Source organism: Marmota flaviventris, chromosome 14, assembly GCF_047511675.1.
Source record: "Marmota flaviventris isolate mMarFla1 chromosome 14, mMarFla1.hap1, whole genome shotgun sequence".
Taxonomy (NCBI): domain Eukaryota; kingdom Metazoa; phylum Chordata; class Mammalia; order Rodentia; family Sciuridae; genus Marmota; species Marmota flaviventris.
The window spans coordinates 29,739,158-29,811,246 of NC_092511.1; the positions used below are offsets into that span (position 1 = coordinate 29,739,158).

At 41.1% G+C, this 72,089-nt stretch overlaps 1 protein-coding gene and 1 non-coding gene across 2 annotated transcripts; both read right to left on the reverse strand.

Annotated features, from left to right (window-relative positions):
• Positions 1–16,415: 16,415 nt before the first annotated feature.
• LOC114091163 (small nucleolar RNA U13) lies at positions 16,416–16,516 on the reverse strand. Its single transcript, XR_003582466.1, has one exon. It is a non-coding gene; the product is annotated as a small nucleolar RNA U13 (small nucleolar RNA).
• A 3,353-nt stretch (positions 16,517–19,869) lies between these two features.
• Cyp1b1 (cytochrome P450 family 1 subfamily B member 1) lies at positions 19,870–23,815 on the reverse strand. The gene is made up of 3 exons (XM_027933534.2): positions 23,758–23,815; positions 22,322–23,365; positions 19,870–20,458 (listed from the first exon to the last, which is right to left on the reverse strand). The coding sequence occupies exons 2-3, from the start codon at positions 23,362–23,364 to the stop codon at positions 19,870–19,872; spliced, it is 1,632 nt and encodes a 543-aa protein (XP_027789335.1). The 5' UTR covers position 23,365; positions 23,758–23,815.
• Between the last annotated feature and the right edge of the window lie 48,274 nt (positions 23,816–72,089).

Sequence of the window (72,089 nt, forward strand, 5' to 3'; positions counted from 1 at the left end):
ATTCCTAAATATTTCATTTTTCTTTATTTTTCCCCTTGCCCCTATTGTACTGGGGACTGAGCCCAGAGGCGCCCACTCACTGAGCTACATCCTCAGCCCTTTTTACTTTTTATTTTGAGACAGGGTCTCACTGAGTTGTTTAGGCTCTCAAAGTTTCAATCCTCCTGGGATTACAGGCATGGAGCACCCTGCCCAATTTAAATATTTCATTCTTTTTGATGCTATTGTAAATCAAAATAAAAGTTGACTTTCCTTGCTCTAAACTTTGTTCAAGAAACTTTCCTGTGACTATTGGCTACTACTTGTGAATCCTTGAGCTACTGATGCTAAGTCTTTATAGCAGATACATATGGCTCTTCTTTCTCTTTTCGCTTCCTACTCTCATTTCTTCCATTTTCCCTATGTCTCCACTTCACTCCTTCCTTATATGTTCCTTGTTCTTGTTTGGGACAGGAATTATGTTTACTATTTCTTATAAAAAACATACTTTGCTCACTCTGAGTTTAATCAGAAAATTCATGGAGATGGAGGACTGTGCTAACCAAACTGTGATAGTTGACTGACTACAACACAACCCCCTTTTGCTGGAAGAAAAGATTCAAATGGATCATCCTGAACTATAGCTTGTCTTCATTTGGCAGCTCTCTCTGTGTGTATAATCCATTTCTAGGACATATGGTGTGTAGTAAAGGTAGCTTTGCTATAATCCTCCCTGCCTGGGACCCCTGTATGTATTATTTTCCTACCTGTTCCCCATTCTTCCTAAAGTTAGAGTGAAACATTTGGATTCATTATGGTTTTAGTCTATATAGCAGTGGCTAAAACATGAGCCAATGCCAGGCCTGGGATCTGAGGCCCCGTAGAGCACCAAGCTTTGCTAAAGTGGCTACTCTTTGGGCAGGATCTTACAAACTCCACTTAGGTTCTCTCCTGTCTCCTCTATGACTCCCAAAGGAGAAGGGTTAATTAAAGTCAGCATGCAGGGAGTCCAAGAAGCATGCAGACTTACATGTGGCCTCATTTTCCAGAGGGAGGTGTAAGAGGACCAATGTGTCCCAGAAAGTAGGCGGTATGTGACCAGCCCCTGCCTGTGGTACAGAAGGCCAACAGCTGAGCTGTTAAACCTGGAACTTGGCCCCAGTTGAAAACAGAAATCTGAGAATTCAGAATTAGAGTCAACATCTGGAAGAGGGTCTCTAACAATGACAGAATTACCAGATGCCAGAAATCCTGACTGAAAGCTGCTACCTCTGAGGCTAATCTGCAAAGGAAGCAAGCCATAGAAACAACAACAACAACAAAAACATCTGTAGCATGTGCTGGCCACCCACATGGATTTATGGGCTGGGGGGCTTTATTAGTATCATTGCAACTTAAGATACAGGGGAAAGTACAGAGCTATGAGTTTTCAGGCCTGAACTCCATCTGTAGCTCCACAAGAGATTTTATGTATGTCTTTAATAGATTAACTCATTCCCATCATTCAACAAAACGTTATTGAATATCTACTTACTGACAGGCTGTGTTAGGTAATAGTATAAAATGTATAAAATTTAGTCAATGCTTTTGAGGAGCTTGCTTTTGACATAAAATATCTTGTGGTTATATTATCTATTTCTATAAAATATGAGAACATGGTTTTAGCCTATTTCCCAGGAAATTGCTTATCAAAGGGGATGAGTTCCTTCATAGTGGGAAGGATTACTTATAACACTGTCATCAGGGCTGGCCCAAGTTAGGGCTGGAAAGTCTATCTCATTAGCAGGCTTCTCCCTCCATGGGGAAGAAAGAGTGGGAGTAGGGAGGAAGGAAATAGAGATGGAAGGGAAATACAGGGTCATCAATCAGCTAGAGGACCAGCAAGAACCAGAAACGGGGGGCGGGAGGCAGGAAGGCCAAGTTGACACCTGGGAGCCCAGGCCCTTGTCCTAGGCTTCCCACAGGCCTCCAAATCCCTGCCCAGAAATGTGAAATGTGAAGGCTGTGGAAGCAGTGACTTAATTCTGCTTTATACCCTAGCCCACCCGTGTCTCTCACACTGCATTTTCAAATCCTCAAAGGCAGACCATGGTTTATATAGCTCATATAACAGTTATACAATATAATTATTATCATTACAGTTAATCTTTGCTACATGCTTACTTTATTCCAAGTACCATGCTAAGCTCATAGCATGTATTGTTTACTTGAATATGCATAATGGCCAACAAATTTGAGACCTTATTACCTCCATAGAACTCATGAGTGAATGACCACTGACAGGTTAACTTGCACAAAACTACACATTTCTACTAATTGGCAGGGACAAGACTGGAAGACTTGAAGAAAGCCTCTATTGCATCAGCTCCATAAACTTGACACCATGTCTCAATGTGCTGCGCATCCCGTCCCTTCCCTTCTCAGGGACTTCATTCTTACAATCATCTCTTTTCTGTCCTGCCTCATCCTTTTCTCTCTCCCTGTTGGACCGTTCTCACCAGTGTCCACACGTGCCTGAATATCACATATTTTGATACAAATACCTCCTTTGACCATATATCCCCTTCCGTGTATCTCTCCACATGTAACCCCAATGTCTCTGATTTTCCTTTTATGTTCCTGAAAATTAAGTGATATAATTAGCCCATTACATTTATTTCAGTTCTCAATATTTATGAAGAACCTTAAAAAGTCCATAGGGCCTGTGCCCAAGGTTCTGTTAAAAAATTAAGTAGGACAGTGGATTCTGGATAGATAACAACAGTATCTGCCACACTCCCTCACCTTGAAACAGACTTGAACTTGAATCCCTCGACAGCCCCTGAAATTAGGAAATTATAGATGCTCATCCCAGGCAGTCCTTGCTCCTTTTGATGTGATAAGGAGGCTCCAAGGACTCCAAAGGAAGTGAAATTCCTGTTTTATGTTCTAATGCACGCCTTCCCAATTTTATTTTATTTTTATGTATTTATTTTCTTTAGTTGTCACACAACATGGGTCTGGATATTGCCTTCTATCTTATCATTGTGTTCTGTAGTTTAAAATAAAATGCCAACATTTTTGAACAATCTGGAATACTGCTTTTGTGGGGGGAAAAAACAACAACTTTGATCTGGTTTTGTTCTCTTATGTCTCCTTTGTGGGTCCTGTCTCTCTGTGAAGCCTCATCAGCCTGCCAGGGCTCTAGAATAGTCCACAGCCCTTCCAGTCAGGAATGAAGCATGTAGAAGTGCTCTGTCAGCCTCAAAGGGCTATAGAGGCAAGAGGAGGTTGCTATTCTCATTAGCAGGAGCCTTGGGTAGTTGATGGTAAAGACCAGAGTTGACTAACTTTTTCTATAAAAGGCTAGATTATAAACATTTCAGGCATTGCAGGCCACGTGGTCTCTGTCATAACTATTCAACTCTGCCACTGTGGCATGAAAACAGCCATAAGCAATAAGTGAGCAAGTGAATGTGTCTGTGTTCCAACATAATTTTATTTATGGGTATCAAAATTTGAACTCCTTAAAATATTCGTGTGTCATGAACTATTATTCTTTTAAAGTGTTTTCAACCATTTAAAAATGTAGAAGCATTCATAGCTCCCAAGCTATGGAAACACAGATAGTGGACTGGATTTGGCCCATTGGCCATGGTTTGTGGACCTCTGGTGTAAACTATAGAAGATCCACCTACCAAGATGTCTGGTGGCCATGGAGCCCACTGAGGCTATCTGAACAATATCAGAAAAGTGTTCAGTTTACACTGGCCACATTAGAGAGCCAATCTCAGTCTAGGAAATTAAGTTTTCTTTCTTTGGTAAAAGTGTTCCTCATATGCCTTGTTACTTTGACTTGAGTTTATTTTCCACTGGGGATGTTGGCTCTTGCTCTTCTGCCTGTGGATGAAGGCCAGGTCAATATGGGTCATTTCTAAGGGCTAGGAGAAGGGATGAAGGAGCCCAGGGTGGAGAGTCTCAAGAAAAAAATCACTTTCAACCATTCATCATCCCTCAATCTAGCTCTTTAGGTCAAGGCCTCATACTTTGCCCTGTAAGAAGCTATGTTAGGAGAAGCCCCTCTTTGGACTGCAATTCCCAGCCCTCGTGGGGAAGGACTGGAAAAGCAATTATCCAAATTCTGTTAGTCCCATCTGTTTTCCAAAGTTCTGTTCCTGCAGGGTCATCAGGAAAAGAAGTCTTCATTGCTGCAGATGTGGGGGCTGCTTCTCCCAAGGAAAAGGTGAGGGAGAAGCAAGAACAGAACCCCAGACACACAGAAACCCTAACTTTCAGTCTCCTCTTTGGGAGTTATCTTTTTCACCAGAATATTACTTTTTACAGGTTCTCATTGTTATTATTTCTAGGCATTGAGTGTTCAGTGCTTCAAAACTGGGGTAACGGGCAGTTTTCTGTTTCAGATTCAATTCCTCCAGGAAGTTTTCCTTGATTGCCTCCCCTAAAGTGGAAAACACAAATCTCCCCTTCCATGATTTCCTGGAGAGCTTTATCTGTACCTACTTAAGGCTCCTGAATATGTATTTTTCTATTATATTGATCCTCAGACCCATATGCTCAAAAAGGCTGCCAAGTCTCCGAATACTTCTTGAGAAGCTTGTATTTCTTATCATGGTGTCTTATGCAAAATTGATTCTAAATAAGTAGCTACCGATCAAATAAAAGTTAAATACCCAATAAATTGATAAACTGATCCTTTTGTAGCAGAGCTGACCAATAGAACATTCACTATAATGGAAGCATCTGTGTAGTCCACAATGGTAGACTGCTAGCTACTGAGTACCCGAAATATGGCTGGTATAACTTAGGAAATGAATTTTAGATTTTCTTTAATTTTAATTCATTTAAACTTAAAGAGTCACATGTGACTAGTGGCTACCATATTTGACAGCACATGTCTGTAGGACAATAAACAGCTAATTCAACAACTCGTTTTCTAAGAGTGGATTGTTCATTTGGGCAGTGATCAGATTCTTGTGGAATTCACATTCTGGGGAGCAGGCTAAGAGTGGAGACAGATAATAAACAAACCTATAAGGTTAATGTTATATTGTATTAACAGGAGATAAATGCTGGGAGGATGGGGCAGAAAGAAAAATTCAAGCAAGGTTGGGGTGTCAAGGTTGGGAGACTGGAAGAGCAAGCTAAATATTAAGCAGGATGGTCAGGGTAAGCTTGTTAAAAAAAGACGGGATCTGGGCTCAAGCCAGACAGTGGTGAGTGTTGGGCAAAGAACATGAGAATTATTCTGAGCTGTGCAGAGGCATAGGCAGGTCTCTATGATGACCTGACCTCTCTGACACACTGTCACAAAGAAAATGAGCCCTGGTGGGGCACTGAGGAAGGAGGACCATTTCTGTTAACAAAGCCTTGGTGGATGTTTCCAGAGCCATATCTTGAAGTTAGAAATTAAGACAAGGGGGCAGATGGGCTCGCCCTGTTTTTACAGCAATAGGTCCCTGGAAAACACACAGTGAAAAATCAGCCTTATTCTTCCAACTGCTTCGTCCACTTTTCCTCAGTGTCAATGCCAAGCTCTTGCATAGCTGCATGCCAGCTGGATTTGCTTGGGGCCGTGGCAGTTGCAGAAAGGGAGTCATAAAATGTCCATGGCTGGGAAGGGCAGCTAGAGAACAGAGGTGGCCCTTTGTCCTGACTGGACAGGAGCAGCAGTGAAATGTGAGCCTAGAGGGAAACAGTGGGGCTTAGGAAAGGGCGAGCTCAGAACAGCTTGCATTTCCTGAGCACCCACCAGGTTCAGCAGAACCGCTCTCACCACGTGGGCTGGGGAGCCGGCTAACCACGTGACTCCTCAAAGCTGGGTAACCTGACTCCAAGGCCCAGACAAAGCCAGGACCTGCAGGGTCCCAGAAACAGTAACTCCAGCTGCCCCTATTTCCCAGCAGCCCTAGTGAGGAAATCCGTTTCAGCTGGATATAATGAAAGCTTTATTCAGGTGCTGGAGGTACAGTCTTGGAGATATTTCAGAAGCTCCACTAGGCGCTTCAAAGGAATCAACTTGGAGCCCCTTGGTACATGTAAAATAAAGAATCAGCAGGACACTGTAACGCATTTTAAAAGACACTTTTGAAAAGTAAGTTAGCTCCAAGAGCCTGCTCTCTGGTTCTTCCTCGGGAACAGTTTCTGTGCTCCAAGAGGACACCATCGGGAATGAGGTCAGGAAGCAATGTCAGGGAGTGGGCTGGACCATCTGAATGCCATTTAGCAAAACCAGAAGCCAAGGCAGATGGAGGATGTGCCCGCAACATCTGCCATGGGGTATGCTGAGATTGTTTTACTTGAAACTACCCAGACTTTAAGTGATCATGAAATCAATTTAATGGATTGCAACCAAACCAGATGTTTTTTGCTAATTGTTCTTGATGATTTATTTATGGTCTGATAACTCAGTGACTGTTCTTCCTTCACATAGGATGTAAGAGGATGCCTATTCTTAATATCTAGTCCTTGGTGTTGCTTCCTTCAGAAAGGCTTCCCTGACTACTCATTCTAATCATTCCCCCAAAACACACACACACACACACACACACACACACACACACACCCCTACATCTGTTTTATTGTTTTTACAGCACTTAAAATTAACTGAAATCTTGTATATTTTCTTTCTTCTTACCCATCCTCTAGAATATCAGTTCCATGAGCTTAGGGCCTGAACATTCATTGTTATCCCCTGCCCAGTACCCAGAATAATGCCTGTACCTAGTAGGTGTTCAATTAAAATTGCTCTGCATGGGAGGTTCCAGCCCATGGCTTTAGCTATTATTGCTCATCCCATAAGCTGATGGTCTGTTTCCTGTTGTGCCCTGAGAATCTGGCACCACCTTTTCCTCCCCAGCCTACAATGATATCAACACAGGCCATGACCTTTGTTCACACATCTAGGCTGAACTTTCAGTGTTTCTGTCTTGTTTCCTTGTTGGCCAATAGCCACCATGCTACCTGCTAACCTCAGATAAACCTCATTGAAGCTTAATTGCACCAATTTCCTTTAAATGCATTTTCAAGTTTTAATCACATCTTGGTGTAGGTTTATGAAAATGTCACACAAGTGTACATTCATGTAAACACGACCACAATCTGGAACACCCCTCCCCCCAAAAAATTCATTGATCCATTCTCTCTCTGCTCTAATCCTTGGCAACCACTAGTCTGTTCTCCACCACCAAAATTTTTGTCTCTTTGAGACTGGTATATAAATGAAATCAAACAGCACATAACCCATTGAGGCTGACTTCTTGTATCAATTGTCCATTCCTTTCTACCACTAAGTAGTATTCCATTGTGTGGAACTACCACATTCTTTTTAGCCAATAACCCTTAAAATTTAGATTGTTTGCTCTTTTTGATTCTGAATAGAGTAGCTATAAACATTCCTGAATAACTTTTATGTGATGGTGTTTTAATTTCTTTAGAATAAATATCTAGGGCTTGATGATATGGTACTATTTTGCACTCTCCTTAGCAACGTAAGAAAGTTCCAGTAGTTTCACATCCTCCCCAAAACTTGTTATCATCAGTTTGTTTGCTTTTTAAAAAATATATTTCACTATAGTAGTTTGCAGAGGTATCTCACTGCAGTGAAAATAAAATAAATATAGAGCACAATTTTTAATATCTTTGGTTGTATATATAGTATATTCACATCCATTTGTGTCTTCATACCTGTACTTTGGATAGTAATGATCATCACATTTCACCATCATTAATTACCCCATGCCCCCTCCCTTCCCCTCCAACCCCTCTGCTTTATCTAAAATTATAATATATTCTACTGTCATATATAAATTTAAAAAAATTTACATAAAAAATAAAATAACAAAAAAATTAAGTGAATAATAACAAAATGAAAAAAAAACAACAAAACTTATTTTAAAATAAATTGCATCCTAAAAATACAATGACAAATACCATTGCCATATATGTATGGCATACATGTATGCTATGTGCATGTAATTTTACACAATCACATACATAGATAGGGATTAATTCATAAAGTCAAATACATTTTATTTTATGGGTTGTGGCAAAAAGGAAAAAAATTAAGCCATTGTTCAAGGGATGGAAATCCAAGGATTGGTATTTCTCCTTGCTTCATAGTGAGTTAGCAGAAATCCACCTTGAATACACTCAATACTATGGCAGGGAGAAGAAACTGAGACTAGACCTAAAGGCACTACTATAGTTTAGGTCTATAGTGTCCTCTAAAGGCCCATGTGTTAAAGTCTTGGTGCCCAATCTGAGGTGCTCTGGAGGGGGTGGAAGTTTTGGGGGTCATAATGGATGAAAGTTAAGTCACTGGGCATGTGCCCTTGAAGGGGATATTGAGACCCCAGTCCGTCATCTCTTTTTCTTTGTTTCTCTGTCACTGTTACTGGAGTCCTTGAATAGAGGCCCTGGTTCTCAGGGTCCCAACAGACCAGCCTCTGTTGCGCATCCCAGTGTGCCCATCAAAGAGATGAGCTGTGGTGAAGGGCAGGAGAGGAACTTCATTCAGTGTGGCTGCTGAAACGAGGATTTAGGCATCAAGGATCTGCCTTCAAGGGGTTGAAAGAAACTTTGAAGTTTTATAGAAAAGGGGCACCAAGTTAAGGGTTTATGGGGGTTTTCATGGTTGGGGAGTTGTGTGGCTGGAAGGGTAAGAGATCTTGGTCAGGCTATGGTCTGACTGATCTTTATCTCAGGAGTGTTTCTGCAGAGTTCTGGGAAGTTTACCATCACTTGAAAGTGTGATTTGGTTCCCACTGTGAGATGATTGTTCCTGCTTAAGGGGCAGCCTCAGTTCTATCATGGAGTAATTGCTCACACTTAGGAGGGACACTCTCATCATGGAGTGATCTATGAGACTTGCTATTGCTTCTTGTTTTGATCCCATGTCATAAAGATGCCTATCAATCAGATCTGTTTTCCTGGAATCCAAGGTAACTGTAGAAGAAAGTGGTTTCAAAAAAATAATTAAAGAGGTAAATAGAATCAGAGAGGGATTAAATGGGCTAGGTCAAAATCAATAAATGGGCCAGGAACTAAACAGACACTTCACAGAAGATACTATACAATCAACAAATATATGAAAAAATATTCAAATCAAAACTAAGATTTCATCTCACTCCTGTCAGAATGGCAATCATCAAGAATACAGGCAACAATAAATGTTGGAGAGGATGTGGAGAAAAAGGTACACTCATACACTGCTGGTAAGACTGCAAATTGGTGCAACCACTATGGAAAGCAGTATGGAGATTCCTCAGAAAACTGGGAATGAAACCACCATTTGACCCAGCTATCCCACTCCTTGGTTTATACCCAAAAGACTTAAAATCAGCATAGTATAGTGACACAGCCACATCAATGTTTATAGCAGCTCAATTGAGAATAACTAGACTATGGAACCAACCTAGATGTCCCTCAATAGATGAATGAATAAAGAAAATGTGGTATATATTACTCAACTTTAAAGAAGAGTGAAATTATGACATTTGCTAGTAAATGGATGGAGTTGGAGAATATCATGCTAAGCGAAATAAGTCAATCCCCAAAACCAAAGGCCAAATGTTTTCTCTAATATGCAAATGCTAATTCACAATAAGGTGGAGGCACTGGGGAAGAAGAACGTTACCTAAGATTAGGTAGAGGGAAGTGATGAGAGGGGAGGGAAACAGATATTATTACTGTATGTATATATGACTACGTGACCAATATGATTCTGCAACATGTACACTCAGAAAAATGAGAAATTATATCCCATGTATATATGATATATCAAACTGCATAAATGCATTCTACTGTCATGTATAACTAATTAAAACAAATAAAAAAATTTAAAAAGAAAAATAAATAAATTGGCTAGGTCAGTGACTGGACTTCCTTTACCACCATGAGGCAGGTGAGCAGCTTCCCCCACTGTGCACTCCCACCATGATGTACTGCCTCACCACAGGCCCAAAAGCAATAGGCCAACCAACCATGGACTGAATGTGCAAAATTGTGAGCCAAAACAAATATTTTCTTCGTTAAGTTGATTTTCTCATGTATTTTGTCACAATGATGGAAAGATGACTAACACAGGTACCAATTTAAAACCGAGTCGGGATAAAGGTGAAGATATTGTCCCATGCCACAAAGCATATTCAAGGAAACTCCTCTTTCTTTACTCGTTTCTATACATACAGTATCATTCAGTAACAAAATGTTTTTCAATGAATGCAACATGTAACAGAGGAGATATATTGTAAACATGAACTAACTACAGGAAGTATTGAAAATTGGGCAATGATGTCTTTTTTCCTTGTTAAAAAGATTTTTAACTGAATGTATTATCTCTCCCAAGAGAATGTATTTCATATAAGTTCATGTTGTGTGTTGGTGGAGAGGTACGGGCAGAGGAACGCTCGTGCACAGCTGAAGGGAGCATGGACCACTTTGCCATTCTGGAGACAATGTGAGCCTGGCTTGTGCTGTGGTTTTGCTCTCTCCCTCTAGCCAGTGCTCAAGGGCACCAAGAGAAGAAAAGAAGGGTTCTGATTGGTCACATAAGTGCACTCTTATCAGATAGATAGAGTTCTCACATCAGTCCTCATCTCGAGAAAATGGACCAGCCTGTTGATATCTTTTGGCTCGGGCATGGTCCAGGCAGGCTCTAGGATAAAGGTTTGGGGATCTTAAAACAAAGCCTATTTTTTTTTTAAATAAAAAAAAAAAGCTTGAGGAGGCTTTCCTCAGAAAAGTGCACAGTTGGGGGCCTTCCTGTCATCAACTCTCAGACTTCAGTATGGAACGTGCTCTATGCTACTGAATGAACAATGGGTTGCAAAAGACATCAAAGAGGAGATTTAAAAATTCTTAGAGGTAAATGAGAACATTGATACAACATATCAAAATCTCTGGGACACTATGAAGGCAGTACAAAGAGGAAAGTTCATTGCATGGAGAAGAAAAAGTCAACAAATAAATGACCTAACATTACATCTCAAAGCCCTCCAAAAGGAAGAACAAATAACACCGAAAGCAACAGAAGACAGGAAATACTTAAAATCAGAGCTGAAATCAAATAAATTGAAAAAAAGGACAAAACAAAAAGTTCGTTCTTTGAAAAAATAAATAAAATTGATAAACCTTCAGCCATGCTAATGAGAGAAGGAGAGAGAAAACTCAAATTACAGACATCTGTGATAAAAAAGGAAATATCATGACAGACACTACAGAAATACACAAGATAATTAGAGATTATTTTGAAAACTTGTACTCCAATAAAATAGAAAATTCCGAAGGCATTGACAAATTTCTAGAGTCACACAATTTGCCCAAACTGAACCTGGATGATATTCACAATTTAAACAGATCAATTTCAAGCAATGAAGTAGAAGACACAATCAGAAACCTACCAACCAAAAAAAGCCCAGGACAGGATGGATACACAGCTGAGTTCTATAAGAATTTTAAAGAAGAACTAATACCAGTATTCCTCAAATGATTTCATGAAATAGAAAAAAAGGGAACCCTTCCAAACTCATTCTATGAGGCCAATATCATAGACAGGCAAAGACACATGAAAGAAAGAAAACTTCAGACCAATATCTCTAATAAACATAGATGCAAAAATGCTCAATAAAATTCTGGCAAAGTGAACACAAAAACATATCAAAAAGATAGTGCTCCATAATCAAGTGGGGTTCGTCCCAGGGATGCAAGTTTGTTTCAACATACAGAAATCAATAAATGTAATTTATCACATCAATAGACTTAAATATAAGAATCATATGATCCTCTCAATAGATGCAGAAAAAGAATTTGACAAAATATATCACCCCTTCATGTTCAAAACACTAGAAAAACTAGGGATAACAGGTACTTACCTCAATATTGTAAAAGTTATCTATGCTAAGCGCCAGGCCAACATCATTCTAAATGGAGAAAAATTGAAGGCATTCCCTCTAAAAACTGGAACAAGACAGAGATGCCCTCTTTTACCACTTCTCTTTAAAATAGTTCTTGAAATACTGTTCAGAGCAATTAGACAGATGAAAGAAATTAAAGGGATACAGATAGGAAAAGAAGAACTCAAATTAGCACTATTTGCCAACGATGATTCTATATATAGAAGACCCAAAAAATTCCACCAGAAAACTTCTAGAACTTGTGAATGAATTTGGCAAGGTAGCAGGATATAAAATCAACACCCATAAATAAAATGCATTTCTGTATATCAGTGATAAAACCTCTGAAAGAGAAATGAGGAAAACTATCCAATTTACAATAGCCTCAAAAACAAACAAACGCCTGGGAATCAATTTAACCAAAGAAGTGAAAGACCTGTACAGTGAAAACTACAGAACACTAAAGAAAGAAATTAAAGAAGACCTTAGAAGATGGAAAGATCTACCTTGTTCTTGGATAGGCAGAATTAATATTGTCAAAATGACCATATTACCAAAAGCACTATACAGATTTAATGCAATTCCAATCAGTCATAAAAAGCAGTTATGAAATTCATCTGGAAAAATAAGAGACCCAGAATAGCTAAAGCAGTCTTTAGCAAGAAGAGTGAAGCAGGTGACATCACTATACCAGACCTTAAACTATACTACAGAGCTATAGTAACAAAAATGGCACGGTATTGGCACCAAAATAGACTTGCAGACCAATGGTACACAATAGAGGACACAGAGACAAACCCACAAAAATACTTATCTCATATAGACAAAGGTGCCAAAAACATATATTGTAGAAAAGATAGCCTCTTCAACAAATGGTGCTGGGAAAACTGGAAATCCATATGCAACAAAGTGATATTAAACCCGTATCCCTCCCCATTTACAACTCAACTCAAAGTGGATCAAGCACCTAGGAATTAAACCAGAGACCCTGCACCTAGTAGAATAAAAAGTAGGCCCAAATCTTCATCATGTTGGATTAGGCCCCAAATTCCTTAAAGAGACTCCTAAAGCAAAAGAATTTTAAAATCAAGAATCAATAAATGGGATGGATTCAAACTCAAAAGCTTATTCTCAGCAAAAGAAATAATCAATAAAGTAAATAAAAAGCCTACAGTGAATAGAGAGCAAATTTTTACCACATGTACATCAGATAGAGCACTAATCTCTAGGATATATAAGTCAAAAATCTTAACACCAAAAAAAAATCAAATCACCCAGTCAATAAATGGGCCAAGGAACTGAACAGACACTTCTCAGAAGATGACACACAATCAATCAACAAATATATGAAAAAATGTTTAATATCTCTAGCAATTTGAGAAATGCAAATCAAAACTACTCTAAGATTTCATCTCACTCCAGTCAGAATGGCAGCTATTAAGAAAACAAACAATAATAAGTGTTGGCGAGGATGTGGGGAAAAGGGCACACTCTTACATTGCTGTTGGGAATGCAAATTGGTGCAACCAATCTGGAAAGCAGTATGGAAATTCCTTGGAAAAGTGGGAATGGAACCACCATTTGACCCCAGTGTCCCACTCCTCAGTTTATACCCAAAGGACTTAAAAACAGTATACTATAGTAATGCAGCCACATCAATGTTTATAGCAGCAGAATTCACAATAGCTAAATTGTGGAACCAACCTAGATGCCCTTCAGTAGATGAATGGATAAAGAAAATGTGGTATATATACAGAATGGAACTCAGCAATAAAAGAGAGTAAAATCATGGCATTTGCAGGTAAATAGATGGAGCTGGAGAATATAATGCTAAGTGAAGTTAGCCAATCCTAAAAAACCAAATGCCAAATGTCTTCTCTGATATAAGGATGCAGATTCATAATGGGGATGGGGGGAGCATGGGTGGAATAGAGAAACTTTGGGTAGGACAAAGAGAGGGAGGGGAAGCAGGGGCGTGGGGGTAGGAAAGAGGGCAGAATGAGACAGTCATCATCATCCTAAGTACATGTATGAAACAGGAATGGTGTGATGCTACTTTGTGTTCAACCAGAGACATGAAAATTTGTGCTCTATTTGTGTAATATGAATTGAATTGCATTCTGCTGTCATATGTAACTAATTAGAATAATTAAAATTTTTAAATTACAAAAAAAAAAAAACTACAGACAAACTGTATAACCAAACACAGGCAGGTTGAGAAGTGACCTCTGGTACAAAGACGAGGGGCTTTGAAGTCAATGCATCTTTAGGGAAAATCTAAACGCTTCTGAAGGCATAATTTTGGCATATCATCACCTCCCTCATAAGACCATTGTATAATAATTTGTTAAAGAGTTTATTATAGCTGGGTACAGTGACCCATGCCTGAGGGTAAGGCAGGAGGATCACAAGTTCAAGGCCAACCTCAGCAACTTATAAAGGCCCTAAGCAACTTATTGAGACCCTGTCTCAAAATAAAAAATAAAAATGGGAATGTGGCCCAGTGGTTAAGTACCCCTGGGTTCAATTCCCAGTACCAAAATAATAATAGTAATTAAATTAAAAAAGAGTTTAGCACAGTGAGTGATCCAAAAATCATAAGTGTTTAACATTTTTTAATGCCTCTCATACGTGACACATATTGGGAAGTATTAAAGAAGATCTGTGCAGTCTTCCTCAAAGCATATAACTAACATAGCAAATAAAGGAACTGCAAGCATTTTAGCTATGGTTTGCCCATATCTAGTTAAACTAGATTCTTTTTCTTTTTTTCCCCGTCTTTTCTTTTTTGGGGGGAGAGTTATTAATTTTTTTCTCTTTCCACATAAACACAGATTATTTTCCTCCAGAATTTCGTCCTTAAAAACAAATAGCTCTCCAATGTGTTTGAATATTTATTTTCCTTCCTTCCCAAAGGGAAGAGCAGGAAGTGAGAGTCACTGAACCAAAGTGAGAGAAATCTGACAGCCGATTAATTTCTGCAGCACTAGTACAGAACACAGGACTGGCTTTGAGGTCATAGAAATGACCTTCGTGAGCTTCTGTGACCACACCTATCTTAGGTGCAAAGTTGCATTCACACTCAGCTGCATCCCGTCGTACACTATATTGGCTTGACAGGGTTGAATGAAACCCTGCCTGATAGTTCTGCAAAAACCTGACCCCATGTAGATTTTTTAAAGGAATTCCCCTCCCCATTAAAATATTGTTTTCACTTGTGTTGAATCCATATGGCCATTTCCAAGATCCTTTTGAAGTACATCTGAAAAACGAGCATTCTCTAAAACCAATTCATAGCCATTCCTCTTGGCTGCTAAAGTGGTGTTCCCAAGCCAAAGTAGCAGTGACGTTGAGTACAATTTTTACTCCACTGCTCCTTTTCCTGTTTTCACAGTAATAGGAGCTATAGTCTGGAAGAAATAAGGGCCTTTGGCTGTACATAGCCTACCACCTGTGAGCATGGGGCAGAAAAGGCCGGAACCCCACTGTGCAGGGCCTGTAACATCAAGTCATTTACCAAGTACAAAAGCCAGCAGAAAAATATTCCATGTAGTATATTACAGAACTCTTTTCCAAAACTATTGTACTGGGCATGAATTGCACTTATTAATTAAGGCACATATACCTTGAAAGTGAATGAATGGAACAACACTCAGAGGAAGGATTAGTATGTTGCTGAGGGGAAGAATGTGTCCTACATTTTTCAGAGGAAGTAGAAATATTAGGTCAGCATCTTAAAGTCTCAATGCATTCAATCTTTCAAAATTGCAAATTAATTCTTATTTTGCTTGGTTGTTTGCTGCTGAGAGCCACGGCTGAGTCTGTATGGCCCCTGGCATTTTGCCAACAGTATTGATTGACAGGCACCTCTGCCTGTCGCCTCTGCCGCAACTTTTGAGTTCTCGCACTATTTTGGAGTTCTCGTGGGGATTTCCGGGGATTCCCCGAGAGTTCCCATTGGTTGGGGAAGTGCAGGAGGAGGGATTTCCGGGAGAGATAGTTCCGGCTGGGGGTTCCTGGACAAGCCTCGTGTCCCGTTGGGGAGGATTCCCCGGGAGCTGTGTGAAGTGTTTTCCTGCAGTTTAAAAATAAAGTTTGTTCCTGCTTCAGTGGCTCGTGATTTGTGCCCAGCCAGACTGCGGCAGTTTGCCATTGAAATTTAACTCCTTATTTGGTTCTTACGAATTAAAAAATAGAGCCAGGTGCAGTGGCGCACACCTGTAATCCCAGCAGTTTGGGAGGCTGAGACAGGAGAATCGCAAGTTCAAAGCCAGCTTCAGCAACTGTGAGGCACTAAGCAAACTCAGTGAGACCCTGTCTCTAAATAAAATACAAAATAGGGCTGGGGATGTGGCTCAGTGGTGAAGTACTCTGAGTTTAATCCCTGGTCACAAAAAAAAAAAAATAGATGATGGGGCGGAGGGAGAGATAGATATCAGGAATTTGGTAGAAACCTTGTTGTTTAAAAACTATTTAAAAGAAGAAGAAAATGTAGAATGACCAAATAAAATGCTTCTAGTGCAATTTTTCTTCTCTCTCTCATCATGTCAATTGATAATGTGCTGATGCCATTACAAGATTTGAGGAAGGCACATCTCACACAATGGCATAAAAACCCAATTCACACTTAGGAACCACAAGAGGATCTTATGATGAAATATTTTATTCAAGGATATATAGTAATAGTAGAAATAAATGGATACATTTAACTATCTTCATTACAACATGAAATGAAATTTCATAAGATTATGAAAGTGATTTTTATTATTTTGGTAATACTGTCCCATTATAGATAATCCCAGATACAGTTTTTTTTTAATTTGGTATATCAAACTGTAAAAGCTATATATTAATGTTGTGCCTCCAGAATCTATTTTGGTTACACCTAGGTTCCATAGCTGCTATATGTATACACTAAAAGCATACATGAAAAAGTATAAAAATATGAAAAGGTTAAATAAGGAGTTATTCTTGAGTTATAATCACATCTACTAAAGTATACTTTTCTATCACACAGTTGTGTCACAGCTAAAAACATACAAATTAATATATATTGCTATGCAACTATTTGATCTAACATAGATCTACTATGAAAATATTAAGGGTGTGGTAACATTTCACAGGTAAAGGCTAAGTTCTGGGACATGAAAGCTTTTAGATAATACACAAAACAAACCTGAGACATCTTTTTATTTTGGAAAAAAACATTTCTTACACAGTCAAAGCTTTAACATATAAGTGAGGCATTTAATAAACAATATACTTTAACTACTATGATAACCTGAAGTAGATGTTCTGACTTTAATGGTGATCAGCAAATAACTAACTCTGGCAGAAATAAAATGAGGTTTTCTGATTAAGCCAGTAATCTGATTACCATAGTCACCAAATTTGGTTATTTTTATTCATTTTTGGTTTTATTTTCCTTCCTTTAACTAGGTTATAAGCATACTAAATAAGACAGGTAACCTCCAAGCACCTAGGTTTTCTCATACAAGCCCAGCTTTCCCTTTGCCTCAAGCATCCAGGGACAACTGAGCTCAATAAAAAAAAAAAAAAAAAAAAAAAACAGGTGATCACACTCTGGACCTGGTTGGTAATGAGGCATCCAGATCAGTGCCTTAATATTTTTGCTATTACACATCTCTCGGAATAAATTGGCTACAGGAGGCCAGAGTTATTGTCTGCTGGGGCATAACTTTTTGAAATAGTGCCTAAAAACTGAAGTGTATTGGGTAAGCCTAATTTGTTTAATTGGCTTTAATGCCTTTAAAAATACTGGCACAACTTTTCATCTTCAAAAGATATGATTATGAAATTTTAAAATAAAAAATTGTATTAATATGATATTCCAAACTACAAAATAGATCTGCTATGTTATAGATTTAAAAAAAAAAATCTAGAGATTTAATGCTGGCACACCAAGCATCTTTTTTTCCTAAATGTTCATGCTTCAAATTTTGTGCTTCAGTTAAATTAATCTGGAATGGTGGGAAGATGCTTAGCCATCTTGCTGTTTCTCTTCCGACCACCCACATATTAAACCATTGTACACTCCTTCCTTTGAATTTTGATTTTAAAATTCAAAAAAAAAAAGCTTAATAAAAGAGAGCAAACAGTAAGCTCTCAGGATTCTGTAGAATTTGTTTTGGAAGTTCCATTGCAATGAAAATAAAAACGTGAAGCCTCCTTTGTATACTTTTGTATTCTTTCCATCTCTTTTTAAAAAATGTTTTCAGGTTATTTCATAATCCGTACATCTTGTTCAAGTTTCATTTTTTTTTCAGCTCCCAAAGCAATTTATCCCAAATAACACAACCGATATGATCAGCTCCTGTGTCTTAGAGTGCCCCTCTCAAAACAGCCTCCAAAGAGGCTGATCCTGATTCTGACATTTAAAAAAACAAACATCAATGCTAAACTGCTTAATCACTTAAAAGAGAAACTAATCAATTATAATGGGAATTCCCCCCTTGTTACCTATGAAAGAGAACATCCAGATAATTTATGGTATTTTCATTCTCCTCCCAGCAAACGTTAGATTGTCTCGCTTTCCAAACGATCAAGATTCCTAATAGTTTCAACTGGAACTCAGTAATCAGAAAGGACTTTAAATTAACTTAAAATTTAACATGCTAAGAGTTTGAAATTTCAACATATTAACTGCATCAATTTCAAAAGGAAAAACTATATTGTGAATACAATTTTAATAAAACATTATAAAATAAGAATACATCTTACTAACCTAATTTTGGGATCTGTTCATTGTCCAAAACTTGGATGAGAAAAAAAATCTTGCTTTGACTTGGTTTTTCATGTAAAAAAAAAAAAAAAAAATAGGTGGTTGATTTAATCAGGCTTATTTAAGGTATTGGAACCATACCTTGTTGAACTGATTGTACTTTTTGATTTTCAATATAATATGAGACATACTATTCCACCTTTTCATGATCAAAATAATTAATATTAACATACTGTTTATGAACGATTATGTAATGTGTATATATCTGTGCATAGATATGTATATATACATATATGTTAAATACTATTCGGTGACATGGGTGTTTTTTTTTTTTTAGCTTATAAGACTTGCTGACATCAGTACATTACAATCATATAACTGAAAGTTTAGCTGAAATGGCAAATATATTTTTTTTCTCAAAATTGAAACACTGTACCTTGGCAACCAAGAGAGAGGTACAAGTTCAGCTTGGAATTTTGTAGTTAAATAATTTACACTTTAAATTTCATGATAAATCTCTGAAATGCACTCCAATCATTAATTCAATTATTAATTTATTTTTAAGCAACTGACTTTATGATTCATCCTGAAGTAGGGAAGCATATCAATAAGCAAAAAGTTAAATCTACCCAGCGGTACTACAGTCTCTCTAAGCCGTTTTGCTAAAAAGGTAAGAAGGGAAATTTCTGGTTTTTACATTTTCCCTTATCACCCTCAATCACATACCTTACACGGAAATCACTTGCCTTTGCATCTTCAATATATCCCGAAATTTTGCTTAGTACAGTTTTCTAAGAAAATGATTTCTGCACATAGAGGCTCAATCTAAAAAGCCATAACTAACATAGGGCAGGCTAGGCTGGTCACCCATACAGGGCAGGTGGTTCCTCCCCACCACGGGATCCACTAAAAAGGCATAATTACTGAAATACTTCATTAGATAATTGTGTGCATATGTATATGTATCTGTTAACTCCAAAGAATACTCCCTTAAGAAATTATTATTACCATGATCCTATATAAATTCCTTGGGCCCTGTGACTCTGTGATTCAAAAACTTTTCCCAGAGCTCCTGCACCTCACAAGGAGCTACTCAGTGGGGAACAAGCCTCTCCTACAGGCTTCTTGATTTACATACATCTTAGAGGCTAATTGAGAAGTGGCATCAAAGAGGAATTAGTGGGGGAAAACAAAACAAAACACTAAATTTTCCTCCTCATCCCCCGAGACTTCAATTTCGGCTTGCTTTCTGGCTTCTCATTGGCCAGCTTCCTCAGTTTGCAACTTTTGGACAGCACTATCAAGGAGCTCCATGGACTCTCTGAGAGCGACGTGAATTTTAAAGAACTTGGGTTTAATGGTCAGGCCATAACTGAAGCTCATTTTCGAGGGCTCGTTTTGGTTGGCCTTGAAATTGCACTGGTGAGCCAGGATGGAGATGAAGAGAAACAGCAGCATCTTAGACAGCTCTTCGCCAATACACCGCCGCTTGCCCACGGAAAAAATCATGACGCTGCTGGCCAGCTCCTTGTTAATGAAGCCGTCTTTGTCCAGGAATCGGGCTGGATCAAAGTCCTCCGGGTTAGGCCACTTCACCGGGTCATGATTCACAGACCACTGGTTTACAAAAATCACCGTGTCCTTAGGGATGTAGTAACCCAAAACGAAGGTGTTGGCAGTGGTGGCGTGGGGGATGGTGACAGGCATAAAGCTGGAGAATCGCATGGTTTCGTAGAGAAAAGCCATAACATAGGGCAGGTTAGGCTGGTCACCCATACACGGCAGGCGGTTCCTCCCCACCACCTGATCCAATTCGGCCTGCACACGAGCCTGCACGTCAGGATACCTATTCAGGGTTTTAATGTAAAGGAGGAAAAAAAATTGAGTAAGCAAAATTAATTCTTCCTTCATTTAGAAGTACATTACAATTTAGTTTAATTCCACTGTCTTTAAACAGGCTTAGTTAATGACTGAATGGATACTTCTGGGGGGAAAAATCTAAGACTGCTAATTTTTCTCTAAATTACAAGATGGACTTCAACAATTATATTTTCCATAGTAAAACTTACATAACTAAAGCTCTCCCCCATTATAAGTCAAAAAATTCTTAAGTTTCCTTATTTTGAAAATGCACAATAACGGCCAACCTGACTTCTCCATTAAACACTAAAAGCACAGGGCCTAGGGCTCATAATACTTTGGAGGGGCCTAAAAAAATGTTTTCCTGTCTTTAAAAATCTTCAAATCTAAAAAAATAAACTTTTAGGTAGGAAAAAAGTCTTAATATATGATTTTTAATGTGTTCGGTTTTATATATAGTTTTAAAACGTTTTATAGAATAAGGAGTCCAGAAAGACAAAAGTTCCCAGGACTCACAAAAGTTATGATGCAGTCCTAAAAGCAGATCCCTTTTCTTGCCCTCATTTCCCTGGATAATTCCTTGTTCTTAATTTATAAAATATTTTTGGTATCCTGGTAGAAAAGTTATGCATTTTCTAAACTTAGAAGAAAATTCCCAATGTTTGTAAAATTGTGGTACAAATAGTAATAATTATGCACTGCTACAAAACAAACTTCACAAGGTAATCCCCCCTCATTTAAAACCCAATAATTTATACCTAATAATGTATTTTCATTAATTAATTTAACAGGTACAAAAACATCTAATCACAACAATAGCTAAAATTGAAAATGCAATCAAAGTCAGTGACTCATGTTAAAGCTTAAGAAATGTTCATACACACACATATATTATTATGGCAATTTATTATGTAGCTATAAAAATTACTAAAATTAACGTTAAAAGATGTGAAATGCCCAGTAAAATAAGTAGAAGTCAAAAAACATATACTCATTTTGTTGTAATCCTGAAAAAAAGATTAAGCATGTATGGAAGATTTAAAAAAATCTCTTCAACATCTCAATGCAGAGTCTGCCAACTTTTTTCATAAAGGGCCAGATGAAAATGTTTTAGATGTTGTGAACCAAATCTCCCCTGTTGCAACTATTCAGTTTTGCCTGGATACAGCTATTTCAAAAAAGTATACAAAAACTTTAGCACTTTGCAAAAGTGACTGCTGAGTTTTATCCTGACTTTTGCTCTCATTCCTAGCGCGGCATTTATGAACCCAGCACAGCCGGTTGGTTTCTGGCCGCCTCTGGAAAGCTTTTTCATGGGTTGGCCCACGCAGGCTGACCTCCACAGTCTTCCTTTGTCTGGGAACAAAGCCCTGACCAGCAGCTCACTTTTAGTGCCAGGACTGGGCAGCCTCTGATCCGTACCGATTATGCTGCCGTGTTTATTTAACTTATTTGCTGCATTTCCCTTTCTTCTGGAGCCGTTCCAATATTGCTTCTATTGCACCAGGAAGAGACCTATCAGGGCTGCTCTGTGGACATTTTAGACATCTCCTGTTTGCGGGATTTAACAAATTTGTCTCCACTCGCAAGCGCGGGAAGGGAGGGAAGAGACAAGATCCGAGATACTGAGAGATCACTGGAGCTCTACGTGGAGTGATCGCGTGCGAATCAAAGCCTACGCTACACATTTCTGGGCGTCGTTTTAGGGAGGCGATATCGGTTTTGAGGAAAGCAGACCTGGAGCGAAACCTCAAACCCTATGAGATGCTTGTGACCTCAACATATTCTAGCCCACACCGTCTTCAGAGGAGGAAAGAAAAGCCCAACCCAGGCCTCCTGGAGAATTTACCTGGTGAAGAAGATAAGCGGCCACAGTAGCGCAGTGGAGAGGGTGTCCTGGCTCGCTCCAAAGATGTCGGTGACAGTGGCCGGCACGTTCTCCAAGTCCAGCCGCGCGAGCCCGTCTCCCGAGTCCTCAGATACCTTCTTTTCTGCGGAGAGGATGAAGGCATCCATCATGTCGCGGGGGATGGACCCAGGACGAAGACGTTCGCGGTGCCTCCGGAACTTATCCAGGACAAAGTTGCTGAAGTTGCGGTTAAGCTGCTCGAACTCGCGGAAAGTGGTGCGCAGCGGGTTGGGAAAAAGCTGCAGCCAGGGCAGCACGTCCACTAAGCTGCCGGCACCCACTGTGCGCCCGAACTCCTCGTTGTGGCTAAGCAACTCGAGGAATTCGGCGTCGTCGTGATTGTAGCGACAGCCGAAGCACACGGCGCTCATGACGTTAGCCACCGCCACGATTATGGGCTGCGTGGGATCGAGGAAGTTGCCTCCAGCGCTGCCGCGCACCAGTAGTGCCACCAACTCGCGCGCCTCCCCCAGCACGTGGCCCTCGAGGATATGTCTGCTGCGCGGCTGGCGAGTGGAAAAGGCGCGCATTATGCTACACGCCGAGCGCCGCTGCGCCTTCCACTGCTCCGTGTAATGGCCGAAAGCCAGGCTGCGGCCGCCCGACACTACGCGGAAGGAGGCAAAGGACGGCCGGTCAGCAAAGGTAGCACCCTGCTGCACCAGGGCCTGGTGGATGGCGCTTTCGCCATTCAGCACCACCACCGGACAGCTGCCCAGGCGGATCTGGAAGACGTCTCCATAGCGCTGCGCCAGACGTGCGAAGGACAGGTGCGACGCCCGGCCCACTGCCGCGGCGTTTCCGATCAGTGGCCATGGGAATGGGCCCGGGGGCGAGGACCAGGGCTGCCGCCGCCGCTGCCTCAAAAGCCACTGACCCACGTGCACCGCGGCCAGCACGGAGAGGAGCAGCAGAAGCGTAGACTGCTGGACAGACAGCGCGCTCAGCTGCCACGGATCATCTGGGCTGAGGCCCGTGGCCATGCTGGGGACAGAAAGGCAAAGGCGTGACACTCAGTGTGAAGAGAAAGGAGAGGGCTCCCCTCGCTCCTTTCCCAACTGTCGAGCCTTTGGGTGAAGGGGAGGCCATCCATAGGTCTGGACGGGGCTGGCTCTCTGGAGAAGTGGCGGAAGACACCTCTTCCCACACCTACACCAAGCTCTGATTGGGAAGGAAAGGGGCGTGTTTCTGTCTCTGGTATCCAGCACTAGCTTCTGCACCCCCAATCACGTAACGGTTCCTATAATTTCGGGACAACACTACAGGCATCTTGGCGATGACTCTTGGTTTCCTTTAAACTGCCTACCACCCCATCCCGGACCTGCAAGAACCCATGTGAGGAGGCCGCTGGGAGGCGGCTCAGCGGACAGACTGACCTGCGGGGAGGTGCGGTTTCCAGCGGCGCGGGACGACCGGCTCCAAAAAGGGGCTGAGGGTAGGACGTCAACCCGAGAGTCGACAGGAACCTGGAAGTCCTTCCTGGACACCTCTTGCCCTCTCTGGGATCTTTAGCACTCACTTTGGAGTCTCTTGGTGTCCACAGAACCAAGAGCCCTTGGACTGGGATGGGGACGGGAAAAGGTACCTCCTTTGTGGAGCCCTGCTGCACCTGGGGCTCTGGGAAAGTCAGGATTTTCTCAGAGCGTTGGAATGGAGCAGGAGATTGAAGAGTGGAGTCAGTTCCCAGCCCTCATGCCCCCCGGGCGGCTCTCACAGCTGGCGTCGCAGAGGTGTTTGCACACACTCCAAAGACTACACGCGCCATCCGATTCTCCGGGTTTTAAGGGCTGTAGAGCGAGGAGGAAGCGGGACCTGGAGGGGCGGGGCTCGTGGGGGCGGGGCACGCGGCTAGGGTCTTCACTGCTGGGCTTGGAATCCCAGTCTGCGCGCCTGGGTGGTCCAGCAAGGCGTCTGAGCGGCGCGCTCCGACCGCGGTGCAGCAGTAGAGTAGCTAGAGGCTTTGGGGCGACAGTGTGAACTTTTCATTTGTCTGCTAACGGCTCTTCATCACAGTTAACTCCCAATCTAAGCCTCAAGGTTTCCCCCAGACCTGCACTGGGGACAGAATGCTCTTGGCACAAGCAGTAGCCCAAGGACACCCCACACCCCGAAAACTAGACCTCTTTTCCCTCTCGGTGACTTAGGATTGGTTCTCCGAGACACAATTGCTCACGATCCTTGAGCATCCCTAGCAGGAAAAGGAAACATGTCCGTTTGGGAAAGAGGAAAGCTCGAGTTATTGCGGTGGTTAGCCTTATTTTATTTAGTCTACTTTTTTCGCAACCTAATTGACCCTTCAGTTGTGGTACTTTGACACACAACGTTCTCTTTTCGTCTTTTGCAAGATCAGAAACCCTCAGCGCTCCTTTCCAGGACCTAGATCATCTTGGGCACACAAAAAGCCAGCGCTCAATCGGGGCGCGGATGGCTCTGAGATTCTCTTTCAGAAAAGACTCCAGGTGGCGCCGCCCGCTGGAGCGCACGGGTTGGCGCTGGCAGCAACGAGGTCGTTGGTGCAGGGCAAGGAGCCAAGCTGCGGCGAACAAGGGGGCGGGGAGGAGAGGACCGGCTGGGCGCTATGAAGATTCTTGGAGCTAGGGACCCGAACTGGGGAGACGAGTAGGAGGAGGAGGAGGAGGGGGCGACTTTGTTGGGTTGAAAAGTTTCTTCTGCTGTCGCCTCCCCCTTGCGTGCGGAGCTGTGCCTTGCGTGCGCAGCTTCTGGGAAGTCATATCCCTGGGCGCTCCTCGCGGCCGCCCCTCCCGCGCTTCTCACGGCACCTGACACGCCGAGGCGGCGGCCAAGGGCGGGGTGCCTGCCGCCACCACCCTCGGCGGCGCACGCACTACCGCGCCCGCGGTGACAGCCAGGACGCTTGGGCCACCACCCGCAGGCCGGGTTGCAGCGCGACCCAGGGGCACTCGCGGCTGAGTCCCTTTCCCCCGCGTGCGTATACTCTCAATGGGGATGCTTCTTTCTAAAGGAAAACCAGAAGCAATTTGAACCCTGAGGCAAGGGCCCCCTTTCCTTCACGCTATTGCTAGTGCCTAGTACCATGTTTTCAACCACATTGAAAGAACAAGGTCTCCCCGAGTCTGGGGAAAGGGCCAGCCCTGGGCAGGAGGTGGGATGTACCCAGTTAATAAGATGGGAATTGTTTTTCCTACCCTCGGAGATCACCAAAGGTAAATACAAAAGTTGCACTTTTGCCACGGGACAACCGTAAGCTTTGAGCTCTTCCCGCGCTCCAAATCTTGTGCTATTATTGCCTCATTTACAGATAAGGAAACTGGGGTTCAGAGAGTTTATCTAAGTCACACAGCTGTCAAGATACTGAGACAGGATTTGAGCCTACAAAATCCCACTCCAGATTCCTCGTACAGATTTACACAGAAGAAAATCACAGATATGGCCTTTCTTGCCTGCATTTAAAAAAAAATCATGTGGAAGAACTTAATTGTTCTGGTAACAGGATTTTGGGTGTCACAAAGAAGAAACAGAGTGCTCACTCTTTGCAATAAACATTGGTTATGAGGGAGGCCTGAGACAAAGCCTCATAGCAGCCCTCAGAATAACTGCATTGTTAAAAAACAAACAAACAAACAAACAAAACATAAAGGAGTGCCTGTAAAAGAGTCTAACTCCTGAAAGATTGAAACCAAAAATAAAATATCTGACCTACTTTAAAAAGGCATTTTTGTAAAAGTCTTCATTTGGTAAGTTTTGAAAGATCCTCTAGGAGTATTTCACACACAATAATGGGGTACTCAGATCAAAGATGAAGTTGGTTTGGGGCAACTGCATTGGTTTGATAATAAGCTTTGGTTAGCCAGAGCTGTTGGTCTACATATTTGTCTTTGCCCATTTTATGTTGCCATAACAAAATACCTGAGACAGATAATTTATAGAGGAAAGAGGTTATTTTGGCTCACAGTTCTGGAGCCCAAAAAGTCCAAGAGAATAATGCCAGCATCTGCTCAGCTTCTGGTAAGGAATCAACCCCACCCCAAGCTCCTGAGGGAGGCAGAAAGGAAATGGTCACCTGAGGGAGAGGGAGAACATGAGGGTCAGCAACCTTTCCAGTTCCCAAGAGAGCAGCACTGACTTACTGGAGGAAGACATTAATATATTCAAGAGGACTCTGCTTCTATGATCCAAATATCTCCCACTAGATACCACCTCCAACATTGTGCATTGAAGAACTTTGGGAAGACACTCTCAAAGCAAGCAATTCCTTTGAAAAGAGTTTCATAACAGCCTTACAGTGCTCAGCTTTAGCAAGACCCTTGTCTAATTATTCAGAATTCTACTAAGAACATCAATCTCTTATCCAGGCTTTAATTTAATAGATGGGAATTATCAATGAGCTAATGCCAATTCTGAATTTTCAGAATTCCCAAAACTTTAATCACAGCATCTTTATCAGAATTAGAGCAAATGGAAGTGGCCTTTAAACCAAGTAAATTCCTGTTTTTAAAAGTATGAAATGAGTCTGTTCCTATGAACTTTTGCTTAACTCCTCAATAATGCTCTATAGATTTTAGATCAACTAGATGCACGCCTTCCTGCTACAACAAATAGTTAAGGAATGTCCTTCTTGGGCTCAGCTCTTGTTCTGGGACATGCCTCAAAAGCAGAAAAACCTGTTGTGCAAATGCTGTCAGAAAGATAGGCCCTTATCAGTTATGGCCAACCAACGTGGCTGGCCACAGTGCATCTTCAGGTTCTTCCTGGCTTTATGGTGCGGACCTTATTGTAGCACCTACTTGGTAAGTGATGAAGACTTTGCGTGAATCCAGTGCAGCCTCTGTGTACCCCAGTGCAGCCTCTGTGTACCCCAGTCCAGCTCAAGATGAGGCACTCCCTTAAGAGTCCACATCAGGCTTTTTAATTAATCATCACAACTTCTGGACCACAGCAAGGATCCCAGGCCCAGGGGGTCTCCTTTCAGGCCACAACACAAAATAGGGGGATTTCTCCCTCCCAGATCTCAAACTTGATTGTTTGCCATTAAATAGCTTTCAAAAAGTACAGTTAAGCTAGAGGATACTTTAAAGTAGAGGTTTTAAATGCCTTATGTTGTGTTGATTCCAGGAAACAGTTTAAGCTTGTTTAAGCGGGACAGGAATGTACCGACTCATGTGGCAGAGGATAACTGTGGTACTCACAGGATGGGAGGATCCAGGCAGGCTGCTTTCCGGCCTTCTGCTCCTGTTGGTCTTCACTCAGACTTCGTTCCTCGGTGTGCTGGGGAAGCTGGTCATAGGAAGCCTTTGATCAGCAACCCAAGAGAAGGAGAGTGTTTGTCCCCCAAGGTCCGAGAAGGACTCTGGGGGTCAGGCTTGCATGGGTTCCACCCTATAATGAACAGTTCATTCTGTTATCAGGAAAGAGAGATGGGTGAGACTGGTAAGAAACCAGAGAGCCACCACAGTCCACTCCATGTGTGCACTGATGTCCATGGCTCTCTTCGTCATTGCTATTACTATTACTATTATTATTTTATTTTTTATTTTTGAGAGAGAGAGATTTTTTTTTTAATATTTATTTTTTAGTTCTCAGCAGACACAACATCTTTGTTTGTATGTGGTGCTGAGGATCGAACCCGGGCCGCACGCATGCCAGGCGAGCGCACTACGGCTTGAGCCACATCCCCAGCCCACTATTATTATTTTAAATCAGAAGATGGATGCATTGCCCCTGTAGACAAGAGTCAAGAAAGTTCTGGCCTCAACTATCAGGATGAAGCCACCTTTCTTTGGGTCCTTTCTCTCCATCACGACCCCTATGTTGATATAGATAAGTACCCTGCTCTTCCATCCCCCTCCAGACATGCAAACACTGAAAGGACAGTGGGGTAGAAGCAGCCATCTCTGGCAAGCCCTGGATTTGGGGTGGGCAGGCGTCAGTAATCAGGCAGTTGTCAGTAGGCAGGAGTAAGAGGAAAAGATGACTGGGGGTATGGCAGAGGGGAGGGGGCCATAGGACATTGTGCAGGAAATTGAGAGGATTGTAAAAGCTGATACAAACCCTGTGCACACCTGAACTGTTTCTGCTTTCTCCCTTCGGGAAGACACAGGCTTGAGAACCACAGAACTTAAAAAACAAATTAATCTTATCTCAGAAGTTTTCATTTGTAAGATTCACCATCATTTTATGTACTAGGGTAAGGGCTGAGTGGGGAAGCTTCCAATTGTAATTGTGCTGTCAATTTTTAAAATACATCCAGATTTCAGAGATGCTAAAATGTAAAGTTTTAAAGTGTGCTTTAGAGTTGATGATGCATTATGCATGCTAATGAAGGTCTTCCTAATTCACCATCTTTGTAGTAAGCAATTATTCTAGTTTCTCATCAAAATGCTTCCCTAAGAATTCAGATGTAAAGGGGCATCAACGTCTATGAGTTACTCTTAAAGGACTCAAGAAAAAGAGAGAGAGGGAGGGAGGGAGGGAGGAAGGAAGGAAGGAAGGAAGGAAGGAAGGAAGGAAGGAAGGAAGGAAGGAAGGAAAGAAGGAAGGAAGGAAGATGAATGTGGGAAGAAGAGGGAGACAGCATAATAACATAACCATGGCAAAATGTTAAGTGGATAATCTGAGTAAATGAGAGTTCTTTGTAATAATTTTGTAACTCTCCTGTAACTTTGATATCAAAATTGCTCTTGTGTCCTGAGATGGCTATGCAGTCCAGTGTCCTCCACTGGCACCTTGCTCTTTCGCTGACTCAGTAGAGCAATGATCCCATAGGAAGAGAAAAACTGTCACAGTCTGTGGTCACCTTTGCATATTTGTTCTCTGGGTTTCCACCACCATCTTTGTAGTTCCAACATTTGCTTTTCTCACAGTGGAATGGGAAGCCTGCTGTCCGTGACTTTGGTTAGCAGAGAAAATCTGTTAACCAAAGCGTGCACACACACACACACACACACACATATCTTTAGGCAGATAGAGAATATTATTGTTCATTTTTATTTTTATTTTCTGAAATTAAATATTTATCAGGTTATGGAGAAAATACATATTGCAACAAGTAAAGTTCTCCCCCCACTGAGAGAGAGACAGAGACAGACAGACAGAAACACTTGGGTTAAGCTAAATCATAACATCTCGCCCTGGGCTGTTGACTGGTACAGTTTCGAGGTTTTTATACAGTTTCTTAGTAGAAAATCCAGATTCCAGTCTCTCCCACCCCACTCTATTTCCCATAGTTTTTAGTATTAGATTTGTATTTTTCTCACAAGATTTTCTTCTTTTTCCACAAAATGACAAAAATTCAGGTAAAAAAAAACTGTTTCATATGCAATTTTGAGAAAATAATTGGTAGTTAAATAATGTAAGTGGTTATTTTTCCCCCACATAATCCCAAAAGAGAACAGAAGGGCAGGATAATTACATGTTAGCATTTTTGACGGTTGGCTCCAGTAGGATTTTTCCCTTCTGCTGTTGAAATGGTTGGTCATTTCTCAGCTGTGGCCTGTTCTATTGCTGGACTGCTTTGTTTAGAAAGTTCTAGATGTTAGGAGATTGTTCTTGATATCAAGAAAAATACAGAAGGAACTTTCACATCTTCTTTGGAGCAACATAGATCAAGACCGATTCTCCTTTCCTATAATGTGTTTGAAGACGACTGTTGTGCTGCCTCTAAGCCATTTTTCCACAAATTAAAAGTGCCCAGTTTCTTTAAAAAAAAAAAAAAAGTGCCCAGTTTCTTTCTCATTGTTTGAATTTGAACCTGATTTCCAGCATTTTACCCAGCTTTTCTGTGCCTTCTGCACAAGGTAGTTTTTCAATATGTCTATCTAAGTATGTGCCTGAAACTGAACACCACATCCCAAAGGTGATATCTTCTCCAGCCCAAAGGAATGTGGTTAGTTTGTATCACACATGGTGCTTCTTTTAATGCAGACCAAATTTTTGGCCAATTTCAAAATATTTGCCCCCTACTATTAAAATATAGACACTGTACTAAGATTACAATCAGCTAAAATCCTCATCTTTTAATATAGGACCTAATGGCTGAGTTTTTAATTGTCCTTGTGCAATTGATAAAAAAAAATAAACAAAATATGAGACTTTACATTTATTCCTACTAAGCGCATCTCGCATTCTTAGGACAGTGTTCCAACCCAGAGAACTATCTATACTGTTGATACTCTTACTTCCTAAGGAACAGAGACCAGAACAGGACAGGAAAACCGCAACATATCTGGCTCTCTCAGGTTGACTTCTAGGCAAAGACATTTGTGTTATACTGTACACTCGCATTATTACATATCCATATTATTATGTGTATTTTATTATTTTTCTGTTTGGGCTGGATATAAATTCTTAAGACATACGTACATAATACATAAAAAAAACTCCTGTTCAAAGGAATCAATCAATATATAGTACACAGAAAAAAGGGAACAACTCAGATCTAACCACAGGAAACTTCTGCCTCTTACTTAGGTACACTGTGTGGTTTTACCTATATACATATTTTTAATACAAATGAGATTATACTATAATTATTACTTGGTGACTTTTTCCCAACTTAATGATTATCTTGGTGAACTCAATAGAGAGTGTGATCTCCTCCTGCTTTTAAACTATTTGATAATCTGGCTGTGACATAATTTATTTAACCATAAATAATGATTACACGATTGTCTGTGTTGTTCTCAGCTCTATTATTATAGATTCCACTGCAGTGACTTCACTCCTCTGTGTAACTTTGCATCCACTTGTGAGTGTTCAAGTAGAAATGCTTGAATCAAGGGGACATGTTTGTATATGATGATGTCACCTCATTGTTGTCTGACAAAGTGTACCACTTTGTATTCCCACAAACCTTGTTTTTTGCACCAGTAGCATGTGCCAAAATACTTTTCCTTCTGTAGAGGACTGGTATTTTAATTTAGTTTTGTAAATATGGGGCAGAAACAAAACAAAAATGCTCCTTGTCTTTCACATCTATTCCTTAAAGAATATGCGTGCTTGTGTTTGGATCATCTCATCTTCTTTGACAAATGAGGGAATTCTCCAGATTAAAGCTGGTAAAATGTGGGGGAGGGAGGGAGGGGGGTGGCTGGATTCCCAGGCCAGGGAGGGGGAACAACCTCAGCACATATCCACATCCCCTCTGAGATGATGACAGGCCCCTGGGCACAGGTCCAAATGCTTTCCGGGCTTGTCTAATCCTCCAGAGGAGATTAAAAGCAGGCAGGCAGCCAGCATGCCCAATCACCAGGAGTTTGGCTCCTTGGGCCAGGCACTCTGTGTGTGAGGCTCAGCTCTCTTATTTATTAGCAGTAACCTTGGTCTTCTTATTTATCTAGCACATCTGAGTTTTCTCACTTGTACACAACAGATGACATCCTAACTGTTGTGAGTATTCATGGGATTAAATAAGATATTGATTATAAGAAAATAAATTTGCATAACTGATGGAAAAATGAGTTTTCCATAAAAGTTAGCCACTCTTTATCATTATTGCTGTTGTTGTTTCTACTCCTACTAAGTTCTTATTCTTGTCCAGTAAAATCAGAGTCATGGCAAGGACTTGGACCTGCCTTGCAGAAATGAAGGAATGGCCTTGTGAGGTTCAGGGTGACAGCTCCCAGGGCAGTGCACCCTTATCCACCTGCAAGCTCCTGATAGCCCAAGGTGACACCATCACCTCCTCACTGTGTTTCTAAGGCAGTGCATTGAGCGGTGCCTCATCCTCCAGAACCAGAGTTCGGAGTCTGAATCTGGCTCTTAGGTAGAGCTGAGTGGCTTCCATTGTTATAAGCCATTTCTCTGGATCCAGTTCACACTCTGGTAATGCGGTGATGACACCAGTGCCTGTTTCATGGAATTAGAGTGAGGACAGAATGAGCTAATACACATAAAGCTGTCAAAATGCTGCTGGCACGTGGTTGGGCTCAGACAGTATTAGCCATTACTACTCTTCTGTGGGAGGCCATTTGCTGCTGACTTTAAAAGGCTGATCTCACAAAATCATCTGCTCCTTGGCAGAAAAGCTCAGCACCGATAGCCAATTCGTGATTTCCTCCGAATCCCAGATGGCAGCTCTGCAGAAGTTTCTCCTTACCTCATTTCACCTCACCCAGATGTACCCGCATCAGGACCCTTGGTCCAGCAGCAGTTCTGCAGGCAGGAGGATGGCCTGTTCCTAAACGATCCCGGAGAAGCCAAACGCTAGGCTCCTCCTGCTAACCTGGGCTCCTGGCCCATCCCCTGCTGGCTTTATGAATGCTTCGCAGCTCTACAATGATACTAAAGAGGCTCCAGGACAGTATTCACGCAACCCTCTGCCAAGCAGAGCGAAGAGAACATCACTCTGTGCAGTGTCAATGGGAGGAAACTCAAGGGAGAGCTGTGGGGACCTCCTGGGACATGCACAAGTGAGGCCATGCTACCTGGCTTCCAGAACACGCCGCCTTCTTTCTAACTTTACATACAGCTCTGGGTGCAAGAGTTCATGGCCTCAGACCTGGAGCACAGGGCCCACCCCATTACACTGAGGGAAGCCTGTCACAGCAGCCTGTAGCAGAAGACAGGGCAGGCGAGTCATTCAGTTCTCCCTTGTGAATGCCAGGAAGGAAATTGTCCAGAATGTACCCCAATCCAAAATGGAAAGCAAGAGCCAATAGTCTGTATTTTGGCACAGACTGAACTCTGGTTTTCCTTCTCCTCTTGGACTGAATCCTTCCCTAGTGGGTTGTGAATCTTAAGGGTTTGAATGCAGAAGGAGGAGGGGCCTGTCAGTTTCTGAGCCTTGAGAATATAGCGGAACAGGCTGTTTCACAACACCTGGGGCCTGTGACCAGCAGTCATGCCTTCAAACACCTCGCTGTCCCAAGGTGTTTCAGGTACTTCCAGTGAAGGAAGGATGTGTCTGAGCCTTGAGTCCCAAGGATGCCAATCATCTCTCAGTGGAATCCCTGTGGCTATGGGCTAAAACGGAAACCCCTTCCAGAGTTAGGGCCCACTGAGGGACTGTGGACCCGAGGGAGTCCCATTTCTATTCTCTTTTACTGCCGAGCTCTGAGAACATACTTGTGGTTCCCTGTCACAGATCAGAGAAGTGGAAATAAAATTCTATATATCATATAACAGAGAATAAACACACTAGCAATTTTGAGTGCCACAGGCAGAGCACTGTACCTGGCTAAATGGGAGGACCATCATCTCCTCTGATGTTATTATCATAGACCAGGCTTATGCTCCTCGGTTCTCTTAGATTCCCCAACACCAAAGCCACGTAGACACAGAGAAAGCAAAGCAGCTAATATCCCCCAAAGGCCAGGCACTGTGCTTTACCTATTCTATTTTATTTATTTCTCCTAGTCATCCTAAAAACATTGGTAATTTTAGTCTACTTTATATATATATGGGGATTAAAGCTCAGAGACAACGAACTGCTTATTAGAAGTCACACAGGTTGTAATGTTGGAAGCCATCAAAATATTCTGTGCTATTATAACAAAATGCCTGAGGTTGGATAACTTATAAAGTAATTTATTTGGTTCACAATTCTGGTGGTGAGAGTATCCAAACAGCCTGGTGCTGACCTCCTAGCAAGTTCCCTTGGCTTTGTCACAACATGGCAGGGAAACAGAAAGGGAACTGACCAGATGCAGAAGGACCGAAGAGTGTACCCTTGATTTATAACAACCTGCTCTTGTGAAAATTAATCCAATCACAGGAGACTTGACCTCCTTTGAGATAATGTTAATCAATTCCTGAGGGTGCAGCCTCCATGTTCTAATTACTTCCCGCTAGTCCCCAATCTCTACGCCACTATACTGAGACCATGCTTTCAGAACATGGATTTTGTGGGGACAAACCACACCCTAACCATAGCCAGGGTCAATATTTGAACTCAGATCTGTAGGCTCCTAAGACCACCCATACCACAGCAGTATTAATTACTTGACTCAGTGCCCACCATCATGAATCTTCCAGAAGCCTTTCCTTTCTCACCCTCCACTCAGTACTATTATGCCTGTTAAGGGCCTGGGTCATCCCAGTGCCCTCCCCAGCCCAGGACCCCAGTAAGCAAAGCTCTCTTGGTTTCAGTGCTGAAAGTGCCTCAAGCTCTCTCCCTCCTCTCCCAGTGGGGAGCTTCCTTAGTATGTGTCCAGTACAATTTGATCTCCATAATTTACAACCAAATCTTGGGAAGCTTAGAACAGCCTCCTGCACAACAGTGGCTGGAACATGCAGAGGGTTGGTATGAAGCCTCCACATGGGCTTCATGACTCGCTGTGCTACACTCAAACCCATTATATTGAAATTACCATAAAATTCACATGATTCCAGCCTCCAGAAATGACAGTTTTATTTAGAAGTGAGCAAATCGATGACTTCATAGGCCTCAGTGCCAAGATCTGAACTCAGTATTTCTCAAACATTTTATTTTCAGGGACTTCTTCATACTCTTAAAAATGACTGAGAGCCCAAAGAACTATTGTTTATTGAAGTTATAGCTATCAATATTTACAGTTTTAGAAATTAAAGCTGAAAATTCTTAAATATTTACTCCTTAAGTTCATAAAAAATTATAAACCTAATGCATTTTAATATAAATAACATATTTTAGGGAAAATGTATTTTCTAAAACTATTCAGCCAGAATACTATTTCCAAAAGTATTCAGAGGGACATGTTTCATGTTTTAACAAATTCTTAATTTCTGACTTACCAGAGGGCAGCTGATCACTCCTGTCTGTTTCTACAGTTTATCTGCTGTGATATCAAGCACCAGGTTGCCCCTGAACGACCCCTGGTAGGTAGGCTTGGGAGATGCCAAGAATAAGAAAGGCAGAGAATATCTTATGACAATAGTTTTAACCTGTGGATCCCCTGAAAGGGTCTAAAATAGAATAGGTAAACCACCTCTCAAGGGTTTCCTAGACCATATTTTGAGAACCTCTATCTCAACTTAAGGGTATGACTTTTTCCCCTGGACATAAGAAGTTGGCAGGAGTAGGGGTGGATTTCAGAAGGAGTGATGGTCCAACTATTAATTTTAAGAGGAAAGCCCCCAAGACGAGCGTAGGCACATTCAGACATCTCTACAAACTGTCTGGCTAGTTTGAGGTACCCCCATCAGGTATGTGACCAGAAGAAGAGACAGAAAGAAGAGATACAGGAAGTAGTATTCAAATCCAGCTTCCCAGAGCCCCGAGGGTACCTCTATAGGGATCTGGGAGAACCCAGCTCAGGGGAAGAAGTGAATGGGTCCCCACTTGGGTGTGGGGGCTACAGACATCAGAGCCACAGCCTGACACCACAGCAGTTCTTTGGATGGCAAATCCATCAATAATACCAATGGTAACAATAACATTATATTACTAATAACATAAAAATTATCTCACATTGAGCACTTTGAGCCAGGCAGTGTACAAAGCACAAAATGTAAATCGTTTCATTAATATTAATCCCTCACCATCAACTCTCAGAGATGATTGTTAATCCTAATCCCCTTTTTATAGGCAAATAAGGCACAGCAGGAAGAGCTGGAGTTACCCATCAAAGTCACACAGTTCCTGTGGTGGTCGAGCTGGAATTTGACCCCAGGTCTACCGGGATCCAAAAACTTTACTGCTTCCCAGTCACTGCAAGTGGGCAGACAGCTGCCAGAGAAAACCTCATGGTTCCAGGGCAGGAGGCACCGATGTCTATTGCAGGGGAAAGGCTGAGATCCCAGCTCAAGGAACGTTTCTGCTTCTGATGGGAAGAGACATGTGGACAGGGTGGATGCTCTGTGCCTACTCTAGTCAGACTTCCAGAGGGTTCAAGGTGAATTGCACTGGGAGTATCACAAGACTTAGGAAGGTGAGAAGCAGAAGGGACAACCCACCAGGCGTCACCCCCAAGTCCTTCATGTTCCCTACCACATTCCCCACTCTGAGGTCAGTAAGGATCAAGCAGTCTGGTCAACATTGCCACCAGCAGGGAAGTTTGGCATTTGGCACCCCTACCTCCTCCACATAAAAACCACACCCTTTAGATACTCTGACTTGGGGAGCCCTGTTCCCCAGCAGATCACCGGCACAAAGCCATGTCCACTTCCTGCCCCTTCTGACCTCAGCTTCCCAGAGGTGTGAACCTCTCATAAACAGGCTCTCTATCTCCTGATTCCCTGAAGAAATAAACAGGGCGATGGTGTGAGAATGCCATTCCGAGTCATCCTCCTGAACCAGAGGCTCGGTTCAGCTCTGCACGAGCTTTTAATTTGCGTGCAGACAAACACAAAAGACCCAACCGGATATACCTGTTATTTCCCAATGACCTGAGAGCCCGAAGTTTATGTTAAGCCTTGGGTTATGGCAGAGCTTGCACGCAAGCCTCGGAGGCTCCCTCCCACAGGCAACTGAGAGGTGATGGTGGAGAGGACAGAGGAGCAGCTCTGAAGTGACAGAGCATAATTTAATTCCCCCTAAGCTTTCCAAGTATGCAGACTGTTCCCCTTTTGTCAGCATATAACCCGAGTGATTTGTTCGACTCAGGCAAGAAATGTCTAATTTGAACCACATTGCAGCTAAGCCCTTCACCAAAGAAAGAGAACGCCTGCAGCTCAGCTAGTGGCTGGTGGCAGCTGAGTAGCTGCAGACCCCATGGGACCCTATATTTCTTACCCAGGTCATGACTGGGAAACATGTGGATTGAGGACTTTAATCACCGTACTTGCTATACTCGCTCTTCTGTCTCATGCTTCATCCATCTCTCGTGAATGGGTTTAATTTTAGCAAGAATGTTTACAGACAGTGTTGGCCCTGAGTCCCCTAACATCCTGGGTTTCCGTCCCAGAAGGGCCACCAGTAGGTAGGTAGCTAGGGGACTTGAGGCATACCTCCTAAATTTCAACCACTGTCTTCCTCCTCTGACAAATAGGACAAACAGTGAGGGTGTACAATTGGACATATTTTAGTGGCAAGTGATCTGGTTCAAGAAGAAAGAGATCAGTGTTCTAACTCTGCTTTCACCCAACCAGCTGTGGATTTGGGACAAAGAACTCCTCTCTGGGCCTCAATGTCCTCATTTGTAAAATAATGGTCTGGGTGTCAGCCCTAAATCATTTATGTTTGGCAAAATAATAATAAAAAAAATTGACCAGGCGTGGTGGTACACGCCTGTAATCCCAGAACCTTGGAAAGCTGAGGAGGAAGAATCCCAAGTTCAAAGCCAGCCTCAGCAACTTAGCGAGGCCCTAAGCAACCCAGCGAGACTGTGTCCCTAAATAAAGTATAAAAAAGGGTTGGGGATGTGAATCAGTGTTAAAGCTCCCCCAGGTTCAATCCCTAGTACCAATAAATAAATAAATAAAAGTATTATTATGACTATTATTATTATCAGTGATTCCCTCCTATATTTCTGAAAATTTCAGTAGCCATGAAAACCTTTTAAGATTCTTGCTTAAGGGGTTGGAGGTATGGTTCAGTGGTAGACAGCTTGCCTGGCATTTGTGAGGCCCTGGGTTCAATCCCCAGCACAAAACAAAATTCTTCTCTACAACCAGTCTTCAAGGAATTATCACTTGTCAAGCTTTGTTGTGATATCAAAGAAGAATATCTGTAAGTATTAAAAGCTACTAAAATATTTCCACTTTTCCAGCTACTCAATATTTCAACGGATTGAATACAGAATAGACACTGTGTAAGAATCTCTCTTCTCTTCAGATAAACATTAAGACTGGCAAAAATGTAAAACTAATGCTACTTTATTCACCAATGTTTTCAGTTTGGAAAATATAGTTATTTTTCATAAAGCACACTACTTCACATATAACCTACTGTTATTTTCAAAAGAAACAATATTTCGTAAGAAAAGGATTTGGTGTGAAGTTTCTGTGTCTGCCTCACTCCCCACTGAATTCTCAGATTTCCCCCACAGCCATGCCAGACTGCGAAACGGTTCCTCAGCACAGCCTATGTTGCAAGGCTGTTCCCTGAGTCAAAACCTCTGCTGCAAAGAAAATTCCCTTCCCTCTATCCTCCCCATTTCCTCATGGAACTGTGCTCTCCTCTGGGCTCCCTTGAGTACTTTGCACTGTTATTCCATTGACTTCATACTGTCTCATGTTATTTTTGGTTTCATATTCAGTAAGTCTCCGCTCAACCAGACCCTGAGGGACTTGGTCATCTGTACAGCCCAGCACCTGGTATGCATTCAACACCATAGAAGAAACGAATGTGTTGAACCCTGTGGATTTCATCACAATGGGTTGAGAATGTTCCATAGGGTAGAAGTTCACAGCTGGGGTGGGCAACGCTAACTGCACCCTCTAAGGAAGCCCAGTTAGGCTGGTGATCCCTGGGTGTCAGAAAATTTGGAAAATTTCTTCAGGAAACGATCAAGTTAATTGAAAAGCTGATCATCTAAGCAAAAAAAAAAAAAAAAAAAGAATATTGAAAGAAGTAGGAGCTGAATTAACTACAGTATATCCTTGGAAGAGCCTTTTTCCTTAAAGAATGTGAATTATCTCACCAAGGACACTTGAAGAAGAGTAATCTGTGTGGCTGTCCATGCAGTGGCCAACAGTAAAGAAACCTGTGCATTTCAGTTCTTCCAGGCTCCTGAAGTGCAGAGGGGGGTCTTGAGGTTACTCACAGGCGGAGGATGCCGACTAAACTGGGTTTCAATCTGTGGTAGTTCAATGTCCTTTCTCTTTGAGATCAGCACAACACATTCAACTTTTACAAAATGTCCCCAGAGTGAGAAGAGAGGCCGAGGTTGGGTCAAGCTAAGTGAACACCTAAGAGACAGAGCAGATAAAACCTGCCTGCTACCTCCACTGAGGACCCAGGGACAGCATTCTGCAATGGAGGAGAAATGAATGAAAGTCCAGGTCCCCCCCCTGAGGGAGAAGCGGTTCCCCGCTGACCTTTCCCCTCCTAGTCGGCTGGAATGCAATGCCAGCTTAAAGGAAAAGGAAGGGTCCTGTGTTTTTGTTTGGTTTTTGCTTTTCCTAATAAGGCATTTCAGAAATGTTAATGAACTTGGCAAAGCTGGCTTTGGAAGATAAGGAGGGGGGCGAGAAAGGTGGTGGCGATTGGAAGCTGGTAGTTGGAATCGAAAGAACTTCTGGCTCTGCGGGGAGTTGCGTGACCTGTGTGGGTGGACGGAATTCATGATGGATGGATGGATCGCAGCAGAGCAAAAAGCGCAGCGAGAAGGAGAACCCCAGCGAGGCCGGGGCAGGGGGTGGGCGGGGAGGGGGCGCGGTTTTCCTTTCTGATCCGAGAGAAGAAACTCTTGTTCTGAGAAGAGTTTGGGGGAAGAGAAGGGGGGAAGGAAAGTCGCCCTGAGCCAATGCCTGGAAGCTTGTGACATCTGACTTGGGAATCTCCCACAGTTTCTTTGATTGTGACAGCCTGTGTGTAGGTGTCCCTTCACCTCCATGAGATAAGAGTCTGTTTTATGAACACTGTGAAATTAGCCTTGTGGGCTGAATTCTGCAAAACCCTTGCAGTGCTGGAAGGTTACAGAGTGTAGGAGACACAAGGAGAAGTGTACCTTGTCTGAGTCCCCCAGGGCTTGGGGTCCAAAACCTTTCCGATCCTAGTGAAACAGGAGAAGAGAACGTTTATTTCAGAGGAATAACAGTATAAACCACAGCCTCAATAAAGCCGGAGCCCTCCGGCGGCTGGAATAATTAGCTTAGGAAATTCGTGGTTCAAGATGTTCCCACAAAATCTGAAGAGAAGCAAAAGAGAAAGCCAGAGCCCATAGAAGAAGAAAATGAAGCCTCACATGCAAGAGCCACCTTGCTTGTGGCCGCCTAAGAGAAATGGTGGTTTGGGAATGCAATAATGCATGTGTATAACTTCGTCATATTTTTCTAGATACTTAGTGGAAGCCTATGTTATTTGAAAAGAACTCCAGACCAGTCCCCGCCCCACCCCATCTTGTTTTTATCCTAAAGGCAGTGTAACATGGACCTCCTGATATTCTGGGAGGACAGTCTTAAGCACACAAAAAGGACTTCCTGAGTTGTCACCACATGCATGATGTAAACATCCAGCCAGGGATGATGCAGGGTCCTCTCCACTCTGACTGAACTCTAGGGTAATTCATGGAGGGGATCTTAGATTTCAGATACTATTGGCAGCAATTTAGGAAGGAGAAGCAGGATGGAGGGATTTATGGCCTTATAAGAGCAACAACAGTTTCTCATTTCCACTCATCCTCTGCGTCATGTGATATGTTTCAGAAACTCACTTAAAATTGAGAAAATAAGCCATTCCTAATTGTACTTAAGTAAGGAAATAGCTCATTTATGAATCTAAGAAGATTAAAGAATATGGCTTTGGTGTGTTTGTTTAGAATCTATGCCAACTTTTTTTCAGAGGAGCAAATCTGGTTTTTCTTTATTCTTAAAAATAAAAAAGAACTTTAATAAAGCCCCAAAAAAAATTTTAAAAGAGGGCTTTACAGAAGAGGGCTTTGCAATTGCAACACTCAGAGATCTTGACAAGTAACTCAAGTCTTCTTTGAATGTAGGATTTTTGTACTCTATTGCATGCACTTTTGGAATGAATCTTTTCTTTTTAAGGAGTACATGATTGTCTTCTTGGAGTTCCATACAATTTAATATTAAAAAGAAGACTTCTCCAACTTGTGGTTTAAATTTCTATAAAATTCAATTTCCACAGTTAGCTCAAGAGATCTTTTTAAAATGAAATTCCAAGCATGTTGTTTGAACTGATTTTAATGTTTTCCCCAGTGGATTTGTGAGAAAGTGCAACACCCTGACTTCATTCAGCCCCACGACTGAACCCTAACCACCCTTCTCCATGAACTGCTTGCTAGCCAACCTGGTTTCCTTACAGTGCTTCTATCACAAGTGTGCTTTCTTGCTCCAGTTTCTGGGCTTACTGTTCTCTTATGCCTGAAAAGTTCTTCTCTGGTCTTTGTGTGGCTGCCTTCATCATGCATTTCCTTTCAAAGTCTCATTCTTTGTCCTTCCTTTGTGAAGCAGTGTCCAATCCCCACCCCATTGGTCTTTTATCCTGTCCCTCTCTTTCTGTCTGGCATCCATCGAACCTCCTCATCTTGTTCTTGGTTAGTTTACATCTCTGCTACGGCTTCGCTTGGACATGGTTTGAGTTTCCTGAACCTCCTGTGTTGTAGCCTTTGTCCTCAGTCCAGCAGTATTAAGAGGCCGTAGAATCTTTAAAAGGTGGAGCCAAGTGGGAAGTGATTGGATTCAGTAAGGCATTGTCCTGCAAAGGGATTAATGTTCTTGAGAGACCCCTATTTGTTTTGTTGAGAATGAGTTATCATAAAAAAGGAAATAGTGGCCCCTTCCCACTCTCTAGCTCCCTATCTCACCATGAGATCTCTTCTGCATGTGATCCTGCCTGTTGTAGTGCCATCCACCATGAGGCCTTCATCAGAGCAGAGCAGAAGCTAGAACCATGTACTTAGCCCTCCAGAGCAGTGAGCTAAATAAACCTCTTTACAAATTATCCAGCTTCGGATATTTTGTTATAGCAATGATAAATGGATTAATCTGTTTCTGCCATGAGATTCTCAGTTCTTCCAGGAGATAGACTTTGTCTATTTCGTTCACCATTCTTTCTCCTGAGTGTCTGGCACAAAATAAGTGTTCAATAAATATATAAATTAAGAGTGTATAAATTATATGACATTAATCTGAATCTATTTTTTCTTTCTGGGCCATCTTCATCGAGTTTGGCATTATTTATGTCAATTAATAGTAATGAGTAGGACAGAGTCCCTGTATATATGGGTAAATGTGATTCAAGTATGGCTTAGAAGAATTATCTTAAGGGGTAGGACAGAAAATTATGCAGATATGTATGGTAAGAATATATTGTTCAGGGACTGGGGATGTAGCTTAAGCGGTAGCGTGCTCGCCTGGCATGCGTGCGGCCCAGGTTCGATCCTCAGCACCACATAAAAACAAAGATGTTGTGTCTGCCGAAAACTAAAAAATAAATATTAAAAAAAAATTCTCTCTCTCTCTCTCTTTCTCTCTCTCTCTCTAAAAAAAAATTACTAGTGTCTACATTGTAATCTCTAAATACCTTTTTTAAAAAAAAGAATATATTGTTCAACCTTTAAAACATGGGCCAGTGGCAGATATACCAGATCAAAACTACAACAGACTGATAGCAATGCAATAAAATCTTCTTTTTCCTGTTTCTCAAAAAAAAAAAAAAAAAGAATATATTGTTCAGTTTCCATTTGAGCTTTGTCATCATGAATCTGAGATGTGACATTGGTATTTGGGGATTTCCCCAACATTTGAGGTGAAAATGTAAATTATTACTGCTTTTCTGGAGGGCTATGTCCTCCAACCCAATAATCCCATCCTAGAAATTTACCCTAGATAAAGATAGTTGGACAAGTTTGAGGAGATGTATGTACAAAGATGTTCGACAAAATATAACTGATAGTAAATAGTTGTAAAGTACCTAAATATTCAGCAATTATTGATTGAAAAATAAATCTGGAGATATCCATGCAATGGTATATTTTGCAGCTATTAAATATATACATTAAGCTATTAATATATAAATAAATATATAAATTAAAAGTGTATAAATTATATGACATTGATCTGAATCTATTTTTTCTTTCTGGGCCATCTTTGTCGAGTTTGGCATTATTTATGTCAATTAATAGTAATGAGTAGGACAGAGTTATTAAAGACTATATGTCCACATTTATTGATACGATTAGATAACGATGAATTATCAAGTAAAAGAAAAAGCAATTTCAAAGTATCACATAGAGCAAACCCATTTGTTTAAGTCATTATTCGTATATTTATGTATCTTAATATCAAGAAAGGCATGAAAAGATGTTCCCCTACACTGGCAAACATCCGTGCTATAAACTTGTCTTGGGTGTCTCACTGTGTGAGATTCTCAATAGGTATCTTATGCAAGTCCTTTAATTTCACTGTGCTTCATTTTTGTCTTCTCTATAAAATGAGGATGACAATTTTTACTTTGCAGAGTTATGGAGATTAAACTTTTTTTTTTTTAATGTAAAGTCCTGGTCCAGCAGGAAGTCCACAAGAATTCATTTCAGGCTCAGAGGGAAGAAACCACCCCTACCAATCAATACACCGCTATCATTACCCTAAAAAAGGAAGGAAGACCTTCAATGCCACCCATAACCCACCCACTTCTGCACAAGGGAGATGGTCTCTCTATTTCAGTTCCAGGATTCCTAGAAAAGGCCTCAGCATCAGCAGCCATGGTCCTGCAATAAACCTGAGAGTTGATCTTTCAGTGTATTCAGGACACTGGTAACTCCAAAATGCTAATGGATTCAATGGATAAGGAAGAAAAGTGGGAAAGAACCACAAAGATGGACTTTTCCCCTTTTAAATTCTCTTTTCAAACACCTCTTGTGGTATATTTCAACCAGAAAAATACTGAGAAGAGGATGAGACACAACCACTTTGACATTTTGGTGAACATCTTTTCACACATTTCTTGATATTAAGATACATAAATATAATAATAATGACTTAAACAAAGGGGTTGCCAGCAGCAGCCAGGGCTGCTCCAACTGGGGGAGGAGTGGCTTTGCCCTGGGGAGTGGCCTGAGTGTCATAGCACAGCATCAGCTGCAGACCTGCAGTGAGTTCCTGGGGTCTGTTGTGTGTTTCTCCTGAGGTTGTTGTGACGAGCTAATGAGATAAGGGATCAGAAAATGCTATGAAAACCATGCAAGGACTATCACTGTGCTTTTATTCATGACTGCCTCTTATCTGTCCCTCTCCTGTCCTCTCCTCACCTTCCCTGGCCTGTACATATCCCATTCTCTTTCTCTCTAGATTTATTCCTGGGTCATTAACTCAGGGGTGGGGGAGGGGGAGAGGATGGGAGGGAATAAGAAGACAAGGAAGAGTAGAATTCTAACAGGAAATGTCCTGTGCTTTCCTGTCCTCTCAGGAATGGGAACCTCCCCTCACCTGAGGCCACAGTCCCTTCCTGAGGCCAGCCTCCCAGCTGCTTGACAGTCCCGTCAGGAGCATGAGGAGCCTGTGAAGGACTCTTCTCCCCTGAGACACGGATTGAGGTGAGGGTCCTTGCATTATTTGGGGAATGTGAATGGGGGTGGGGAAGGAAAAAGAAAAAGCCAACTCAGCAATTCACAGCAGCAACCGGAAGTTGTAAGGGAAAAGGAAACAGCCAAAGGCCAGGAGAAATCTGAGGCATGGGTCAGACCAAAAATACCTTTCTCAGGGAGGGTCAGAATGCAGGAAAAAAAAAACAAAAGAGAATAATAGTTCCTGAACTTTTGTAAGAAGAATATTTTTTCCCCCTCTGAAGCTAGTAAACACCTCTTTAAAGAGTAAGTGTGGTTAAACAAATTGAAGAGCTAAGCAAATTACCTCCCTGCCCCAGATGGCTTTAAATGGAAGACAGAAGGAGAAAGTTAAAGCTTTCTTCCCAGGGCACAGGGAGTAGCTTTTCTCTGGAGGAGTGAGGCCTGCTCTTCAGACCCTGAGGGTTCCCACATCAGCCACTCCAGGAGAGGTTTGTTTCCCTAAGCACTGAGGCTAACCTGGCCTCCTCTTTATTAAGCCACTCTGAGCCTCTCAGATAACAAGAGAATGAGAGAGTGTAGGCAAGCAATAGACCACAGGGGAGCAGAGAGAGATGGAAAATAATCCAGCCATGGGAGAGAAGAAAATGGCCTTTCTTTCCAGAAATACTCAGGAGACCGGAGAGCACAACAGCCAGTCCTGCACGGCCCCAGCCCCTAGTAAAATACGGGAGTCATGCGACTTTGTGGGTTACGTGGCCAGCTGTCCAATCATTTTCACTTCTGCCTTGAGCCAAGGTTACAAGTAAATATGTTCATCTGAATTGTAGTGTGTGGAAAGTGTCTAGGAAAATAGGTGAACAGTACATCCTTAACATAAATAAACAGTCTATTGAGTAAGATTCCAATATTGAAAAACAAAATAAAGATCTTTCAATCTGTCAAGTATAAAGGCAAAGAGTGTCACACACAAAATGTTAAATGCTTCCCTTGGCAGGGATGGGATTACTTCTTTTCATTTTTTGTATTTTTTTTCCTACCATAATCATATATTTTGACTGTACTCTGAGAAATTTAGACATGAGAAAGTTTTGGTTAGATAAGTGTTTCCATGGCTCTGATTATTTCTCCATAAATGCACATTCATATCCACATGTGGGATGTCTATGGGGGGATTCTGTGCACACACGTGTGCCCACCCATGAACGAACGTGTGTGCCAAAGCTCTGGGGTATTTTCTCCATCCGGCTAGGCTCTTCCTTTCCTCTGGTGAGCTCTCCAATCCCTGTAAATTCAGACCACATTTCTAGAGAGAGACTCTCCTGGTACTGCACCTCCAGCCTTCTCCGGGGGTTTCTGGGAGGTAGTGCCTCCCAGCTCAGCTTGGATAGGACTGCCAGGATCCTTGCCTTTGGTCTCCACTGTTGCTTGCTGAGAATAGATGGAGGGAGGGGGGAGGGGACCTGAGACTTGGCTCATAGGCCCTTTAACAGAAGGGACCACTAGTGGTGCTCACATCCTGTAGAATGTATAGAGGACACCCCCAGAGAACCAAACGCAAAAACTGTCCAACTCTAGGGGTATGAAAAAGGACACACCCTGCCAGGCAATCACCCGCAGGCTGTTGGCACCAACTGAGGGGAATGGGACTCCCTGCCTGAGACTGCAGCTTCCTGTTTCCCTCTTTGCTATCAGAGGTTCAAATTTCTTCTGGCACGAACAACATCCTTTTCTCAAAGGACGTGTCATTCTTTTTCTCTACGTTTTTTAAAACACAGTCTAAACAGAATAGTGTATTGGGCTTCCGAGTTAAGGTCTGCATGCTCCCAGGCCCTTTTACTCTTGTGTCTGGTAGAACTTCTCCCATTCTTCAGTTATTCTCTTTGTAAAAAGTTTGTGCCTTCGTCACCACCAGAGCATTGTCTTCAGGAAGAGTGTAGCTCTAACCATCACTGCATACCTGCAAGTAATTAGTAAGCGGTGTTTGGTTAATAAGCAACATTCAGCTCTGACATTAACAACAGATGCTTAAAGCTACATACAGCTGGTGACGATTTAGTGACACCAGGTCATCTCAGTGTTTCGAAGCATTTAGTGTGGGAGAGTGATTGGAATGCTGCCAGATGTCACCAAGCTTAAAAAAAAAAAAAATACTAAGCAGGTCTTAGAAAAGGACCCTGGAGGTGCATGCATACAGTGAGAGAGGCCCTTGCTCTTTTCAAAATATCACCTCCCAATACCCTTACGCTGCTCCTCATAGTTATGTCTCTCCTCAGCTCTTCACATCTGTAGAACAAACATATTTTTTTTTAAGCAAGACTCAGGGTTCATTGGTTGGCCATGGATCAGATATTAAGAATGCCCTGGAAAAGTTGGGGAAATTTGGTTCTTTAGTGTGAGGCACCAGCTGCATTCCCCAAAGCCCACAGTTGTTCAGCCACATTGAGTAACTTACCTCTAGGTTCCGAGTGGAGGTTCAGCCTTGCTCGGCTAGGCCTGCGGGTGCCATGTTTGAGAACTTCCTGGAACAGCATACCTCCTCTGATTGCTCATTCCTGGCTCTTCCCCCAGGAGGGACTGAGGTTCTTGCTCTGAGTTTCTCCAGTTAAAAAAGGGATATTTTTTTGCTTGCTTTCTCCAGACCCTATTCTTGAATTTGGTGCAACAGAAAGCTTCTCCTGGTGTCCCTGCTCACACAGGACCTTCTATAGGTCAGGCTAAACTTTCTTCTTCCATTCCTCAAACTGGCTTTTCCCTCCCTCATAGGCCAGCTACTTCACACAAACCAGGTCCTCACCTTCAGTTGTTCTGGTCTGACAATGGCTTTGCAATCATCTTTTAAGTTTCTTCTCATCATGGCCTCCCATCATGAATAAAGATCCAGAAATGACTTCATGTATGTTAAATATGTAATATGTAGAGGAAAATCCCCTTCTAATAGAAAGAAATTGGTACAGGGAAAATGCAGCTAAGCCTTTTCTCCTACAAAAGCTAACCTTACAAAAGACCACTGGGCAAGGATAGGTGGGCAAAGGTCCTGGCTGAGGGACACTGTCTCCTGGGAAATCTGGGCTTTTTGTATTTGCAATTCAGTGCTCTTATAGAGAGGCATGGGGGCAGGGGGCGCAGGCGCAGGTAGCTCAGTGGCAGAGCATTTGACCAGTGTGCACAAGACCCTGGTTCCCTATGACCAGTGTGATTCTGCAATCTGTACAATTAGAAAAATGAGAAATTATACCCCAGTGATTCAAATGTATGAATTGCCAAGATCATTGTAATGTCATGTGTAGCTAATAAAAAAAAATAAAATTAAAAATAAAAAAGACCCTGGTTCCATTCATCCCAGCACTGGCTGGTGGGGGGGAAGATAAATAAAACAATGCCCCTGCAGAATGATGTAGTTAATCACTTTCTCTTTTGAAGACTAAAAGAGAATCCTTTTTGGGAAGATCAGAGTTAACAAATTACTGACCCAAATTTCCTTTCTTAGGTAGCCAGCTCCACATACCTAAGGAAGGGCTGCCAATCTGCAATCAGAGAGGCAGATATTGCTGAAAGAAATGTGTTCATGCCTTCCCCATGCTGACCCTACTGTCTCCTTCATAGATCAGCACCCCCTTCTTCCTTTATTACATGCTTCCTCTTCTTCTCTTTGGAAAGAATGTAATATTTGATGGGCATGTCTGTGAGGCGCCCGAGTTTCTAATTATAGTTCCATTACTATCTATCTTGTGACTTGGGGAAACCCTGCTTGCTCTCTTTGAGACCCAGTTTCTTCATTTATAAGATAAAGAGCTTGAAACATGATCTGTGGTTTCTTTAAAGTTTTGTGATTCTACATTTTCAGATTTTATACCTTAGTGTGTGACTACGTCTGTCTTACTATATTTGCATCCTAAGTCTTATATGTCTTTGTGGAGTGAACAGATTTACCATTGAAGAATCTAAAACTTCAGCAGAAGGTACAGGGAGAGTCAAATAGGTGAGTGGTAGTGTACAGGGCTCCCCAAAACTACATCTTACACCTTTTTCTTGTGCAACCACTCCTCTGGCAGTCAACTCTCCTCCTCTTGGAGTCTGGATTTGGTTTTCCCTGTTTTATTTACCTATCTTTAGTATTTCTACAGAAATTACTTGCAAGAGAAACCCTTCTTCCGTGGTATTCAGATCCACCTCCAAAGTATAATTTGTCCTTTATATAGTTTTCAAATGGAAATGTATTCTCAGAAGTAGGCAAGCATTGTGCAAAGTCACTCCATTATGAAAACCAAAGTCACTGTCACAAGTGATGACAAATTCATTGCATAATTTATTCTTCCTATCAGTTTGCTGATATGTGTCCTTTCTATTTAACCAGATGCTTTTTCAGAAATTGTAATGTAGCCATTTGAAGGGCTGTGAATGAAAGATCAACCTCACCCTTTCCACTTTTGCATGAGCATTTGACTTTAGTTCAATGAAAATTCTAGAGACCAAAAGATCTCTGAAATTAACTTCCTGGCTCTGTTCTTTTAGAAACCTGTTAAAGAAAAGTAAAAATGGACCCTGATCACTAGATCCCATCTGGGTTGGGGTAACCATAGCTACCAGGTAGGAAGCCCTATCTTTGTGCTTCCCTAAATGCAGTGACCTTATAGCTGCCATGACCCTGTGAGGAGTGTAAAAGCTATGCCCATGGAATTTCTCCAAAAGATATCAGGTGCTGTAGAGTATGGGACTTCCCATGTGGGGTGGTATGTTAGTCAACTTTCTGTTGCTGTGACAGAATATCCAAAATAATCAACTTATAAGAAGGAAAGTTTTATTTTGAGACTCAGAGGCTCAGTCCGTGGTCGGTTGCTGTTTTGGGGCCTATGGCAAGGCAGAACTGCATGGCAGGGAGCACGTGATAAAGAAGGCCTCTTCACCTCATGGTAGCCAGGAAGCCAAAAAAGAGAGGAAGAGACCAGTGTCCCAATATCCCCCTCAAGGCCACGTGTCCCAGTGGCCTAATATCCCCCCACTAAGCCCCACCTTCTAAAGGTTCCACCACCTCCCAGGTGTGTAGGTTGAGAACCAAGCCTTTAAGGCCTTTTGAGGACATTCCAGATTTAAACTGGTGGTTTGGATCCAGATCCAAGCAGATGGTTTCTACACCTTCCAATGTGAGACTCATTTCTTCACACCTGAATCACTGCCTGGAGGCCAAGAGAAGAGCTTCTTCTGCCCACTGTGTGCGTGGCTTTGTGGGCTGTGGCAAGAACCCACAAAGAGAAGGGCCAAATGTGTCTCGCTGGCCTAGGCATGCTTCTGAGTCAATGGGAGCCCGTGTGGGTCTTGGCAGCCTTGAGAATTGGCAGCATGTTTAATAGAGCCTCATGAGAAGACCTCTTGGCGGGCCCTGTGAGTGGAGGTTTTGACTTTAAGTGTTTTGAATAAGAACATTGGTTCGTGACACTATGAACAAGAGGTAGACTTTTTTTTTTTGTTAGTTGCTAGTTTATATTTACAAATTAAAAAACAATTTTGAGATTAAAAATTGATAGGTACATCCTGATGATATTTTGTCACAAAAAGACAAACACTTTTTTCCCACATATACGAAGTACCTAGAGTAGTCAAATTCACAGAGATGGAAAGGATAAAGTGGTTTCCCGGGACTGGAGAAGGCGGGAATGCAGAGTTATTGTTTAATGGATACAGAGCTTCCATTTTGCAAGATGAAGAGAGTTCTGGAGATTGGTTGTGTTCAATGAAAATTCTAAAGACCAAAAGATCTCTGAAATTAAAGGATTTATTCAGCCATACACAAATGTAGCCAGAAAGAAAGGCTGGATCCCATGGAAAGTTCCCCCATGCCACCAACAACATAGGTAGCAGTTAGAAAAATGTCTGCCCGATTTTTTTAAAGCATTTTATAAGGAAAATCTGTGAAAAAGAAAGCATAAATTGCTTTCACTGAATCTGCATTGACTGTAGATAACAGGGACAGGTCAACATGCATCAGGCAGAGTTTGGTGGATGGTGATGGTCTAAGAGAAGTCCTTTTTGCTTCCTGGATGGTTGGGGCTATAAGCAGAATGCCATGGCACCTAGATGTCATCCTCCGGGAGCTTCAAATCAGAGAATTCTACATGTGCTCACGAATATGGAACAGCTTTTGTCTTTGGTGTTGTGTGTTTGTTTGGTTTGGGGCTTGGTTCACAGTTGTTAAGTGAATAGTTTCTTTCTTTTCTCCTCCATCCTCTGGTCTGGAATGAAATTTAAAACATCTCAGAATTTTTCCCTCTTTCAGTTATACCATAATGAGAATGCACTTATCAGTTCTGGACTGTACAGTTTTATTTTTTTAAAAAAGTGCACTTCACATTTGTAAAATGGTTAGGAAGGCAAATTTTATGTTGTCTGTATTTTACTACAATTAAAATGTTCTGCTACAACTGACAAGTCCCTCTAAATATCACTCTTAAATCATGTTTTTAACACTAGACTAATGCTAGCACAAGTTTCATCATAAGTGATATAGGAAGATTTTGTGTTACTTTTCCAATTCTGTCTTGCAACTGTGGTTTAAAATTTCCCATATTTCACTTCTTACCACTTGACAGTTTTAATCATTAATCACCACTGACTTCCATGCGATTTGGTTCCCATGCTCCTTGCTAACACTAGAACGACTTCTAGGGGCCAACTGTGGAACAACAGTCCTCACAGAGGAGAAGTGAGCTTTGCCAGATTCCCCATGCCTCCCACTGCTTGAACAGAAAGAGCATCTGGAGAGGGAGGTAGGAATTCCAAGCACCATTCCTTTTCACCATTCCTCCACTCAATATGGCTTCCCAAATCTTGCTCCTAACAACAAAAGATCTCTCAACATTTGTAAGTACTTTAAGTTAAAATAAATAGTCTTGTTATGGGGTAGAATATGAGTTACACTGCTGATAAAAAAAAAAATCATTGCTTAATCCTTTGTTATTCTCTTAAAAGAACATGTTCATGTCCATGTAATAAGGCTAAAACGCTACTCTTTCAAACACCTTTGGACTCAGGAATGTAATAGAGTGGTTTGGGAGAGTGAGTGAAGGTTTTGCTTTTGGTAAATTTACTACAGGACTATATTACTGAATCTCACTCAGGGTCACAGAACATTGGAACTTAAAAGAGTTTTAGAGACTGAATAGTTCAGAGACCATCTAGAAAATAGTGGTTCTTAACAATTAGAGGCTCACAGACCCCTTTGACCCTCTGATAAAATTTAGAGACTTTTATCTCATAAAAAATGTTATTTTATAGAAAACTTTGAATACAATTTAAAAAGGTTCGCGGATGCCATATCCTCACCCTGAAGTTCATCATAGATGAAGAACTCCTGCTCTAGTTCTACCTGATAACTTGGAAATAAGATTTCTAAGAAACACCCCCATGTGAAGAAAGAGCTAGGCAGAGCAGATGGAAAGCCAGGACAAATGTTGGGAAGAGGTGGGTTCCTACATACCACGTAATGCTGTGTAAGAGCCAGCCGTGGCCAAATGATCTCCAGAGAGGAGCCTGCTGGCTAAGGAAGCAAAGAATTGCCCACTGGGAGTCTTGGTCTCCTTTGAACCACCTCAGAATCAGCAGCCATGAAAATGGGAGTTGTCTTGCTGGGTGGTGTCAGGGCTGAAAAGAGTGTTACCTTTTTTCATCCATCATAAGGGTGGGAACTTACCTTCCTATAACCAAAGACAGGTTAACATAACTAATTTATTTAAGCTTTATATGACACAGGAGTCATCAGAAATGAAGATCCAAAGACCCAGAGAAAACTATTCGTTTTCATGCTTAGATTTGATGAAGAGTGGCAGCCATATGGGAATGTGACTGAAAAAGGTTATGATCTCATGGTAATAGAGTGAGGGAGGGAAACCCAGCAGGGCCTGTCTGTTCAGATTTTTCGTGGCCTCTCCATGTGGTATTCATTTCTTCCTTCCTGGTACAGGACAGGATCCTTTCTGGAGGGAGGAGCTTATGATCTACTATCAAACAATGTCAGGGGATTTCTTTATGTCCACCTCTTTCACAGAAAGGCAGGGGAAGGTTAGAGCAATATTTCTAGGTTTTGTGGCTGGGTTGGAGGAAGAGAGACTTACATTTCTGTGGTCTGCCTCGGGAATAAGGAAGAGTAGGAGAAAGAAGGGCAGAAGGAGACTCTGCTTCTAAGGCCCTGCCAATATCCTCCAGTTCAGAAGTCCTCAGCATACCACAGTGCCATGCTTTGGGGTGTTGCTCTCTGGCCTCCAGTACTAGAGAGAGAGAAGAATGGAAATAGTTAGCAACACAGAGATGGCCAGAAGGAACATGGGCAATGACCCAGAGGTCAAATGGAGATGGAGATGGATTCAGGGAGAGTTTGGCTGCAGCATGAAATGTGACCCAGGACTGCAAGGAAATAATAGTCAAAGTAGCAGAAGGGCAGCAAGAGGTGTCAACCAAGAACAGAGACCCTCCAGGAAGAGGTCTGGGTTATTTGTGAAACATCTTCCCAGGGACTTCCAGAAAGAATCAGTAGGGAGAACTAAAAGAAGCCTGGATTCCAGTGTGGTGGACAAGAACATTGCTCTTTGCATTCTTGCTACAGTTTGGAGAGCTTTGATTTATAAGGAAACCAAGAGTTCACAGAATCATTTATGATATATCTTGTCTGACATCTCCCCACTGGCAGGAGTCAGAGTGAAGTGCCAGGTTACAGTCCTGCAGCTGCTGCCCGGGGAACGCCCAGCTGACAAGGGTGTTGTAGTAAGTCATCATGTCTTTCGGAACCTCAGTTTCCTCATTTACAAAATGGGATCAGGATTGTTGAGTTGGTATGTTCCTTCCAACTTGAAACATCTTCTTATCTAAGACCAAATTGGTAGGTCTGGTTTGGGCTCTTTTAGTTCACTAGATTTAAATGAGTCATTTCTGGATTGTTGACATAAGCACTATCCTTTTCACTTAAATGTTCCCCTGAGTCTTTTTTTTTTTCTGAAAATTGGGAAAGGAATGCATACAAACTGTTAACAGGGGAAGTCTATAAGAGACTAAAAATGCATTCCTTGTAATTAAGAAAGAAAATGAGGGCTGGGGATATAGCTCAGTTGGTAGAGTGCTTGCCTAGCATGCACAAGGCCCTGGGTTCAATCCCCAGCACCACAAAAAAAAAAAAAAAAAAGAAAAAAAGAAAGAAAGAAAATGAAAACAATGATGATCAAAACCAGAGTTATAAGATAATGCTGATTCTGAGAATATATGACATCAGAATTGGGTCTCACAGCTGGGTGTTTAGAGACAAGGCAAGCTTCAGGTTTGGCAACCCAGTGGTTCATTCCAGTCACATTCCTTCCTTCGTGATTCTTGGCTTTGTCTTGTCTGTGTTTGGTTTAATCTCAGGCTGGGGGTAATATGGCTATTGCAATGATATGGCCAAGCTTGACCTTTATAAATGACAATGTCCAGGGAGAGGGACCTTCTTCTTCTCTAAGAGTGGGGGATTTTCCAGATGCCCCAGAAAACTTCTTGAATTTCATTAAACTGAACTGATTTATATGTTTACTTCTGAACCTATCACTGGCAGGATGATGAGATTATGCATAGATGATTTAGGCCTACCCTAGAGGTATAGGGACTGAAATGGAGAAAAGGTGAATACCAAAAAAAAAAAAAAAATGGTTTATTGGAATGATGAAGACTGCTAGGCAAACAATCATCTGTGCCTATCACATGCTGTATTTCAAAAGTCTTACAACATTCTTTTCAGAATGATCTTTTAAAATAAATGGAGTATATGACCTTGTCCCCCATTTAACAAAGTCATTAACTAGCTCAATGTCACACAGTTGGGTTAGAACTTGGGACACAGACCTTACTAGTTGGAACCTAGAATTTACCTATATACATTTCAAACAGCTTAAATTTTAGGCTTATCTTAAAGTCCACTTCAAGAGATTTTGATAAGGAAATAATAATGAATGGGTATAAAGAGTTATAGACAAAAATACTAGAGACATATGTACATGCATATGTGTATGAGGATAAACATTTTTGTCTCTGTACATCTATATGGATATAAAAGTGTTTGTGAAAAATGAGAACATCCTGAAAGTACAATAATATGCAATTTGTTAAGTCAATATTGGTGCATGTTTGTAATGAATTATTATGCAGCTGTTATAATTATATTGTACAAGAAAAATTAGCACCTTGAAAATGTTCATAATATTATTACATTCAAAGTGGGTTATAAAACAATTATAAAAAAACAGATATAGGGCTGGGGTTGTAGTTCAGAGGTAGAGCACTCGCCTAGCATGTGTGAGGCCCTGGGTTTGATCCTCAGCACCACATAAAAATAAATAACTAAATAAAGGTATTGTGTCCATCTACAACTAAAAAATAAATAAATATTTAAAAACCAGATATAGATAGGTTAAAAGATATACACACAAACATTTTACCAGTAGTTAAAAATAATTACCATTTTACCATTCAGGGGAATGGCAGAATTGCAGATAATTTTAATTTCCTATATTGTGTTTATCTTTATTTTCTTAATTTCTCTGATGAAAATATGTAATGGAGAATTTCTTTGGTGAGTACGTAGTCAGAAGAAAAGGTCCGCTTAAAAAATAATTTTAAGCCAGTTGTGGTGGCCCATGCTTATAATCCCAGTGGCTTGAGAGGCTGAGGCCGGAGAATAGTGAGTTCAAAGCCAGCCTCAGCAAAGAGCGAGGCACTAAGTAACTCAGTGAAACCCTATCTCTAAATAAAATACAAAATAGGGCTGGGGATGTGGCTCAGTGGTCGAGTGCTCCTGAGTTCAGTCCCTGGTACAAAAAAAAAAAATTAAGATTAGATAATTCCTTTTCATTAGGAACACTGATTTTCAGACATTCCCATAGGAACCATGGAGTTCCAGAAGAGACTTTTGCAAAGTGGGAGGTCACAAGAGCAGCCTGCTAACCCTGTCCTCCACCCTGAGGGAATGCTAGAACAAGAAGCTCCCCTTGGGAGGCTTCCAAACTTCCTGCTCTCAACTGCCCTCCACAAGTGGTCATGGTATCCATGGTGAGACCCAACATGTGCTTTGGGGACCATGTGGAGAACGGAAAGCTACAGATTCTTCTTAAGATAATACCTTTGAAAATAGTTTGTTTCTGAGGGTTAAAGTTCTTGTTGGGTACCTAATACATACTGGTTAAATAAAGAGATGGTAGGCCAAGAAAAATTATTTGGAAATATTGAACAGCGAAATTACCAATTTGTGAATACTCAGCACAATGCCTTCTCCGAGTAACATTCAGCGTAAAAAACAGAATGACTCTCACACAGTCTGCTTTTTCTGGAATCATTCCTGGGTGTCTTGACCACCCAAGTCTGGCATCACTCTCCCACATTACTCTAGTTGTCACTAATGAGAAGTACTTTCTCTTCGGTCGACCTCTGGACCCTGATTATTCTGTCTTCTGCACATATGGAAAGTACCCAGGAAACAGCATGACCAAAAAAATTCACATTTCCAGCTTCAAAGCAAAACCCCAAAGTAAAAACCCAAAGCCTGAATGAATTTAAGGACCAAACTTATTTGGGTCAGAGTGAAGACAAGGGGAGGCACACCCCAAGTGTTTCAGATAGGTGAAGGTTGGGGGCGGCCAGGTTCTGAGCAATACCATTAAAGAACACATCCAAGGATATCCCAGTGTCCACTCTGCTTTGAAGACAAACAGCCCACCATAATTAGAAACAGCTTTATTCACATGCCAGATGTCCACGCTTCCCCTCCAATTATTTTCAGAAACATCATAAAGAACCATTAGTGACAGTGTGAAATGTTCTGGCTTGTTATTTTTTTTAAATCCACCCATCCTTATGATTTCAGTCTGATACAAAGATTACAGTCTGCTTCCTTTCAAGGGTTTTTTATGTACTAGGAAAAGGGGAGGCTCAGGATAAGGATCATTTGACTAGAACTTTTATCACCAGAAATACTACCACACATTTAGTTTAATCACAAAGAACAGACAAAATTTTAACAAAACATCTTCTTATATCTGAGAGAGCAGAAGAGAGAGAGAGAGAGAGAGAGAGAGAGAGAGAGAGAGAGAGAGAGAAGAGAGAGAGAGAGAGAGACAGAGAGAGAAAGAGAGAGAGAGAAAGTACCTGAACATTTCTTAAGGATAGTATGAATGATCAAAAATTCTTGGAAGCACAAGGTCCATATGAGTCATAGTTCTTGTGAACTCTGTGCTGGTCAGACCACTTGTGATCAAATATTAAGTTCTATAAACCACATTTGGAAAGGGACATTGGCCAATTAGAGAAAGCCCAGAGAATAGGGATAGCACAACTAGAATAGAACACACACACCTACAGGGTAGAGTCTGTGTCATGTCCTTTCTGGGCACCTGGCCCAGTGCCTTACATACAGAACGTGCTTAAAAATATTTGTTGAATGAATGAATGATTATGGAATTCATATTTTATGCCTAACTACTAAAGGAAGTAAGACTGGTTTAACCCAGAGGAAAAAGATACAGAGGACATGACAGCTCATTTAAAATACTTGAAAGTATTATAGAGAAGAAGGCAGAGACTTACTTCTCTCTTGATCTCTGGAGCAAAATTTGGGGTATTAGGTGAACGCTATTAGAAAGTAGTTTTGACCCAGAATCATTATGATTTTGTGAAGAACTATGGGATGCTTGGGTACAGTCTCAGCAGTCAATTTTAGTTTGATTATTTAAGGGATATATAAAGAGAATTCTGAGCATGTGGACAAATTTTAATTTGCTCAAGAAATCTTTATTGAGCATGATGCCAAATGACGCTGAGGGAAGGATGGGTGGGCCACCAAACAAGACAGGGCTGCTTCCCTTTAAGCTTGCTATCTACTGAGAACTCAAAGAAGCTTGGGGGTAATCACGGCCTGCAAGGGTGAGCTTGGTGCAAGATAGAGGAAATTGAAGCATCTACTCTAGTAGAGTAGATCTCAGGAATCCTAGGAGGCTTACAACAGACCAAGTGAAAATGGGGTTTGGTGAGGTTGAAGGATTACTCCACAGGCACAAAGTCCCTGAGCCAGGAAAACTATCAGCATTAAATCAGCAGTTCTTCCCACTTCCAGTTCTACTCACCACTGGCCTGGGAAAATGTCTCCCATTTTCTCCCTGCAGATCAGTCCTAATGGCTGTGTTTTACTTTTCAGGTTCCAATTCTTGTTGCTAAGGCTAATGTTGAGGCTTAGTGCCTGTCCCATCCTGACACCTGGCTCATTCCCAAAGGAGTCCAATGTTTAATAGACCCCGAACTCTCCAAGTGTAGAGGGAACTTGGAATATCTGATCTCAGCCAAGATGTATTCTACCCAAGAGACCAGACAAAATATGCTTGAACTAAGAGCCAAACTCCACTCAACCCGATAAGATGAACATTCAAAAAGCAACAGGATGATGAGCATGTTTAAAATTAGGAAGTGGGAAGGCTCATACAATCTCGGGAACACACTAAAATCCTCTGAATTGTGTGCATAATGCAGGGAATTCTTTGATATATGAATTATAAAGCACAATAATTATTTTTATTAAAAAAGTGACGAGATGACTGCTAAAGGAGGCTAAGTTTAAATATGTCCAGTTCCTATTTTCCTTGTATTTGTTGGAAAAGGAAGAATTTGCCTTCCAACAAAATTTTGCCATCTGCAGACATTTCTGACAGCCTACAGTCATGATAAGGCATGAGAAAATTTTGGTTAGTGCTGACTGCATACACAATCTATTAACTAACACCTAAATAATTACAGGTTGCCTCTGTGTCATGATTTGTACTTTTAAGCATGCTCTGGTATCTGTTATCACAGGCAGCACTGAGTAGTGAAAGATCTAAAGTTTAGTCCTAATTCTGTCACTGGTCAGGATCTGGATGACCTCAAGGACCTCAATGAGCTTATGGAATCACAGAAACACTGGGTCTCCATTTTCTCCACCCTAATATGTAGTGTTCACAAGGCCCAGATTGTCAACAAGATTCTGTCTCCAAGATTCTAACTTTTAAACTCTTCAGAATAACCCTGAAAGATAAAGCAGGTAGGGATTGTTGTCAACATTTTACCTAGGAGGAATTAAGGTATTTAAAGGACTGATTAAGACTTACACAGGAACAGCAATGAATTTGCTTGGGTTCTAGGCCAAAACTACGTCTAGTGTGAGAGAAGTATGAATGCTTCATCTCAGGAGTTCCTCATATATGGGTCATTCAGAGGCTGAGAGTTCCAGGGGAGTTGTAGGTTCAAAAGAGAGATAAGCAATAAAAGCAAGAACGAACGGGTCAGTGGGACTTGGGTCATGGCCGATGGTGGAGGAGATTAAGTCAGGAGATGTGGTGTGCTAAGAAGTTTGCATTCCCCGGAACACGAGAAAGTGGGAGTTGCTGGGAAATTGCGAATTTCTCAACTTGGCAATCAGTACTCAACAGAGTTTTTACAGGAAATTGCCTAGCTCTTTGGAAATTTTATGTGGTATAAATATGACCCTGGATTTCTATATATTAGCTTAGTAACAGGCAGAAACATTGGAACCCACAGATTTGGAAAAACTCTTGGATTATTATTATAATTACTCTGAGCAGAACTATATAATATGAAATTGTACTGCTAAAAGCAATTTAATTTTCCAATCTTTGAGACCTTTTGAAAACAAGCAAACCCCAAGCAAAATGAAGGTGGACTGAGAAAAGCAGTTTAGTTTAAATCCAAAATATTCGGCCTTGGCTCTGCCTCTAACTAACTGGCTGTGTGTCCTCAGATAATGCACTTAATTCCCCCAGATCCTTGGCTTCCTCAACTGCAAAGAAAGTGGTTTGAGGAGCTCATTGCTAAAGCCTAGCTCAACTCTAAAATTCAGTTGGATTCCACATAATTGGTCACATTCTTCTCTCTAAATCATGAATATTTCTGCTCCTTCAGTTTATATAAATGGAATCTTCATTCCTCTTTGTCCTAGGAATGGAGAGCCCAGCCACAATCTTCCTCCACTTCTGACAGCTACAGCAGGTGACATCCCATGTTCTTACTATGACTGTCTACACTCCCAGGAAAAAATTATCATGAAATAATACACAGAAACCATCCTTTTCTAGAAAGACAGGGTAGCACAGTGGTTATAAGCACAGGCTCTGCAGTCAGAGAGACCTGACAAATCTTTCATATCCTTAATTGGGTAAGCAAGTTTACTGTACTTAGGACCTAGGACCTAGTGATCACTCAACAGGCATTAGCTGTGTAGACCTCTCTTATTAAGGAACAAGGCCTTGTAAAACCTGTATGAGGTGGTGAATGTTATACAGGCTGAATTTCTAAGAGGAAACAGCACCCCTCTTTTCTCCAACATTATTATAACAAAATTATTATCCAAAGGGAATAGGCCTAGCCAGTTATGGAGGAGAGTAAAGTAAACTCTATCCATGGAAAGAACACATTTGAATGAGTTGCTTTCATTCTTATGAAGGAGTAGAGTGAGAGAAGAAGCAAAAACAGGGAATGTTTGAGAATTTAAGGAACAAGAAAAGAAACAAATAAGGTATATGAGAAGCTTAATGCCGATTATTTCTATTTTATGACAAAAGTCATTTCTGAGCAAATTCTAACCATTTTATTGGTCAGGAATGAATTAATTACCGTATGTTCCCACTTAAATATTAACTATGGACATTTCTCTGCACATGGAATTTGTTAAAATTTAGGCTTTGAACATTTTTAAATATCTAGATATATTCTGCACATGCACATTCCAACCAATAGAATCGTTCTTCATCTCTTCCACGTGTCATTGATTTTCTTACCAGCTACAGACTCAGAGCAGATACCACACCTGGTGACTTAGCACCAGTTGATATTGGCCTCACGTGAACCTGTCAGCTGCTGTGAGATGGCAAAGCTACTCACCAGAGTTCAAGGCTAGTCCGTGAAGGCCTGCAGCGGCCACATTTTGATGCATAAATCATGGCAAGTTGCTAAAGCATGGGCTCTTGGGCCAGATGACTTTGGTTCAAATTTTGATTCCATCATTGCCTAGATATGTGACATACAGCAATTACTTCTCTAAGCTTCCATTTCTGTATCTGTAAAGTGGGACTAAAGATATTGCTTACTTCTTAAGGTTGAGGACTGAAAGAGAGAATGCATGGAAAGCAATTGCCTCAATAGACAATATGCAGTACATACTGAATTTTTGTGTTATTTTCTGGGGAACATTGGGAGGTAGGATTTTATGGCTGGCCTTAAGTTCAAGGACATAGGCTCATGTAATTATAAGAGTGTAGAAATGGATATTAGAGGATATATAGTATGACCCTCAACCCATTATCAACTTAATAACTATTTTCCAATGCAATGCCCTGAAATCCCAGTCGATGAAAAGGATTTTTTTATTACAATCAGAAACTTGATAAAACCGTCAAAGTTGTATTCATTCAGCCATTTAAATTATAATAGCATGAGTAATGATTTTATTTGGTCATAATTTTAAAAAGAATTTTCTGCAAGAAAAGTAAATAACTAAAAGCAAAGTAAAATATTGAACTCCCTGGAAGAATCACTGATCCAATTATTCTACCCGGCCCATCCACCATGCTTTTCACAATATGTCAATAAAAATTGGAATCACCATTTGATATACCAGGCAGGATGCTAAGTGCCCTATGAACTCTGCCTCTTTTAATTGTCCTAAAAGCCCTATGAGTAGGTATGTATCATCATGTCCATTTTACAGATGTGGAAAGATTTCAGACCAGAGAGCAGAGCTGAGAACCACAACCAGGTCTCCAAGGCCCCCATTCTCAACACTGTATAGTGCGCCTCTAATCTGGGTTGTCAGATCTCAAGGATGGGGCGCCTCTGGCTTAGATAGAAGAGCAAGGGCCCAGAAGTGTGCTGAGAATAGATCTAATGTTCACCTGGGGCTAAAGTTGGAATAGAGGCCATGCAGAACCAGGGCTGCTAATGAAGCCAGAAAAGGATTCCTAACTCAAGCAGTTTTGTTTTAAAAACTTGCAGGAGGAATAAGGCATAGTTGCAGATCTCATTTCTCTTAACATCCCACCCTTTTACATGCTTCTAATGGTTACTCTAGAGTAATCAAAGATATATACAAAATTGTGATACTCCATTTGTGTCCCCTTAATCAACTTGATTCATACTGCATGGAGTCCAGTGTTCTCCAGGCCAAATCAGTACCCCATAAACATCATTATATGCCTAATTATACTCATTATATTACTTTTCTATATGATAATAAATGGGATGATTTCATCATTTGAATCTTCTAAGATTCAAAATGCTTTTGTATATAAACCCTCATGATCTAACCAAATCACTGGAGAAGTAGGAAAGGGGCAGCTGTTATTATTTTCAAATTATGGGCTGAGAAATTGAGATATACAGAAAGAAATAAATCTGCTCTGCAATTTGGAAGCCCATCTGCAATGCTATAAAAATGTCTCACTGTACTCTTGACTACATAAATCACTATTTTTATTGCCCTCTCCCTAGATAAGAGGTGGCTTAGTTTGAGAGAGCTGTTTATTGTTTGGCAAGCTATTAAGTAAAAGAAACTTAATTTCAATTCTCCACTCAAGTGGGTGGTAAAAATAAAGGGAAATTTGTTTTGGGGAAAAGGAAAGGTTAAATATTGGAAGGAAATGTTAGACTTCAAAAATCCATTCAGAAGCCTTAGGTTGATGCATGGATTGTTGAATTTGCCCAAACATGGCTTGGGGTCAGAGGGAATGGGTTGGAATTCTGAACCACCACTATGACTACTCACTTAATTTTGGTCCCACAACCCTTTTTTACAAGTCCCTGAGTAAAACAATAACAGCTTAAATTAATTAGTGCAACACTAGGGTGGCACAAAGGAGAGCTCAGAAACTGAGATGAACAGCTCATTTATTTCATCTTTCTCAACATCTCTTGTTCCCTCTTTGGTTCTCATTCATTTTTCATTCCAGCCTATTTCCTCTTTCTTCCCTTTCATTTCCTCATTTTGGGACAGCAAGAGGTCATGGTCTTGTTGCCAACAGTTGTGACACTCTCAGTAGACATGGCAGCCAGGAAGGCAGGGCTGGGCCTGGGTAATGGCCTTGAAGGAGTACCTGGTCTATAGCAGGAGGGAGTTTATATTATGCAAGGGATCCCCAGCTGTTACTTATATCCAAAAGGTCCCTTCACTCTTAATTTTGTTCACAGTGTCTTTCACTAAAGGCAATTTAAAATTTAGGAGTGATTAGTCTCATCTGCCCATCTATTATTTTCCTGATGGATTCCAGGCTCATGTCTTATTAAGGAAGGCCTTTCCCAATGCTAAGTTTATGCATTTAAATAACATGCTTGTCTAAATAGTAATTTGAGAAAGCTGACATACTTGAAGCCAGGATGGCTGTCTCACAAAACTTGGAATGTGTGAACATTGTGCATGTACTTGGACTCTTTAAGATTTACTTGCTTCAGAAAAGTCCTTCTGCCTCCCTTATTGCTCTCCACTTTGCATCTCTATTCCAGCCACTTCATCTTGGAGTGGGGGTGCATTCAGTTCTAGGACCAGAAACCCACTCAAACTAACTTAAGTGAAGATTACTTGCACATGTAAGGAATGCTATGAACCAGCTTGGAGAATTACACATGAAACTAGCTGAGAGCTAGAGTTCACAGAAGCAGCTTTTCTTTCTCCCTATTTCTCGGCTGCCTTTGTCTTTGAGCATCTGCTCCATATCTTCCTTCATTCAGCTCTTCTACACATGACTTCAGATGGCTGCCAGGATGAGCTCACAGGATCTCCTGGGTCCAGCACCCAGACAACGTCTGATCTAAAAGTGGGAGTCAGGGAGTGAAGAAAAGGCTGAGCTACAGATAGAGAAGAATGAATAATATTCCAACAACCATGGCCAAGAGGACCCTTGGAGACATGGTGTTTAGTCTGGCCCACTCATCACCATGCAGGCCACCAGTAGAGAGGATAGGAAAGATGTAGAAAGGCTGTTCTGATCCGTTTCTGTTTTTCCTTCCTACTGCAAATTATTCTTTTCACGTGGCTAAGGGAGAGCAGGGATAGCAATAAGCAGGAAAAATTGGATCTAAGAGCTGCTTCCTGAATTCTCTTTATAGAATCAATAAAGAGAATGTAGTCTAAAGAAGTTGACTTCTGAGAAAAGAAATCTGTTTTCTGTAACCAGCTACTCAACTGTGCTACTTGCTAGCAGCCATTAAACAAAATGTGATTGCATGGGTATGGCCCATCTTGGGCTTGATGTACAGGCCTGTTTGCTTGACTCCTATGAGAACCAAGTCCATTAGGAACTAGAGTTCCATAATTGAACACTGGTCCAGAAAATAAGGGAAGGAAAACTTCACACATCTACTCTTATATGCCTCTTAAATGCCTTGTGTCGGTGTTCATTCCCAGTTCCCAGGAAGGTCTTGGGCATGAGCTCCATGTGGGCTCTGGGGAGATAAAGACTATTGCAATGTTAGCGGGTGGATACTAGGTGTTGTCTAGAGCCTTCAACTTCAGATTGTCACAAGAACAGAACATAGTATCTAAAGTTCTCTTGCTTGAAACATGGGGCCCACAGTTACCTACCAGGATGGGGCCTCTGGCTCTGGGATGGGACTTGTTGAAAGCTTAGCATCAGCTAGTACAAGAGAAATAGCATGAGATGGCTCTGGTCAATAACTTTGAACTACCATGCTTCTTAACTGTCACCAGATGTATATTATTGTTCTCTAAAAAAGAAAACATATGAGCTTCTCCCTCATATGTTCAGAAGCAGAAACATAATCTTGGCATCATGGTAAACAGAGAACTTTCCTTTCTCCATGCCTTTCCTTCAATCAGCCTGACCTTGGCTCTACTCACTTGTCTCCAGGAGATCTGTAATTTGTTCACCTCACTTCATTGAGACTGTGCCCACCTGGGCTGGTGGTACATCCTCCTGTTTAGGACCTCTCTTCCAGAGGCTTACATAAGTTTAGAAGAGTAATAATAATAGCCAACATGCAGCTCAGCTTATCTTTTACAGGATGCCCTTGAAGCTACCATGTTCTAAAATTTCTGCTTAGCAAATTTCTGCTTAGTCTTTTTTATTATTCCGGTTGGCCCAATTCCACATTCACAGAGACATTCAATCAGCCATGGACTAAACATATTTGAAAAATATTGCACCTGTACTAAATATGTACAAACTTTTATTTCTTGGCAATACTCTCTAAACAATAAAGTATATCAACTACCTAGAATTTACATTATATTAGGAATTATAAACAAACTAGAGCTGATTTAATATGAGACGATGGACATGGGTTACATGTCAATATTACACCATTTTATGTAAGGGACTTGAGTATCTGCAGATATTGGTATCCACAGGGGGTCCTTGAATACTAAAGGATGGCTATATTACAGGGAAGATCCTGAAACTGAGGTTAAGGTTATAAAGAACTGAGAGTGCTCTCCCATTATGTTTCCATTTCCAAACAAGTTGAAGAAATAGAATCCAGGCAAGTAGTCCTGGGTTCCCAAAGACACAGTGTGATATCAGTATATGAACGATGCCAAAAGACGAATAAAAATACAATGAGTCTTTGTAGTGTTAGAGGAAAGATGAAAGAGGTTGGAAATTACCCTCTAAGTTCACTCTTAAAGCTCATCATTTATATTTAAAGCACTGTTTGTGCTGAGACCAGGGACAGCAATGTATTGTCCCATCCTTCCACTGGCTGGCTACCCTCCGGATGACAGAATATGTAAACGGCTGCAGCAGGAGACTGCTAAACCATCCAGTGGGAACATTGGAAAACACATAAAATATGTTTTCTCAGTCCATGAATTCAGCCTGACTATGAATATGTAAGAAACAGTAGTTCATCTGCTCTAAGACATTGCAGATGCTGGGTGTGGGGGGCGTAGGCAGGCACGAATGACGCAAAAGTTACTGTGTGGGGGACACTTTGCCAAACTCTTGGGACCTGTCTGGTTTGTGGCACACATATTGAGGCCTCCGTAGGGGCTGGGTAGAAGCCAGGAAGGTGCAGAGAGGCCTCAGAGTTCAGCATGTGCACACTGTGTGTTAAAGAGATGTCCATCAGTTCTGAGGCCTCTCTAGCTGAGGATCTGGGGTTCATCAAGGCAATATCAGCATGCAAGAGTCAAAAGTGGCAATCTGCCTTTAGGACTGAGCAGATTCTCACAGACTAAGGATCTCAAGATTTCAGGCAGATGAGCTCAAAGAAATGCAGTTCACCATAGCAGAGATTTGGCTGTTGAGAGCCAACATGGCATTTAGAGTTCCCCAAAGTCCTTCCAATGATACAACTGTCAAGCCTCTTTTGAAGATCAGCCTTCTAATACCTTCTGTTCCATTCTCTTAATTTTCAAGGCAACCTGGGATTTTAGGTGAAAATAATTTTTTTAAGTGTGCCATTTACTCTCAGAGATGTTTAAATTCTCTTTGTATAATAACATCAGGAAATCAGAGGTCTGTGGTAGGGAAATGTCTTCAGGGTATACTCTTAAGTATCCTTAAGGATTCCCTGGATATGACATCCCTAAAATATTTGGATGGCAGAATGGAGCTGTATTCTGTAACTTGGGCTGGCTGGTCTTCCTGCTGGGGTCCTACAACCTTCCCAATCTCTACTGTCCAAGTTGTGGGAGAAGAGCCCCTTCCAAACTGCCTCAGATCTTATTCACACCACTTGTCAAGGTGGCAAGGAACTGTCAGAGCCAAGGATGATCTTTTCCATTTCTCATTGTACTGCAGCTGTCAAGCCTGCAATTACTGATGGGGACTTCAGGTAACTCAGCTGCTGTCCCTTCCAACTCTCCACTTGCAGTCTCATTTGATGGGTAGTTGGGAAAGAGGAAAGCGAAAGGACTTTAGCTCTCCTGGAAATTTTATTTTTCAGAGCAGACTGACTAATTTCTTCCATAGACTTGACTACAGGCAAATTTACAATTTCACTCACTGCTTATGAATTCCATATTTGAGAGGAATAGCTCAAAAATGGCCATTATTCTAGGCTATGAAGCAATGAGATGAAGACAGAAACAAGGTGGCAAAGATGCATTGCCTTGGGATCAAACACACTTATACTTAGATCTTGTTCTGCCACTTGTAACAAAGTGACCTACTGCTAATTGTTAACATCAATGAGTCTGAATTTGCTCATCTATAAAAATAATGCCTGCTTCTCACAGTTGCTGTGTAGGCTTGCTATAAAGTGACTAACGGGCAGCTAGACATAGTAGATGGTCAGTATAAAATAGCTGCTATCAGTATTCCACATAAGCCCTCATCTAGAACTGGTGTGCTATTAGATCTATTCATCTGTTGTGTAAGCAAAAAACAAGTTGTTTCCCAGGAAGGTTTTAATTTTCTAAGTTAAACTCTTGCTGTGTGGGAGCCTACCATTTCCATGTAATTTTCCTGTTTTGTATAAAATTGACTGAAAATTCAACTCTTTTGCTTGGGGCAAAATTTCATCTTGAAACCTCTTTTTCTAAATGTTCTTTATAATGGCATGGCCAAATAAGTTTTCCTTCCTTTTTTTAAAAAAATGCAACCACTTTGGTTTAAGACCAATTACATTGGAGATATGGGGGCTGTGGTTATTTTTTCAGAAATCTGCAAGGAAGGTGAAGGAGAGGGACAGGTGAAAATCCTCCTGTCCTATGGAGGTTCCCTGGGGATGAGCTTCCACATGATCTTGGTGGCATTCTAACTTTTTTTCTTTCCTTAGCCCTTAGGATTCACAGTTATGTTTAGTTACCCTAAATTATTTTTCAGGAGGTCTCTGTATTTTTTGAAAAGCAAATACCTGTCCATGATGCCACTTTCTTTTGGCACACAAACACATTATGAGAGAATGCATTCAAAGGAGGTGAAAGACCTGTATAATGAAAGCTATAGAATATTGAAGAAAGAAATTGAAGAAAACCTCAGAAGATGGAAAGACCACTATGTTCATGGAGAGGCAGAATTAATATTGCTAAAATGGCCATACTACCAAAAGCAATATGCAGATTCAATGCAACCCCCACTCTTCACAGAACTAGACAAACAGTCCTAAAATTCATTTGGAAGAATAAAAGGCCTAGAATAGCCAAAACAATTCTAAGCCAAAAGAAGCAATGCTGGAATCATCACCATACCTGATTTCAAATTATACTACAGAGCTACAGTAACAAAATCTTTATGGTATGGAAATAAAAACAGACACATAGATCAATGGTATAGAAGAGAAGACACAGAGACAAACCCACACATCTGCAGTCATCTGATCCTTGACAAAGGTGCCAAAAACATACAATGGGAAAAAGACAACCTTTTAAACAAATGATGTTAGGAAAATTGGTCATTCATATGTAGAAGAATAAAACTTGACCCTTATCTCTCACCCTGCACAAAAATCAACTCAAAATGGATCAGAGACCTAGGGATTAGATTAGAAACTAAGCAACTCTACAAGAATATGTAGGTCAACACTCCAGCTTTTAGGCACAAGCAACAACATTGTCAATGGGACCCCTAAAGCTCAGGAAATAATGCCAGGAGTTAATAAATGGAATGACATCAAATTAAAAAGCTTCTGTAGGAATGTGAAGAGAAAAACTTCATAATGGGAGAAAATCTTTTCTAGCTACTCTTTTGACAGAGGATTAATATCTAGAATATATAAAATACTCAAAAAACTTTATGTCAAAAAATCAAATAACCCAATTAATAAATAGGCTGACAAATTAAACAGACACTTCTCAAGAGAAGAAATACAAATGGCCAAGATATGTGCATATATGTTTATATTTTTTTAGTTGTAGATGGATTCAATACCTTTATTTTATTTATTTTTATATGATGCTGAGGATCAAACCCAGTGCCTCACAAGTGCTAAGCAAACACGCTACCACTGAGCTACAACCCCAGCCCCAAGAAATATATTTTAACATGTTCAACATCATTAGCAATTAGGGAAATGCAAGTCAAAACTATATTGAGATTTCACCTTATACCAATCAGAATGTCAATCATCAAGAATACGAATAATAAAGGCTCCTCCTCCCTTGCTGGGAACTGTCAGCTGCCTCCAGGCAGTGAAGAGGGGCACCACAGGGCCTTGTCTCCCCCATGCTGCCTGTGGTGCAAGGTCAAAACCTGGATCTTGTATATTTCAGCCAGTATTCTGATAACTAACAGCAGGAGGGTTACTCCATCATGGAAGTGAAAGTTATTTTCTACTAATTAATCTTTTTCATATTTGCTGATATGACTGCTCTTTGGGGGTCCAATTTTGCCATATATTATCTTATGGTGTCATTGCTGCGTGCCTTATGTCACACTTTCTGAGCTCATTTTTTTCTAATTGTATATCTCCTTTCCCTTTTAGGAAACTTCTCTTGGCATATAGGAAAATATTTAACGTTGACCTAGTGTTACCTTTATAGTGTTCCTAATTGCTTTTTTTTTTTTTTAATTAGTCTTTACTCTCTGTTCTGTCCACCTGACATGGTATCTTTGACAACTACATATAGATATGAATGATGACATTATTCTATGTTTTCCTTTCTGGTCCCTTCCTTCCATTTTAACAATTGTATTATTTCTAGTCTGTTAGAACACACATGTTATGTTCCATCCCTGTACCCATGTTTTCAACCTTGTATTAGCCTTAAATCCACAGTTAAATATATAAAATGCTCACCCTCAGGGCTTTGGCTGCTGTCTCCTCAGACTCCTTTTAGTTGAATGAAGCTCGTTCTCTAGTGGATTCCCCAGAAAGGGCAGAAGTGCACAGTGTTCCTGAGTTCTTGTATATTTAAAACTGCTTTTAAATATTTTAATATTGTCCTAATGGTTACCTTTGTAGTAACCATTAAGGAAGAGCTTGACTGGATATAAAGTTCTTGGTCGGCATGTTCTTTTCTAAGTTTCTTGAAAATGCTGCTCTACTCCTTTTTTTTTTTTTTTTTGCCTGGGTATTGAACTCAGGGACCCTTTACCACTTTTGGTCTTTCGTTTGAGAGAGGGTCTTGCTAAGTTGCTGAGGCTGGCCTGGAACTTGCGCTCTTCCTACCTCAGCCTCCCAAGTTTCTGGGATCACAGGTATGTCCCTCTGGGCCCAGCTGCTGCTCCACTCTTGTCATGGTTTACATACTGTTTCTGAGAAATCTGATGCCAACCTAATCCTCTTCTTTCAAGCTTTTCACCTTTTTTTTTTCCTGGAGACTTGTTCTGGTTTAGATGTGAGGCGTCCCCCAAAAGCTCCCATGTGAGACTATGCAAGAAGGTTCAGAGGAGAAATGACTGGGTTGTGAGAATCTTAACCTAATCAGTAAATTAATTCCCTTTTAGGGATTAACTGAGTGGTAGGGTGAGGCTGGAGGAGGTGGGGCTTGGGGGCATGGCTTTGGGGTACATATTTTGAATCCGGAGAATAGAAACTCCCTCTCTGCTTCCTGTTGTTGTGAGCTGCTTCCCTCCGCCACACTCTTCCACTATGATGTTCAGCCTCACCTTGAGCCCTGAGGAATGGAGCAGGCCTTCTGTGCACTAAGATCTCTGAAACCCTGAGCCCCCAAATAAACTTTTCCTCCTCTGTAGTTGTTCTGGTTGGGTCATTTAGTCACAGCAGTGACATAGATGACTAAAGCAAGGCCCCGTGGATTTTTCTTTTCTTTATCTTTTGAAGTCTAGTAGTTTTGCTAGGATATCTCTGAGATGATCAGTCCAGGTCAGTCCTCCAGGTGAATCCTTCCATTTGTGGAGTCAATTCTTAATTGATTCCTTATAACCCTCACTTGAGGACTCCAGTTGGACGTCCTTGGCCTGTCTTTCAATCTTTCCTCCAACCCTTTTAACTTCTTTATCTCATTTCTTGCTCTATTGGATTATCTTCCTCCTTTTCATCAGTGCCATTTATTAAATTTTCATTTAAATGTATTCTTTCTTAGGTCTTGCAATTTAATTTACATTTCTGATATGACTTTGTCTTTTTATTTTATATCCTAAGTTCAACATCTATCATTTTATTTCTTCCTTCACTAATGGTTCATTTGTATTGGGCCTTTGTATTTCTAATTCAGTGTTTTCTTTTTATATATCTCCACATTCTTCTTTGAGTCAAATTAATTTTTGTTGGAGTTATTATACCACGGTTTTCAAGTTCATGTTTTTTGGTTTTTGATTTTTTGTTTTGCAAGTCAGAAGGAATGTTTTCTTTGGCTGAATTAGCTTGATTCATTTTTAAATAACAATTTTGTTTGAATATGATAACGTTATTCTATTCATTTTGTAGAGAGGATTCCTCCTATAGGGTTCCTTATTTCCTATGAGTTCTCACCTTTTCTGTGCATATTCTCTTATGGAAAACATCAATGGCCATGATAGGAAGAAGGAAAGGGACTACTATGTCTTTTGTCTTCTCCTTTTCACTGCTATGTCTCCAAGAAATACCAGCACTTCCCTGTTTCTCATTCTCCCAGGAAGCAACGCTTCTCCTCTGTGGCCGTATCTGGTCTCACTCATTTCCAGTTCCTTTCCCTGTAGCTGGTGTTGTGAACTACCAAGTCCAGATCATGTCCTATCTCTATTAAGTTGGACTTTCTATTGAGGCTATCCATGCTTCACGTAAGTCCTTAACACTCCGTGCTCTTTTTCATACAGTCCTTTAGTGTTCCCTGCTCCCCTTTCCACATCCTTAGGCTGGAAGCAATAGGCTAAAGGGAGTGCTGTTGGTATTGGGTTCATCCTTCTACTTACTGATAACTTGAAGCTTGTAGGATTCTCTGATTCTTAGTAATGCTGAAGGCATGGTGCTATTTTCCATCATTATTCTATTTATTTTAGAGGTTTCTAAAAAATTATGCAGAGAGATTTCAAGTCAGGCAGCCACTGCTATTTTCCATTTCTATTTGATGTTCATTAAACTTCTTGGATCTTTGTTGATATTTTTCATAAAATATGAAAAAATATAATTTTCATTTCTTTAAGTTTATTTTAATCTTAATCTCTCTGTCTTCATTTTTGGGCAACTCCAATTACTTCTCTGTCCTCAAGTTCACTGATCTTTCTTCCCCCAAACTCAGCATCTATTTTGTTGTTAAGTTCATCTAGTGAGCTTTTCATTTTAGATTTTTTTTTCAGTTATAGAATTTCCATTTAATTTTTTTTAACATGGTGCTGAAGATCAAATCCAGGGCACCACACATGCCAGGCAAGTGCTCTATGATAATTTTTCTTTCTCTACTAAGGTTGTTTATCTGTCTACTCATTATATCTAGCTTTTCCTTTAAGCTTATATGCATAAAGGCTGTGTTAAAATCTTTGTCTACTAATCCCAACATCCTTGGGTTTATTTCTATTTCCTGTTTTTTCCTCCCTAGGTCACATTTTGTTACTAATTCATATGTCTAGTAATTTCTTATTGTATGCTTGTCATTGTGGATATTTGAAACTTTTTTTCTCTAGGCCTGGGTTACAAAATAATCTGCTACTTTTTCTGCTACTTTGCTGGTGCCTAGTTTTTAACACTCATTATCATCTACCTGATCCTTAAATGTTAGAGATCCTCAGGGGGCAAGCCTTTGCCTTGTCTTTTCTCATGCTGCATTTTCTCTCTGCAATCTCATCTACACCTCTGTTTCAATT

Excerpts from the sequence above, each read along its gene's own strand:
- Cyp1b1 (XM_027933534.2), bottom strand. The coding sequence starts at position 23,364 with ATGGCCACGGGCCTCAGCCCAGATGATCCGTGGCAGCTGAGCGCGCTG. Across the intron at positions 20,459-22,321 it reads CCGCTTATCTTCTTCACCAG|GTATCCTGACGTGCAGGCTC; the intron begins GTAAATTCTCCA and ends AACCCTGAATAG.